General features: G+C 38.0%; 5 protein-coding genes and 1 non-coding gene across 6 annotated transcripts in view; 2 read left to right on the forward strand and 4 right to left on the reverse strand.

The window, feature by feature from the left end:
- LOC141654992 (uncharacterized) overlaps window positions 1-2,837 on the reverse strand; it is a 2,897-nt gene extending 60 nt beyond the window's left edge. Inside the window, exons 1-4 of the mRNA XM_074462097.1 lie at window positions 2,250-2,837; window positions 1,940-2,122; window positions 807-1,002; window positions 1-641 (exon numbers count right to left, since the gene is read on the reverse strand). The exon at window positions 1-641 is cut by the window's left edge and continues 60 nt beyond it. Of these exons, the coding sequence (XP_074318198.1) occupies window positions 1-641; window positions 807-1,002; window positions 1,940-2,122; window positions 2,250-2,837 (1,608 nt within the window). The remainder of the gene's footprint in view (window positions 642-806; window positions 1,003-1,939; window positions 2,123-2,249) is intronic.
- Window positions 2,838-13,227: 10,390 nt separating this feature from the next.
- On the reverse strand, window positions 13,228-13,334 carry LOC141658146 (small nucleolar RNA R71). Its single transcript, XR_012549049.1, has one exon. It is a non-coding gene; the product is annotated as a small nucleolar RNA R71 (small nucleolar RNA).
- Window positions 13,335-21,498: 8,164 nt separating this feature from the next.
- Window positions 21,499-22,572, reverse strand: LOC141654993 (uncharacterized). The gene has a single exon (XM_074462098.1). The coding sequence runs from the start codon at window positions 22,570-22,572 to the stop codon at window positions 21,499-21,501; it is 1,074 nt and encodes a 357-aa protein (XP_074318199.1).
- Window positions 22,573-24,515: 1,943 nt separating this feature from the next.
- LOC141654994 (uncharacterized) lies at window positions 24,516-29,134 on the forward strand. The gene is made up of 5 exons (XM_074462099.1): window positions 24,516-25,044; window positions 26,895-27,481; window positions 27,574-27,753; window positions 28,100-28,301; window positions 28,437-29,134. Exons 1-5 carry the CDS (start codon window positions 24,516-24,518, stop codon window positions 29,132-29,134), a joined length of 2,196 nt encoding a protein of 731 aa, XP_074318200.1.
- An 11,542-nt stretch (window positions 29,135-40,676) lies between these two features.
- On the forward strand, window positions 40,677-42,748 carry LOC141654996 (uncharacterized). The gene is made up of 4 exons (XM_074462100.1): window positions 40,677-40,767; window positions 41,193-41,749; window positions 41,835-42,175; window positions 42,283-42,748. Exons 1-4 carry the CDS (start codon window positions 40,677-40,679, stop codon window positions 42,746-42,748), a joined length of 1,455 nt encoding a protein of 484 aa, XP_074318201.1.
- Window positions 42,749-43,447: 699 nt separating this feature from the next.
- LOC141654997 (E3 ubiquitin-protein ligase WAV3-like) lies at window positions 43,448-46,281 on the reverse strand. Its single transcript, XM_074462101.1, has 4 exons — window positions 46,236-46,281; window positions 45,004-45,572; window positions 44,555-44,910; window positions 43,448-44,180 (listed from the first exon to the last, which is right to left on the reverse strand). The coding sequence occupies exons 1-4, from the start codon at window positions 46,279-46,281 to the stop codon at window positions 43,448-43,450; spliced, it is 1,704 nt and encodes a 567-aa protein (XP_074318202.1).
- Between the last annotated feature and the right edge of the window lie 25,808 nt (window positions 46,282-72,089).

The following is a 72,089-nucleotide window of genomic DNA, read 5'->3' on the forward strand; positions in this document are numbered from 1 at the left end:
ATTTTGATATGGACAAGTAGTAGCGGCATTGGCCATTTTGATGTGTTGATTCCACGCAGCATTTGGATCTCGGGTTGAGAACACGGTCCATGTACCAGTCGAGTTCTCGTACCTACTGTGTGTCATACGCTTGAACGCTTGAATATCTTTGTTCTTTCTAATGTCGGTTGGATCAATATCGATTACAAATATATCTCCGTAAGGTCTCACTGAGTGTAAAAAGTGGGGCAAAGAAATGGGATCAACGGAAACACCAGCAAGATCTGCAACGACGACAATGCTTTTTCCATCCGGACTGAAAAATGGGTGGTTTATATGACCCGAAATATCATCTCCGCTAGTTAAAACTCGTACACATACATTTTTATCATTTGCCTTGACGAGAAACGCAGCATAGTAACCCGGGTCTAGATCATTGTCTTTCTCAGGAGTACCTCCAGGCTTGTCCCGGGTTGATGAGAATACTATCCAGTCTCCACTAGGAGACCAGTGGCAATGTGTGTCAATCCAATCGCCTTCGGTTAGCCTTGTTATTACGCCTTCTCCAAACTCGCCTACTTGTGCATCCTCCATTATGTATAGATTCTTATATTGTTTATCTCCGCCATGGTCTCTGTTTGATCTGTATACGAGCTTTGTCCCTGTTACAGTTTTAAAGCTGTAAGATATTATTGATTAGGTATCAACTGTCACTTTAAGTTTTTGGTTGAGATAGTCTTCTAACTACGTTGGCACTTGTCAGCGGTACATTGTAATGGCAAAAAAGAATGTTGAGTAAAATAACCGATAATGTAATAAATATTTACCTTCTGGATTTGTGGATGGAAATGCACAGTTGGAATTTTCGGTTAATTCCTTACGAAGAAGCGTGCCATCGGAGACCTTAGCGATGGCACATATATCAACTATCGCCTTGGAGTCGAATGAAGGTCCCACGCATACATAAAGGATATCCTTATTTGGATTTTGATTCCATACCGTCGAGAAAACACTATCTTTGTGCTACAAGACATTGATACATGTGTGTTAATAAACATAATGTTAAAATAAAACGTTTAGCGTTTATATTCATTGTGAGGATTATTTAATAAAAGTATTAAACCAATGATTAGCACGGAGGGAGTAAACTCGTAGGTATGGTGGTGGTTGTACGGCTTGTACCGAATTTTTTTCCAAAATAGAGTTTTATAACAAACAATTTAACGAAATGTGGTAACTTTGAAACTAATTACCCAAAATGGGTCCACGTAGGCTCGGTTTTGGCGATGCTAGGTTCAGATTAAGGTCGCTTAGCGGGAGAGCGACTTAAGGTCAAACCGCCCAGCCACTGAGCGACTAAGGGAAAAAGGAAAAAAAAAAAAAAAAAAAAAGTAGCTGATGGGGGAATCGAACATGGAATTTAAAACAATCCCACCACACCCCTAACCATAACACCCAAGATAATATTATGATTTAATAGGGAGAATAAAATTACATATTTAATGTTAGTAGTAATAAATGCGTTTTGGAACTTGTACAACAATTACTCAATAATATTTTTATGCACTTTATTTTGACATATAAATTGGATTGCTCTGCTGGTTAGGTAGTATAGAATAAGTGTTAATTTCGTGGGTGGTCTTGAGTTCGATCCTGTTAAGATGCGTTTTTTTGCTTTTTTTTTTTTTTTTTTCTCGCAAAAACATAGGTCGCTGTGGGGGAGGACGATTTGAACTGAAATCGCTCACCCCCCGAGCGACTTGCCTTGAAGTAGCATACCGCGGTTTGGGCGAACATTAAGTTACACTTTGGGTAAGGTCGTTGAGCGGGAGAGCGACTTGAATCCGAGCCTAGCTTCGGTGATGACGTGGACCCATTTTGGGTAAATACTTTGAAACCTAACCCATTTTGTTAATTTGTATGTGTTTAGACCCCATTTTGGAAAAAAACTCGCTTGTACCTCATAACGAATATTCAATCCTGTATTATCAGCTACCCACACTTTCTTGAATTCATTGTCTACAAAGGCAAGCTTAGAGCCATCAGCACTAAAAGTCGGAAAAGCTCCCGACACTCGGAATAATCCAATATCCGATTTTGGACATTGAAGCTTACTAAAGGTTTTCTCAATATTATCATCACTCTGCATACAACGGCGAAATCAAGATTTATAGTTAGAAGAACGAATAAAACCAGGTGGTGATCGAATTAGTTACTCTGTATGTAATAAGGTAAATTAGTATAATATCGTAAATTAGTGTAATACAAACCTGATCAAGTTTGTCGCTTCTGCAACGATGATATCCAATGCGGGTATCACCATCCATATCCCTTATAACAAACGGGTTAAAATGGTCGGCATCAGGTCTGATACCTCGAGTTAATTCAACGGGTGACCCTATTTTAGTCCAATCGAATATCTCAATATGTCGATATTGAGGATCTTTTGTAGTTTCATCACAGGACGACTCCAATTTTGGACGGATAGTAACTACGGCAACTTTGGTCGCATCGATAGCTGCTGGAGTTATGGCATCGATACCATCAGGAGTCATTCGACTAAAAGGAATTAAGCTGCCGCTAATTACATATCGAAATACAGCCCAAAACTTCCCCATTTTTCGATGGAAAAAGAGGACATTGTCACTTCCCCATGTTGGCCAGCCACCATCCGTAATAATTTTCTTTCGATTGAAAGGCTCCTTAATATTCATGATATATATATCGGTCTTCATGTTTTCGATCTCTCCATTCCAACCTCCCCTGTTCTCGAATGATGCCATTGCTATCCGTTTTCCATCCGGTGAAACCGAGGGGCTTAAATCAGCTTCAGCTGCACAAACAAGAACAACATACATTTATTACTGTCTCCGCGTAATACGCTTTTAGAACCATATTCAAACACATATATGGGTCGGATGACCTGAGTCACCTGACCCATGCACATCGGGAACAAAAATCGTTTACTGCACGGCTCGAGAGCACAATGAGGTTTCATCAATCTTATAACCAATTGGTGATACGAGAAGTAACTCCTTAGTCACAACTCACAAGTCAAACGAGATTCAATCCCTCTAAATAGAGGTGGGCCTAAGAATTACTCCCTCCGTCCCGATTATTCGTTTACCTTTTTCATTGTGGGATGTCACAGCAGTCAATTGTTTACCTTTATATTCAAGAAATGTCTTTGATGGGTTATTTGACCATCCAAACTGAATTTGGTCCACTTGTCATCTAATAATTAGCCTCCTAGCTCTTTTCTCGGTTTTTGTACCAAAACCAAAAATAAATAAATGACCAGGACGAACCGGTACATTACAGAGTGCACTTTGGAAATGTTTAAGCAAACTTTTTACTTTTCTGTAAGAAAATGATTAAATTTCAATCATAATTTTCATTTTCTACAATGCTTGCGGTAGAGTGTTGTGCGCACACCCTGGTCCGCCTCTAAACATTTCATATACGGAGTAATTAATAACGCAAATTCTTGCATGAAAATGTCAGATATTAAGAGCAACCTAGCTAATTACAAAAACATCAATTCTTGTTTAAGATCGACCGTTTTAATTTAAGACAGTTCTCACCCCCGATTAAAATAGAGGTGGACATAAAACAAAGTTATGAGAGGTCTTACGTTAAAGACGGTTTTAAGCATGACTAACAATTAAAAGTCCACATGAAAGAGGTAATATAAGAAAAGCAAAGAGTAAGGGAAGTCACTTGCTTGGAGGAGTCAGTCGCTGAGTTTGTCCATCCTTGAGGTTCGTTCTGTATACAGAAGTCCAAGGCTGTCGACGACAATCAGCCGGGTCTTTGGTGGTCACGTACACAAGATAACAATCATCACCGTCAATGCAAATACACCCGCTATCTTCCATGCGTACCTTATCATACGTGCCATACAACTTGGCGAAATTGAAGATTCTCACCGGTTTGACAGCAGAGTGTATGGCTATATGAAGCGTTTCGAGATTGTCAGTTCGCTCTGAGACCATAATCATGCCAGAAACAGCTTCTTCGTCGACACCTTGTGCGATCAAATGTGGATTTGTGAGAATGGTCTTCAAAGCCGCAGGTGAAAGTGAATGGCCATTGTAGTTATATGACTCTCCATCAGTCATGAGGAATTCATCATTTTCTGATGTTGGAGGGATTTTACATGAGTATACGTCCAACGGCACCGGTGGACGATAGCTTGTGAAGAACGCAATGCTACCTCTTCTTTCTTCCTAATAATGTTCCAAAAATAAACAATCAAAATGTTATTCCACCGCTAAGGTGGAGTTTAGTGGTTAAAACTTGGGTGAAATTTCCAGGAGATCTAAGTTCAAGGCTCTGTTTGGCATGAAACTTCAGGTAGCTTATTTGACCGAAATTTCAGCTACCTGATTTTTTTGCAAGTGTTTGGGAAGTAGCTTATTTGGTCAAATAAGGTACCTGAAATGAAATGCTACCTCATGTAGCATTTGAGAAATCAGGTACCTGAAATGACTTATTTTTTCCATTTTGTACCCATTTATTCTATAATATTAAATCATTTTCATATCCTTTTACGTCATTTTACCAAAATCAGCCACTTTTTCAGCTAGTTTGCCAAACTCATTTTTTATATAATCAGTTACCTTATTAGCTCCTAATTTTCAGTTACCTTTTTCAGGTTTCAGTTAGCTTTTCAGTTTTCAGCTACCTTTTTAGGTTTCAGCTACCTTTTCAGTTAGTTTTGCAGAGTATTTATGACCTGAGTCTATAACTTCTAGATTTTGAGTCTGTCGCCCTATGGTAGCTTACCTGATATACGTGGTTTGCAGGCTATCACGTAAACCCAAGGGTTTAGCAAGTGCACATCAAAAGGAGCGACTGTGGATCCCCTCATCACACAAAAAAGAACAATAAAAGGGTCACGAAAATCAGCTAAGGGGTTATGGAAGTCAGAAGAGTGGTTTCTCAATAATTCAATGAGTGTCCTTCTCCACCAAGTTTTGGTGTTGGATCCGCGTAACCAGTAGACGACTGAATTTGATAGTTGCGATCATGTAGGGGAAGTTAGGCGAATTATTTGATGATAATTGGACCAAATTGAGGGTGGATGATCAAATTGTTCATTAAAAAATATTCTCAAATAAAAAGATAAAACAGTTAACGCCCGCTCGAAAATGGAATAGGTAAATAAATGATCGAATAAGAGGAAGTAATAGATGACAAATTGACAATAGTGCAACTGGATAATCAAATTACTCATAGAAAACATTATTCTTTTTAATATAAAAAATAAACAAATGAATAAGACATCCTCAAATGTAATAACTGCGACTGGACGGAGTAATACATTTCTAACATTACAGTAATAATAAAAGCAGAATTATGAGTGATATATTTCCTTCGTTCAAATCATTTTTTAAGAAAGGTAAATAAATGGATGAAACGGAGGGAGTAAGGGACAGCTAACAATATGGGAGGGCCTAACAATTAATATACAATGGACAAATTTAATGAATAATTAAATATTAAATATTAAGCTCATGAAATATTGAAATTACCTTAAGAATGTCCTCAGTGACGATAGAAGAATCCATGGCAGTCAGAAAAGAGAATAAGAGATTTTATTTAGGAAGAGAGGAGGATGAGATGTTCAAATTCCAAGAAATTCCTTGTTTCGTGTATAAATAGGCAAGGATTGACTTTAAAGACCAACTATTAGGTACAGTTTGATCTAATACTTCATTTATTCCATTCAATTCTATACGTTTACTTTTTGAGTACTATTTATAAGTGGGGAGAATATTCAATACAATTTCTAATATACTCCCTCCAATTCCATATTTTCTTCCTCTTGTTAGTGGGCACGGATATTAAGGAGAGAAATAAAATAAGAGTAAAAGAGTTGGGTGGGGTTTGGTAATAGGAGAGAGATTAATAATTAGGAGTTAAATAATGAATTGTGGGGCCAAAACATTAAGAAAAGTAATAAAATATGAGTAAAAGAGTTGGGTGGGATTTGGTGATAGAAGAGAGGAATAAATAAAATAATAGTAAAAGTTTTCAAAATAAGAAAGAGAAAAAAACCTGAATAATCCGTTTTAGAAAATAGGGAAGAAAATATAGAATTGGAGGGAGTATAACATAAACAATAGTCATTGGAGATCTTGTTGTAATGGTCTAACCGAGAATATCAAATTTTTATAATTTTTATTAATATCTAACTAAAAAAGCTTAAGGAAGCGAACACTTAATCGCATTACAATAAAGGAGAGGGAGATTCAAACCTGAAATCTATTTATTCACAATATCTCCGTCTTAATCACTAGACTAAAATTTCTTCACCAATTAAATTCACTTTATTGGTTGTTCTCAGTAGAGATGTCAGTCGGGAGGGTAAGTGGGTATTGGTGTATGACATTGTACAGTCTCGCGGACATGAGAGAAGGTTTGATGGGTGGTGGAGCAAGTATGGGTTAAAAATTATATCCGTCGTGGATGGTGGGGTGATGAGAGTGGATTTTGCATGATATCAACTCTATGTTGAGAATAAGAGTTAATTTAAAATGTAAGTACTTTTTTACTTTGAAGTTGGGGTATAATTCTCATCCGCGATAATGCGTTCATTTAAAAAAAAAATCTATATTCTTACGAAGTCCAATAGTAATAATAATAATAATATTTATTTTATAGTACTTTTTGTTAATGTCTTCCTGTAATCTTAAATTACAAAGATATTCCTGTTTTTTTTGGAAATCCTTAATGCTTAAATACTTTTATATCGAAAACACTATCGAGTAAAATTATAGTATACGGGTGAGTTTACACAAGGAACGGGGTATAGATTTAGGTTTCCACCGATTGGGGAAGGTTTTGAAAATACCCGCCAATTCGCCATGGGTGGTTTGGCCGTGGCAAGTATGTGCACGAGGATCCTACGTCCACCCCGCCTAGCCCAATAACATCCCTAGTTTTAGGGTTGTAGTACAATGGCCGAGTTGAGTAATAGCAACATATGGCGAGGCTTGCCTAAAATGGTAAAAGTAAATTATTACTTTTTTTAATACGTAGCATGATAATAACCTAAAATAACTCGTCTACCGGATCGTAACCTTGGATTAGGGTAATACCGTGTTATCGTATAACCATACCTTAATCGCTTCATCCTTTAGTTTATAATAGAATGCACGTCGTTGCATTTAGTTATGTTTTCTAAATAATTAGTGACTTTGAAGTCATTTTATAACAAAGTCATTGTATTTGGTTTAATTTATGAATAATTTATCAAGTCTTCTTATCTAAAGCTTATATATATTACAAAAACCTAGATTAGATCTGTAATTAACTATCCTAATTATTGCCATTTCACATCAACGACTTTCCGCAAGTCACACAAAAAAATACTAGTCTTTAAATACGAGCGATAAATAATTTAGGGGAATGACATGTGTTGATGTCCGATGGAGTCATGAGCCAGACAAATTTCGATAGACGGTGCTTTATATGCTACTTCTATATTGTACGACTTTTGTTGATGTTATCTTCTATCGTGTACTAGTTTTAAACCCGTGTAAAAAAAATGCACGGGTTAGACGGGCGTGTGTCTTTTAAAATTATGATATTTTAAACGGTTTTATTGGACATACCATTGAGTTTATTTATGGTATAAATATATACTAAATTTAGATGGAAGATAATAATTTTGGGATAAGTATTAAAAATAAGGGTTTTTTTGTGAAAAATTATCTTATATTTAGGTGTATTTGTAAAAATATTACCTTATGTTATTTTTCTTGCTTTAGACTACCATTGTTTTCTCTTTTTTTGGTCAGAAACTACTTGTGCTGAAACTATGACGAGATTTGGTCGATTTACCGACATTAACCTATCCCACATGATTTTGATAACATCAAACAACAATGACCAAATGCGTCCAACACACAATTTAACTTTACATAAGCAAAATTTATGTTTTCACATTTCAGTAATAACTACGAACATCTACTGAAGTTAACCGTAAGTACATTACGACTTCCCAAAATCGTGCCTAAGCAAGATTAAAACATAAAAGAGTCAAGGGAGATAGGTTTAAGCCGGAAAACTGACCAAATTTGTCTAGATTCTTAGAGTATATAGTTATTGACCAAGAAAAAAGAAAACAAAGGTAATAGAAAACAAAAAAAATAATGTAAGGTAGTCTTTTTACAAATACCCCTAAATATAAGGTAGTTTTTGACAAAATAAATCCTAAAAATAAAGGGAACAATAAAATTAGAATAAAAAATATTAGTTTTAAGCAAACTATTAATTCATTTAACTGGACCGGATATACAACTTAATCCATAGTCCATTATTATACCCTATAACAACTCATTTATAAAGATCCGCATATCTCATAATTTAAAACCCTAAAGCTCCTTCACCTACGGCACCATTTTTTCCATATGCTAGCTACATGCCTCTCTCATACCGCTCTTCCTTCATCAGTTCATCACTCCATCATATTTATTGAAATCTTAAACCAATCAGCCAATGTCATTTACATCTTTAATGCAATCTCCAACTTTTTTTATTTAGTTTTTCAATTTCTTAAGCACAAATGATATTGGTATAAGCTCTATTCCCAAATAGTGATAATTTACAACCTTTTTTTCAGAACCAATAAATATTATTGTTGTGACTTTTTTTTTCCCGATTTTGATATGATTTTCTCTTAATAGTAGTGTACTTACGTATACGATTTCTTATGTTTTTTTTCGTTTCTCGATTTCTCAAATTTTTTTTCTATTTATCATATATTTATATGATTAATTTTTTAAAAATTTTACTAAGTTCTTAAAATATATAAATGCCAAATTTTTAAGGATATAGTATTTGTTTTCAAACTTTGGATCGAAGTGGTTTAGTTCTAGTTCAAGTACAAACACACTTATAAACTAAATTTAATTTTATCAAGTTTTTCTTTTTCGCTTTTATTTTCTTTTACAAAAATTTTAAGTATCTGAATTTATTATTTTTAAATTTTAATTTAATTATTTATAGGAAATGAATTGTATTTACGTTGAACTATATTTACATGAAATCTGATAGAGAGTAATTAAATAACTGTGAAAACATGGGGGGTCCTACCTAAAAAACACTTTTGCAAGCCTAAACATCAGGAGCCAATGAGAAACCAGGAAAAAACCTAGCTTTTATACTATGTAGATTCTAAAGAGCCCACATTAAAAGTCAAAATACGAGCAGTTTTGTACTCCCTCCAAATTAAGATGTTTACCCTATTTTCCTATTATATAAGTCTTGTATTTTAATACTTTAATTAAGAAGTAAAATGGAACATACACTTTTATTTAGAGGGAGTAATTTTTTGGCATATTTAACTTATTAAGAATTCCATTAGGACAAACTAATGATCTATTATTATAGATCGATTAAGGTACTCCTAACCTGTTATAGGGTAAAAATGAAATTAATCACCAACTAATTATGCTATTGACTAGTAGGGATGACAATGGTTTAAATTAGATTAGATTTTGCAAGATCCAAATCTGATCCACTTATTGATTGGATCACCGATCCATATCCAAAATTTTAAAATCTACCCAATCCATTATATTTTTTTTTCAAATCCATACCCACCCAAAATCCATACCGATCCACCATATAATCCACCATATGGGAAACTGTGCTCATAAAAATACACATCGCGACTGACAAAAAATTCCCGAGTAGTAAGGTCAAATACTTTCCAACCCTTCTTGTTGTGAGGATAGCCAATGAAAACACATTTACGGCTCCGTTTGGCAAACTTGTCACCCTTAGTATTCAAATTATGGGCAAAACACAAGCAACCAAAAATACGAATATGTGTATAAATAGGGACGGAGCCAAACAACAGTTCATATGGCGTTTTGTTTTGCAATAAAGGGGAAGGAAGGCGATTAATTAAATAGGCCGCAGTTAAAATACATTCGCCCCAAAACATAAGTGGAAGATTAGCTTGAAACATTAAGGCACGTGCCACATTTAAAATATGCCTGTGTTTCCTTTCGACACGCCCATTCTGCTGAGGCGTTCCCACACAAGAGGTGCGAAAGAGTACAGTATGCCATGGGTTCGAAAAAACGGGGCCATGGGGGAAAATTCAGTGCCATTATCCGACTGTACTTGTTTAACAACTGCCCCAAATTGAGTTTTAACCATCGCGAAAAAATTCAAAAACATTTCAGTGACCTCCTTTTTATCAATAAGCAAATATACCCAAACTGTTCTAGAGTAGTCATCGACAATCGTCAAGAAGTATTTGGCACCACAAGAAGACGGGGTCCGATACGGGCCCCATAAATCACAATGTATCAAATCAAAAATAGTCGAAGCCTTATTATTATTGTGATCAAAACTGTTTCGGCTATGTTTAGCCTCATGACAGATGTCGCAAACAATGTTTGAACTAGAACGAGAAGTGGTAACACGGGGTAATAAATTAACTACTTTGTGAGACGGATGTCCAAGTCGTCGATGCCATAACTCAAAGGAATCAGCGCTCACCCGATGAATCGTTGGCTTGACCACCGCGCGCAGCAAATACAATCCGTCCCGTTGATCACCGACTCCAATCCTCGTCCTCAAAAAACGGTCCTGAATATGACAAGAAGAATTAGTAAAACTAATAACGCAATCAGTAGCAGCAACTAATTGTGAGACCGATAATAAATTGCAAGTAAGGGTGGGAAAAAATAAAACGTCCCGCAAAACCAGAAATTCGGTCAATCGAACCGTGCCGGCCAAAGTAGCCGAGACACTGTGGCCGTTGGGAAGCGTAACCAGATAGGGAGGAATAGGATGCGAATCAGCCAACCAAGTGACATCTCCGGTTACATGATGCGAGGCCCCAGTGTCAATAATCCAATTAGGTGACATACTGTTAAGAGCATAATTTACTATATTTTATATACTTATTTCCCATAATTTTACTTATATTTTCAGCATTACATTTCATTTTAATAATAAATTACTTCCTAGAACATCTTACTGCGATTTATATAATTATTTGTAGGAAGGGGCTATTTTGATGCTGATATTAACTAAACAGCTAAGCGAGGCGATGAATAAAAGACAACAAAATAAATAAGGACTTCAAGCTCAGATTCAAAACCTCCAAGTCCACACAATAAAGACAAAGCAGTCCAAAATAAAATGAAAAGCCAAGAATTGAATAAAATGTTGACAAGGCCGTCATTTACAAATCATGAAATAAAGAAGCACAATTACAAAAGTTGAAGCATTGAAAATAAAGTGGTGAAACATTCAATTTGGTTGATGTTACATTGAAGGATTTACGAGGAAAACGCATGCCAACATTTACATGGGTGAAGAGTTATTCTGATAAATACAACATGAAACATCTCAAATTAATTATTTAATTCATGAAACATTCATATTTTGAAGAAACTTCAAGCACTAATAGCATAAATCGTAGGAATAATTTTACATGTAATGTATTTACATTAATTAGTGATGTAAACGTACGTGTATTATTTAATTTAGAAACTCACATGATCACCTATATAAAGAAGGTGATTTGCATTTGAGAGGGAGGGAGGTAGAACATAACAATAAGCAATTAAATAATTAGTTTCATATTAAATTCTATTTATTCTCTCATTATTCACATCAATTATCTTATTCATATTTTTACACTTTCATGCTATTATTTGACGACAAGCTCAAAGTTCTCAACTTGTCATTGCCATAGTTAATACTATATTTATCTCCCTTATTTATCTCTTTTATATTTGTTTTATTTATTTATTTAAATATGTTATCTTCTATTATTAAAATTGTTATTTTAGTTATAATTATGGATCATGAGTAGTCTTTTGTCTAGGGCTCGGTGGAGCCTTAATATGGATTGGTCAATGTTATAATTTTCTAAACATTATTTAATGGTTGTACTTAGGTTTGATAGGGTTGTGTTAAAGTATTAATTTATTGGTCATAATCTATATACGTAGCTCTTGATTAATACTACAATGAGAGTTGAGTTTAGTCATTTTGAGTTAGCATATATATTGTGATTTAAATATAATTAATAATTACTTAGTGTAAATTGCAATGAGAGTTGAATTTCCACTTAGAGAGCCCGAGTCAAAATTAGACCTCTCCTATGAGGATGGTGAGAGTGATAGTCGAGACATTTTAATTTTGATCCTTAAAGCTCCTATATGAGTTATAAGACCCATGAGAATAGGATTATTTCACTATAGGAAGGCTTCTTATATCTCGAGAGAGAATAACAAGTATTGATTTTAGTTTTTTAATTAAAACCAGAAAATTAGTCTCACCTAAGTACACAATTAAATATGTTATTCCTTCCAATAGTCTATATTGATCAATCTATGTTAATGGTGATACCGTTGTCCTAGAGCTTTTTATTATTGAATTAATTTTATTATCCAATTATTATATGTATTTTCATTCTGTCATACCTCGCACATACACAAATATTATTTTGACGTAGATAAATCAAATCTTAAATCGACTAGTACTCAACCTTCACTTCCCTGAGATCGACCCGTAAGTGCTACAACAGACACCGTTCACTTGCGGTAATTTATAACTGAACAAGTTTTTGGCGCCGTTGCCGGGGAAGTAACGGTTTGATATTAGTTAATTTTAGATTATTTTAGACTACGTTTTTAGCGTCGTAATACGCCTATTTTGTTACTAATTCTTCTTCTTTAGTTTTGTTGTTAGTTTTATATGCACACGCGACATTCTGGTGGTGAATTGCTATTTGACCCTGAGATTGAAGCTACAGCTAGGAGACGAAACGCTCAAAGAAAGAAGAAGAGAAAGGAGCCTGAACTCGATACTATTGAATCTTTTATAGAATTTGATACACCAATTATCATGACTTCTATGCGAGATGAAAGTGCTCTAAAGCCGAATTTCAATTCAAGTATCTCAAAGCCTAAAATTGATGCAAACAATTTTGAGTTGAAGACTTCTTTGATCCAGTTTGTTCAAACCGATCAATTCAGTGGATCACCAACTGAAAACCCCAACGAGCACCTGAATACATTCCTTGATAAGGCTGACATCAAGATTAATGGAGTCTCTGATGACGCCATTCGGTTGAGATTATTCCCTTATTCTCTTCGAGGGAGTGCACGTGAATGGTTGACTAATTGTGATCCTGACTCGTTCGATACTTGGGATAAGCTTTCTACGGCTTTTCTCCAAAAATACTTTCCACCAGGGAAGACTGCCAAATTTAGAAATGACATTACAGGATTCGTCCAACATGCAGATGAGTCTCTCTATGAAGCTTGGGAAAGGTACAAGGAACTTCAGCGGCAATGTCCTCATCACGGGATCCCATCATGTGTATTGATTCTTACTTTCTACAATTCCTTAAAACCGGAGCTACAAATGAGCCTTAATGCCGCTGCTGGAGGGCGGTTAGACGGGATTTCTTGGGACAAGGCCAAGGCTCTCATAGAGGATCTAGCAATAAGCACTTATCATTGGGGTAGTGACCGTCATGTTCGAGGGAGCAAGACTACAAAAGACTTTGTTAATGTGATGCAAGCCAAAATTGATGATCTATCTCAACAAGTGGCTCAGCTTAAATTGAGTAATGGTTCTAGTTCTTCATCGCCCATATGTCAACTTTGTGGGGTTAATGGGCATGACTCTTCTGGGTGTGGGAATGCTTCTATGCTTGAGCAAGTTAATGATCTTAATGGGAAGCAACAATGGGACCCTTATTCTAATACTTACAATCCAGGATGGGCTCATAATCCTAAGCTCTCATATGGAAATACCAAGAATATCTTAATCCCCAACATCAAGTTAAGCGAGACTTTTCAAAGAACCGCCGGGTTTTCAACCAAGACCGTCTTATCATCATTCCCCTATGCAATCTCGTCCCCTATTTCAGCAACAACAACAACAATTTCAACAACCTCACGCTCCGCAAAAATCCAATGTGGAGGTGATGTTAGAGCAAGTTTTGTCCCAACAATCTCAATATATGCGGGACCAAAACCAAAAAAATGAAGAGTTTTCTACATCAATTTCTCAACTCAAATCCTCACATAAAATGGTAGAAACTCAACTTGCTCAAATAGCCCAACAAGTAAGTCAGTCTGTGAAATCTCAAGGTCAGTTCCCGGGAAACACCGAAGCTAATCCAAAAGGTCAGATGAATGCTTTAACCTTAAGGAACGGGAAGGTACTTGAAGAGACTACTAATCCTAAGAGCATGTTTGTTGAAGATGAAGCTATTGTGATCGAGGATGAGGGCAAGGCGATGGAGGAAATTGTAGTTGAAAAGAAGCAAGCTTGTGAGAAGGAAGCTTCGTTAACTCCACCTAGAATATATGTGCCGCCTGTACCTTTTCCTCAAAGGTTAGCCAAGGCAAAATTGGAGCAAAAGTACGGAAAATTTCTAAATATCCTAAAAGGAATGCACATTAATATTCCCTTTTTGGAGGCTATTTCTGAAATCCCATCTTATGGAAAGTTTCTCAAGGAGTCGCTTTCTAACAAAAAGAAACTTGGAGCCAAGACGACTATTAACTTGTCTAAGGAGTGTAGTGCCATACTCCTTAACAAGCTTCCTCAAAAGCTTGACGATCCTGGCAGTTTTTCAATCCCTTGTTCTATTGGAGGTATTTATATTCAACGTGCCTTGTGTGATTTGGGGGCTAGTGTTAGCCTTATGCCTCTGTCGATTTTTAAGAGGTTGCAAATGATGGATCTAAAGCCGACTAGAGTTTCACTACAATTGGCTGATCGGTCAGTCAAATTTCCACTTGGGGTCGTTGAAGATGTTCCCTTAGCTATTGGGAAACTTGTTATTCCATGTGATTTCTTTGTCATGGACATTCCTGAGGACACTCAAGTACCCATTATCTTGGGACGTCCATGTTTAGCCACTGCTGGAGCTATGATTGATGTGAGGAGTGGAAAGCTCTCATTGCAAGTTGGTGAACACAAGGTAGAATTTGAGCTTAGCAAAACTATGGGTGGTCCTTCTATGAGTGATAGTTGCTACCGAGTTGATGTTTTAGAGGAGTACTTGTCTGAGCCCTCTTTTGAGTGTACATCGTCTGATAAACTACAAGATTGTCTCACCAACACTGATTCTAAGGATGTAGAGTTGTTAGCCTATGCTTGGATGCTTGACTCCTCTCCATCTCATTTAACTGAGCCTCCGGTAGAGGCGTTGCAGGTAACGGGTAAGCTAGGGGAGAGTTCTAAGCCTCCCGAGGTAGAATTAAAACCACTTCCATCTTCTTTAAAACATGTGTTTTTAGGAGAAAATTCAACTTACCCAGTTATCGTCAATAGTGCAGTCAATGACAGCCAAATTTCTAAATTGTTGATTGTTCTTCGAAAATATAAAAGTGTCATTGGGTACGCAATTGACGATCTTAAGGGAATCAGTCCATCTTTTTGTACACATAGAATCCTTCTCGAGGACGACAATGCATCCTCCATTGAGCCTCAACGACGCCTCAATCCTAATATGAAGGAGGTTGTCAGAAAGGAGGTCTTGAAGTTACTTGATGCGGGAATAATCTATCCTATCTCTGATAGTAAATGGGTGAGCCCGGTTCATGTCGTTCCAAAGAAAGGGGGGATGACTGTCGTAAAAAACGATAAGGATGAACTAATTTCTACAAGAATCTGTTACGGGTGGCGAATGTGTATTGACTATCGCCGATTGAATAAAGCCACTCGGAAGGATCATTTCCCCCTTCCATTTATAGACCAAATGCTTGAAAGACTAGCAAAACACTCCTACTTTTGTTACTTGGATGGGTATTCCGGATTTTTCCAAATCCCAATTCATCCAAGTGATCAAGAGAAGACGACATTTACATGTCCATTTGGCACTTATGCTTATCGTCGGATGCCATTTGGATTATGTAATGCTCCCGCCACTTTTCAAAGATGTATGATGGCTATTTTTCCGATTATGTGGAGCAAATTATGGAGGTGTTTATGGATGACTTCTCGGTGGTTGGCGCTACTTTTGACGATTGTTTGATAAACCTTGAAAAATATTGAATCGGTCCGAGAAGCTCATCTTGTGCTAAATTGGGAGAAGTGCCATTTTATGGTACAAGAGGGGGTCGTCTTAAGACATATTGTGTCTAATCGTGGTATTGAGGTAGATAAAGCAAAAATTGAGGTGATTGAGAATCTACCACCTCCTCTCAATGTGAAAGGGGTAAGAAGTTTTCTTGGACATGCAGGATTTTATCGCCGCTTTATCAAAGATTTCTCTAAGATTGCTCGTCCTTTGACCGAGCTTTTAGCTAAAGATACCCCATTTTTGTTCACTGATGTTTGTCTTGAAGCTTTTAACAGGTTGAAAAAAGCTTTAATTAGCGCCCCGATTATTCAGCCACCGGATTGGAGCTTACCATTCGAGCTAATGTGTGATGCGAGTGATCATGCAAAGAGGAGCGTGACTGGGCAAAGACATGATGGTAAGCTACATGCCATCTATTATGCGAGCAAGACTCTTGATGCAGCAATGAGCTAATTACACCACCACAGAGAAGGAGTTGTTGGCTGTGGTATTTTCTATTGAGAAGTTTCGATCTTATTTAGTAGGATCTAGAGTTATTGTGCACACTGATCACGCAGCACTCAAGTATCTTTTGAGCAAGAAAGATGCTAAACCCAGACTGATTCGCTGGATTCTTTTACTGCAAGAATTTGATATGGAGATTAAAGACAAAAAGGGTGCTGACAATTTAGTAGCTGATCACCTATCTCGTCTGGTTCAAGAAGGCCCTTCTGATGGCCTTCCTATTGATGATTCATTTCCTGACGATCAGTTATTTGCTATTGCTATTGCTAATACTCCATGGTTTGCTGACATTGTGAATTATTTGGCATCAGGAGTTACACCCCATGGGTATGATTCCCACCAAAGGAAGAAATTCTTTAGTGATGTCAAGCATTATTATTGGGATGACCCCTTTCTCTACAAGTCTTGTGTTGATGGTATTATCCGACGATGTGTGCCAAATGAAGAGGCTAATTCCATTATCTCCCATTGTCATGATTTGCCATGTGGTGGTCATGCTAGTACCACCAAAACTGCAGCTAAAGTCCTTCAATGTGGCTTATATTGGCCAACCTTATTCAAGGATGTTGCAACATATGTGAAGGGTTGTGATAGATGTCAACGAACAGGAAATATTTCTAGAAGGAATGAAATGCCTCTAAACTTTATTCTTGAGGTTGAGATATTTGATGTATGGGGCATTGATTTTCAAGGTCCGTTCCCGTCCTCCTTCGGAAACAAATACATTCTAGTAGCTGTGGATTATGTATCAAAATGGGTCGAAGCTATCGCCTCCCCTAAAAACGATGCTGGAGTTGTATCTAAATTCCTTAAGAAGGTTATCTTCCCCCGTTTTGGTGTCCCTAGAGTTCTTATTAGTGATGGTGGGAGCCATTTTATTGAGAAGAAATTTGAAGCTCTTTTAAAGAAATATGGGGTTCAACACCGACAAGGACTTGGCTACCATCCTCAAACTAGTGGACAAGTTGAAATTTCCAACCGGGAGATAAAATCTATCCTAGAGAAGACAGTTGCTAGGTCTCGCAAAGATTGGTCTATCAAGCTAGATGATGCACTATGGGCTTATCGTACTGCTTTTAAAACACCAATTGGAACCTCCCCATTTCGATTGGTGTATGGTAAAGCATGTCATTTACCAGTTGAGTTAGAACATAGAGCATATTGGGCCATCAAAGCCCTTAACTATGACTATAAAAGTGCTGGAGAGCGTCGTCTTTTGCAATTAAATGAGCTTGATGAGATTCGACTTGAATCTTACAAGAATGCTCGTATTTATAAAGAGAAGACTAAAAGATGGCACGACAAGCGCATTTTAAGGCGAGAATTCCATGAAGGGGATTTAGTTCTTCTTTTTAATTCTAGGTTGAAAATATTTCCGGGTAAGCTTCGTTCTCGGTGGTCTGGGCCATTCCGTGTCACTAAGGTATTTCCATATGGAGCAGTTGAATTATTTGATGAAGCAAAAGGCAGCTTCAAGGTCAATGGTCAGCGCCTTAAGCACTATATTACTGGTGAACCTATTCATGAGAAAGTAATCTTCATGCTTTCTATCGTTCCACCTGCGAATTAATCTACAAAGGAGTCAGGCTCGTGACGTTAAACAAGCGCTGCATGGGAGGCAACCCATGAATCTTTATTGAAAAAAAAAAAACAAAAAAAATTATAAATAAAATGAACTAATCAGTACAAGCTAAATTGTACAGGTCACGCTCGTGCTCAAATTTCATGCGACAATGCCTGGTGAGCTCGTTTCCTTTCCCTAATCATTTGATGTTCTTTAATTTCATACATTGAGGACAATGCTTGGTTTAAGCATGGGGGAGGGTAATTGTATTGATTAAGTTTTTAAATTAGCTTACATTTTTTTGATTTATTTTTCATAAAAAAACACAAAAAAATATAAAATTGAAAAAAAAAAATGCAATTGATTTGTGGCTAGTCTTGTGGATGTTGAGCATAATTTGATCAAGTTATTATCTTCAAATTTGCAATGATTTTTCATTTTTGATCACATGAGGTAAGCAAGACAGTTTTACCCTTGAAAGTCTGATAAAGTTTTTGTTTTGTGCTTTTCTTGTGACACTGAAAGCGGTAAGATGGTTTGACTAGACTTATGACAATATAACCATGTGACCAAAAGCCGTGAGATCACATAGCCAAATAAGATTGGGACATCCATGCCATTCTAATTCTTTCAAGAGTGGTTTAGGATTAGTACTTGCCATTAGGATTGCATGAATGATAGAGGCATTCATTTGTTTATAAGCTACATGAGCCAAAAAGCCGTCCCGAATTTAATATTTCCTATTTGCAACCCCTTTGAGCCTTTAGCCTTATTTCTTTGTTAACCCAACATTACAAGCCGTTTCCGTACATTATCCTACCCTAGTAAGGGTTAGTGAAGTGTTTGTTTTTCTCGGTTTGAGTAAGGCTATGATACAAGCGAAGCATGGGGGAGTAACTGATGGTAATTTGGTGAACACTGATATATGAAATGGGTTGATGGTTATTTGAAAAAAAAAAATAGAAAAAAATTGAAAAAGACCAAAAAAAAAAAAGAAAAATCTGAAAAAAAAAAGGTCATAGTTCTAATTATTAATATATGGGGTTCGAGTTTTACTATTTATAAAGGTGTATGATCTAAATCATGGAATTTGGTAATAAAATTGGTGTTTGTTCTATATTTCATACGAAGAGTAGTTGTTGGAGGTTTTTGTATCCATACTTCCGGCCGAGATTTGACAAGTTCTTCACTAACTCTTACTCTTAACACCACATTTCCAGAAAAATCCACACCTTTAACCCCTAGCCCCGTTACAACCCATAAAAGTCCTCCTGACATGTATTAGCCGGCAAGTTTAGGCTTAGTTTTATATGTGTAACCTGTGTCCTTACAACTCGGACACATGAGAGTAGTGATTTTCCGCGTTTACATTCCCTAAAGTGAGGGTCCACTGGTTTGTCACTTGTCTAGATGGTTGGTGGTAAGATTGAAAGGTCACTTGGGCACATTACATAATATTTTGTTGGATTTGTTAGGGTGATTGTTCTTGCGAGTTAATTTGTGATCTTAAACTCTATTTCGAAATTAAAATGATTTTGAACTTATGTTTAATTTCTTTTCGAAAACCTTGGTTGAATTATTATTTTATCCCTTGACTTTTGCCACATTTGACCATTTGTTGTGTATTAGTTATTCATGTCTCTGGAGTTTACTCGAGGACGAGTAAAGGTCTAGCATGGGGGGATTTGTTAAGCGCATAATTTACTATATTTTATATACTTATTTCCCATAATTTTACTTATATTTTCAGCATTACATTTCATTTTAATAATAAATTACTTCCTAGAACATCTTACTGCGATTTATATAATTATTTGTAGGAAGGGGCTATTTTGATGCTGATATTAACTAAACAGCTAAGCGAGGCGATGAATAAAAGACAACAAAATAAATAAGGACTTCAAGCTCAGATTCAAAACCTCCAAGTCCACACAATAAAGACAAAGCAGTCCAAAATAAAATGAAAAGCCAAGAATTGAATAAAATGTTGACAAGGCCGTCATTTACAAATCATGAAATAAAGAAGCACAATTACAAAAGTTGAAGCATTGAAAATAAAGTGGTGAAACATTCAATTTGGTTGATGTTACATTGAAGGATTTACGAGGAAAACGCATGCCAACATTTACATGGGTGAAGAGTTATTCTGATAAATACAACATGAAACATCTCAAATTAATTATTTAATTCATGAAACATTCATATTTTGAAGAAACTTCAAGCACTAATAGCATAAACTGTAGGAATAATTTTACATGTAATGTATTTACATTAATTAGTGATGTAAACGTACGTGTATTATTTAATTTAGAAACTCACATGATCACCTATATAAAGAAGGTGATTTGCATTTGAGAGGGAGGGAGGTAGAACATAACAATAAGCAATTAAATAATTAGTTTCATATTAAATTCTATTTATTCTCTCATTATTCACATCAATTATCTTATTCATATTTTTACACTTTCATGCTATTATTTGACGACAAGCTCAAAGTTCTCAACTTGTCATTGCCATAGTTAATACTATATTTATCTCCCTTATTTATCTCTTTTATATTTGTTTTATTTATTTATTTAAATATGTTATCTTCTATTATTAAAATTGTTATTTTAGTTATAATTATGGATCGTGAGTAGTCTTTTGTCTAGGGCTCGGTGGAGCCTTAATATGGATTGGTCAATGTTATAATTTTCTAAACATTATTTAATGGTTGTACTTAGGTTTGATAGGGTTGTGTTAAAGTATTAATTTATTGGTCATAATCTATATACGTAGCTCTTGATTAATACTACAATGAGAGTTGAGTTTAGTCATTTTGAGTTAGCATATATATTGTGATTTAAATATAATTAATAATTACTTAGTGTAAATTGCAATGAGAGTTGAATTTCCACTTAGAGAGCCCGAGTCAAAATTAGACCTCTCCTATGAGGATGGTGAGAGTGATAGTCGAGACATTTTAATTTTGATCCTTAAAGCTCCTATATGAGTTATAAGACCCATGAGAATAGGATTATTTCACTATAGGAAGGCTTCTTATATCTCGAGAGAGAATAACAAGTATTGATTTTAGTTTTTAGAATTAAAACCAGAAAATTAGTCTCACCTAAGTACACAATTAAATATGTTATTCCTTCCAATAGTCTATATTGATCAATCTATGTTAATGGTGATACCGTTGTCCTAGAGCTTTTTATTATTGAATTAATTTTATTATCCAATTATTATATGTATTTTCATTCTGTCATACCTCGCACATACACAAATATTATTTTGACGTAGATAAATCAAATCTTAAATCGACTAGTACTCAACCTTCACTTCCCTGAGATCGACCCGTAAGTGCTACAACAGACACCGTTCACTTGCGGTAATTTATAACTGAACACATACCACTAAGACGGTCTTGAGACGAGGTGGAAGAAGAACTGCTGCCACCAAGGAAATTGACCCGAGCCGAAGGGGTACGAGAAGAAGTAGCCCGCTTTGCCTTTAATTCGTCCAAAGTACGAGGGCGATCCCCCCACCAATCCGGAAATTTCCGGGATTTAATATAACAATTAGGAACGTCATGCCCGGGTGCGCTACAAAAAGAGCATCGAATCTTCAATTTTTCTTGTCTTTCGGCGTCGCGAAGAGCACGCCAGTCCGGTGCAGGGGCCGCAACAGGGGCGGTAACAGGGGTAGGTGTGCCACGAACGGCATAGGCCATGACATCCGTGGCCTCTGGTGGATCCGAAGCACCGACAAGCAACCGCTCCTCTTGTAACACGGCGTGATAGACACGACTAAGGGAAGGCAAAAGGTCGAGGGAGAGCTGATGATTGCGAATGGGTCCATAAAGGGATTTATCCAGACCCATGAGAAACCGATGAAGACGCTCCGTGTCTTGACGGGCGAGAGCAGCTTTAGTCACACCACACGTGCAACCAACGGTGTCACAGGTAAACGGGGGTTCATGCGCACTAAGAGCGTCCCATAAAGTTTTTAGATTTCCGTAGTAAGTGGTAACCGACATACCTTTTGTTTGACGGCACTCATGTAATTGAGTTTTCAAGTGGTGTATTTTGGCGCCATCAATGACGGCGAATTGTTTTGCGAGTTCCGACCATAGAAGTCGAGCATCCTCTGGGTCCGACACACTGTCGCGGATTGATGGATCGATCGAGTTTAGAATCCACTGAACCACGGTGAAATGAACGACTTCCCATTGGTTAAGCATAAAGTCATCAGTAGGTTTGGCAATCGACCCGTCACAAAAACCGTATTTACGTCTTGATTTCAAAGATCGACGCATTGAACGACTCCATTCATCATAATTGTCGCTACGGAGTTTGATATGGGTGATCGATTGTCCCGGCCCTTCTTGGTTGACTAAAGAAAAAGGTGAAAGCGAATCGATTTTTTGTGGAGGCTCGACGTCATCCCCGGCCATACTGGCGGAAGTGATGATCTTCGTCGTGCCGAATGAAGGGAAGGGTGTTTAGGGTTTAGGAAGGGTCGTAACCTAATTCTGATACCATGTTAAGCGATGTAATTGTGTGTGTTGCTTCTCATTAATTCATAAGCATATAAATACATTCTGTTATCGGGACTAAGCCCGATAATACATAATAAACTAGGCCGGCCCTAATAACTATATAAAAAACTTTTCTTATATGAAAAAAAAATGAAATTTCGAGCTTAATAAAGCCTAATTTTGAAAAATATTTGATTGGATCAGATTTGGGTATGAATGGATCGAGTTTGGATATGGTTCGGGTTTTCCAATAGTGGATTTGGATATGGGTTTTTAAGTAGTGGATCAGTTATGAATTTTTAAAAGGTGGATTTGGATCAAATTTTCTCCTTCGGTTTAATTTGGTTTGGACACAATTATCATCCCTATTGACTAGTGACCACGATGTTCTAAGTTCAAATTCTGAGAGCCTCGTACGACAACAAGTGAAATCTTTATACGGGTATGGGTGAACAATGGTCAATGCAATATTTTTTTTTTTTTTTTTTTTTTTTGGTACATTGTACTATTAAATTTTGTCTCAAACCCCGGTTTAAACTTATAACCTGTACTAGATGATTTTTTCACACTAATTTAGCGTTTGGTCAAAATTCCTAATCGTGGACCAAGAGAAAACAAGTTATAAAGTTGGATTCAATTTCAATTCGATTTAGGTTACTTAAGTTTTCGAGAAATTCATATTATTCAATTTGGCTATAAGTTCGATGAAGATATCCAATTGTTTTTGAAGGACTTGGTTAGTTTCACCAACATTTTTTTCCCTTAGAAGACAAGTAATAAAAATCGTAAAAGATAAAAAATGTTAAAACTCGGAAAAGAAAATTAAACGGAAATAAAAATAAAAAATAAGGTGCAAGTGCATGTGAGTTGTGACCTTTCTTCCCGGAGGATATACCTTGAGTATGACTCATCTTCTACTACTAAAATATGACCGTAGAAGTCAAAATATTAAAGTCCGCTCAACATGATTTAAGAACTACGGAGTATATAATGTAACAAGATTTATAATTGATGCTATCTATTTATTTAATCACGACTTAAAACAATAATTATTGATGAGGTCATTAAATAAATAATTGGATTAATTCATAACTTTACCTGTAATTCTCGATTATTTTTTTAATATTTTTTAAATTTTTTCAGAATTTTTCCTCTTAAAACTCTTTCAAAATTCAATTTTATTGGCGGAAATAAGAGGCATATTTTTTTGGTGATTAATAAAACATAACTCAATTTGAAAATGTAGGTTTAATAAGACCAAAGATAGGTGAAAAGATAGGACCATAACGTAAGCGGGTGAAGAACTTTTTCTTTAGGGTTAAATGATTTTCTCTTTTCCTAAAATATTACTAAGAACATAAAACTTTCTTAAAAATTCGGAGTTTTGAATAATAAAAAATTTAAAAATAACTAAACGTGAGTAATAATGTTCTTCCAACATACTATTTCCCCGAAATTGTGATTAGATAGAATGTAAATCATTTTAGTTTTAATTTATCAAATCATTTTTTTTATTTCTAAATTTTACACTAATTATATACGGGTATATAAGAACAGCATACTCCGACACTCCGTACTAATTATGTGAAAAGGAAAATTCGTGAGAATCATTCACTATATGATTAGTAGAATCGTAGCTCATTAAAGCCAAATGAGGACAATAAAATTAATTAAAATTCTTAAAGGAATAGAATTTGAATATGATGTGTTGACTTCTTCCATGTCAATAAAATCATTTTCAATCTATAAATAGATCTAACATTACACACTAAGTAAATCCACAAACATAATCCAAAAAAAAGAAAGAAAACCAAAAAAGAGTTGTAAAAGTAAAAGAAAAAAAAACAGAGGAAATTAAAATGGGAGAAAGTAGAGGTTGTATATCATTCTTTGCAACATACAGACCTCCAATTGCACTAGACATATACTCTACTCCATATCCATTCGCATCGAACCCAACCGATGAGCTTCAAATGTGCGACCAAACCCGGGACTACAACTACAATGGCCACCATATTCCCCCGGCCGCACTCAAGGCCATGCTGAAGCGTCCCAAGTTGGCGGTCCATGGGACCGCTGGGGACGTTGATTCGGGTAGCCTGTCTGGACTGCTTTTCGTGTCTGAGCGAACTGACAGCCTCGAGACTCTACACATAGCGCTTCGTTTTAGTAACAAGGTTGCGCCGGAGAATGTCGTTGTGTTGAATTTTGCGGAGGTGTATGATACCTTCGATGGGGTTCGACTTGAGGATAGTGGCTGCTTCGCTGGGGATGAGTATCTTGTTTATGTTAGTACTATGGATGATCCTCAGGCTCCGCATCAGCCGTGGACTGCGGTTTATAAGACTCATCTTGTCACCGGTGAAACCACCCGCCTCACTCCTCGTGGTACATTCGCGCTTTCTTTTCTTATGTTCGTTGTCCGTCTTTTCTATATATTGTTATGCTGATGTATTATCGTCTGTTTTTAAAATACTCCCTACGTCTCAATCATTTCTTTATCTTTAATTAAAATAACTCTTACAAAGAATAAAAAGCTATATAAATGATTGAGACTGATGAAGTATGATTAATAAAAAAGATAATAGACTTGAAACCCCGTTTGACTTTGAGTATTACAAAACGGATTTTTAAAGTGTGAAAAATCACATGTAGGTGTTCTACATCGGATAAATAGAGAAGAGTGATCTAGCTTATAACCCAAGGGGCTACTCTCCCATTGCCAATTGGTTTTTGGGATGAAACCTCCTTGACTTGTAAAGTGAACACTCTTTCCTCTTCGACGGGCGTGGCCCAGGCCCATGTGCGTTCTAACATAAAGGGTTTATGAAATGAAACTGAATCGAATAAAATACTATGCTTCAACCGAATGGCATCACACTCAATCAATGAGATCTAAACGCGATTCAAATGACTTATATACCAAGTCAAGCAAGTATGCTAGGAGACGGTCTCGTCTAAAAGTAATGTGGGTGACCTAGAGCTGATCATATGGCCCAGGCCCGCTAGCCCGACCCGGCCCAGGCCGATTTTTCTCCGGGCTTGGGCCTTGATTTTAGGCCCGAAAACCCCACGGCCCGAAGCCCATGGCCCGATTCAATATAATAGGGCCGGGTTTGGGCCGCCTTTACGGCCCGAATTTTGGCCCGGCCCGGCCCGAACTTATGCAAAATTTACGAATATGTAAAATTTAATAATGTTAATAAGCATTTAGAAAAATAATTAACCAATTAATTGTTGTATTGTAAATAAGCCGTAGTCACTTGTTTACATGTATTAGTTTGATAAGGCTCAGTATTTTCCGTTAGCAGTATTTATATGATAATAAATGAGCTAATGATTTTGTGTTACACTAGTGCCGATAAATTGTTTACCATTATCGGCGTGCTAAGTCAATGTTTTTGAGCCTAAAGAACAACAAATATCGAATCAATTACAAAACTAAAACAACATACATGAGTGAGCACCGCACTAAAATATATTATTACACTACTAAAAATTGTGCATTTAGTTTTTATGAGTCACCTCAAGCAGATCATAAAAGCTACATTAGGTTACTACTTTTTAATTGACAATACTTAGAAAAAATCACATAATTCTATATGAAAATTTTGATAATATATACACAAAGTATATAACTTCATAATGTAGATTTCTAAACTTATTTCAAGAGGGAAAATATTTAGCCCAAATTGGCCCGAAAGCCCGTTTAAGCCCGCATGGGCCGGGTTTGGGCCGATAAAAATAGGCCCGCACTTGTAGCCCGGCCCGCACACTTGGGCTTAATTTAATGTTTGGACCCGGCCCAAACCCGGCCCAGCCCGGCCCATGATCACCTCTAGGGTGACCCATATACCAAGTCAAGCAAGTATCCTAGGAGACGGTCTCATCTAAAAGTAACGTGGGTGAAGCTATAAAACTTAGCTATAAAACTCGCTAACAACAAAAATGGAAAAATGAAAGAGAAAATAATATATGAGACGTCTCTCAGTAACATTATTATGAGATAGACCGTCTCATAGGGGAAAAAGGCATCTTTTACCGAGTAATTTGAAATGTGATTGCGTACAAAAAGTTGTTAGTAAGAAAAATGATGGTAACTCATAGTCGCTAACTTTTAACCAGGTGCGCATTCGTTTTGAATTGTAAGACCTTGATATACGTCGTAGGACCGTAGTGTGTAATATTAAAGAATTGAAAGACCTTGATGTAAGTCTTCTTTGCCATATTATGAGCAGGCAAGGCTGATTTAAACCCATCAGTATCACCTGATGGCAAGACGGTAGCTGTTGCAACGTTCGAGGGAAAACAAGGTGGTTGGTGCGGTGAGATTGAGGATCTCCAAACCAACATTGCTGTGTTTAATATATCAAACTACCGGGAAAGAAAGAAGATTGTGACAGACGGTGGTTGGCCGACTTGGGGAGGTAACAAACACATATTCTTCCACCGTAACACAGAAAAGGTGTTAATGGTGAAGAAGTGGGGTGTCTACCGAGTCAATATAGATGACGGTGAAGGATCAATAACCCGGGTCACACCTAATGACATTAGTGCTATAACTCCAGCAGCCATCGATGAGACGACAGTCGCAGTAGCGACTATACGTGAGGCCTCCTCATTTGGGGTTCAACGCAATGCTAATCAGTTCCGTCACATTGAGGTCTTTAAGCTACTGAATTCAGTACCGCAACAACCCAAACAACGTGTCACTGCGAACATTAGACAATTAGCTGATCATTTCAACCCCTTTGTTATCAAAGATCTGCTTGGGAATATTCGCATTGGCTACCATCGTTGCAAATTGACAGATAACATTGAGGAGGTTAGTATCATCCAACGACGACCTATAACTGCCTAGTCGATTTATTCCTATTTCGACTAATCCTCAATTTTTCGAACAATTTTGAATGACAGTATGAGGTGGTTGAAACAACATTCCACAAAATCAAATCTCCAGAAGCGGATGTAGGATTGTTTCGAGTGTCAGGAGTATTTCCGTCATTTTCTCCTGATGGATCAAAGCTTGCATTTGTTGACAATGAGTTCAAGGCCGTATGGATTGCTGATGATAGAGGTCTACGTGCTGTATACGAGGTATTTCAAGTTTCGACTAATTGCTTCCTTGTATGTAGTTTCGACTAAATTTCTAAATTTAGTAAAGAAAACGAGTGAACATTCAATTTTTCCTCGAGCTGATTGCAAAGTAACTACACCTCTCTATATATATAGTATCACTCGAAACAAACCTGACTTATATTTGTGTTAGAATATAAAACCGATCATGAGACTCCAACCATCAGCTTCAGCTTTTGGTTAAGATCCGTTGTGATCATGAGACTCCAACCATCAGATTAAACTTTTGCTTATGAATGGTTTCTTGACAATTTGTGTAATACTCTATAAATACTTCGTAACTAATTTGGATGACACGATGATGTAGTTGCGAGGCCCAAACAGCGTTTTCTCACCGGTATGGAATCAAAATCCAGACAAGGATATACTATACATATGCAAAGGTCCTTCTTTCAGTGCAGACAAAACCGTCGACATATGTGCCATCCTCGATGCGGCCAGTGGCAACCAACTACGCAAAGAACTTACGGATGGTAATAACAATGCCTTCCCATCGACCAACCCTGAAGGTAACCTCCTTATTTCCGCTCTAGTTCGGAAAATGGGTACCGACTATACCCATTTTCCTGATCACATATAATTACTTTTTCTTCTATACAAGCTTGATCGAACAATTGCGTTATATACTTGGTTACATTAAACAGGAACCAAACTAGTATACCGATCTACAAGGGACGGGTCTCCTCATAAGAACCTATACATAATGGATGCAACAATGGGTGAGTTTGGTGACGGGGAGGTAGAAAGGATCACAGACGGGCCATGGACTGACACACATTGTCAATGGTCTCCAAGAGGAGACTGGATTGCATTCTCATCAAACCGTGGCTATGAAAAAGTCGAGAAAGCGAAGGATCTGCCTGATGCCGGCTACTTCGGTGTGTACCTTGTCAATGTCGCCAACAAAAGCTACCCAGTGGTTAAGGTTATCGACAGTGGAACGGATTACATGGGTAATTTATTTGCTGGACATGTGAACCATCCTTTTTTTAGTCCAGACGGAAGGTCTCTCGTTGTTGCCTCGGATCTGGCAGCGATTTCCTGCGATCCCATCTCTCTGCCTCTTTTCAGCCACTCTGTTAGGCCTTACGGTGATATTTTCACTGTGGAACTTGATATGACCGACATAGAGAAGAACAAGAATCTGAAGAAGTTCACAAGAGTTACTCACAGTAAATACGAGAATTCAACCGCTACTTGGACCATGTACTCGAACGAGAACACGACTGCTGCATGGAATGCCTTCTTAGGTCCTCCGCCTAGATGTCCTTTCTTAGACCAAAGTGGCGGCGAGAGTTTCGTCACCACTGGCCACCTTTACCTCCCTAAAAGATGTTGTTGATTAAGGTATCGAGTTCAAACTTTGGAGATGAAGCCGTGATTGACTCTCGAGTTTAGGCCTATCACCAAGAGCTTTCATGGTGTATGGTGCCATTATTCCTCAAAAAAAAAAGTTGATTTCTTTGTTTTTTTATTCATTTGTTTGCTATTACCACATCTTTGTATCGGTAATGTAAGGTTGTATACATCCGACCCAACCCTGCAGTTTACAAGAGCCTGATGCTCTCGAGTAATGTTGTTACTTTTGTTTCATTTGTTTACTACGGATATTATATCTAGTGTCGTCAACCCTTTTCTACTCAGTATTGAGAGCTTGTTTGTCTTCCGGCCTTAGTTGTGAACAATAGCGAATTCAGAAAAAAAATTTTCCGGGGTCCTGATTAATATTTAAAATCTATATGCCCATAAAAAAGTTATAAATTTATTTTTTTAGCCTGAAAATTAGACAAAATACGTAAAAAAAAAAAAATTTGTTTCCGGTGTTCGCACACCCCGGAATGTTGTTAGTAGATCCGCCGCTGGTTGTGAATGTTGTAGTAAAGTATGAAAGAATGTTACGGAGTATATGAGTAACTAGTATTGGTGTCCGGATTCGCACGGGCAACATTTACTTACCATTAAATTTTTTTTCATTAAATATAATTACTTAGAGTTGCACAACCCATAAATTTATCATTAATATATATTTCTATGACATATCCTAAAATTACGATGAAATAAATTTTGAGACAAATTCACAACTCCCGCTATTAATATTTTACTCTTATTAATGAAACAATAGTAATAACATTTCTTTTGAACTGAAACCATTTGAATTGAACGGAACTAAACTAAATAGAGCTGAACTAAACTGAACTTAATGAATTGACTTAACTGAATGAATTGAACTTATAATACAAATATATAACCATTTACTATATTACCCTAGTAAATTTTATACTCACTTAAATTTCCAAAGTTTCACTTTTGTTAACCCCGATTTACATCCCCTTTTCCAACCACCACAGACCGCCCTTTTTTTCGATCACCAAACACCATCAATCACCAATTTCGCCAAATATCCACCATGTCACCTTCATATAACTCGCCAATAGACCCACCACAACCCCACCCAACATTCCTCATTCCACACCCAACCCTAACCACCCAATCACCCATCATCCGTCACCTTTCGCAATATATTGGTACACTCTTAGCTTTAGCATTAGCAGAATAATATAAAACTAGTTTAGATCCCGTGCAATAAATGCACGGTATATAGAATTTTTTTTTATTTTTAATAAATTTATTATATAATAGTGATATCTTATTAATTGTTCATATTTCTCGTCGTTGTATTTTGTTTTGAGAAAAAAATTGTAATTGACAATTAGTCAAAATAATTGAGTAAAGTGCTGAAATATATTTTAAACAAAATATTTTTTATACCACAAAGCTAATGATTTCAATTTTTATTTTCTCTTAAGTTTTTTTGTCACGAAAGTAATAATAGCGATTTATAGTTTTGTTTTATAGGTAGTATTAGTCAAATGATTTTCAAATAATAGCATTAATTAATAAAACATTTAGCAATTAATAGTTTTATATAAATTTTATTTATCTCTTATTTAAGACATTATAGTTTAGAGTTTAGCGAAATAATATAATTTGATAAAAACATTAATTTTAATGAAAAGATAAATAGATAATAGTTTAATAAAATAAAATATAATTAGTAGTTTCCTTATTTAGTGAATATAATAAATTTTAATTTATTTTCTTATTTAATAAGATTCTTTTTTAAGTGAAAAATTGAGAATCCACCTATTTATTTAATAAATAGGGGATGAAAAATATACTCCATACTTCGTATTTTTTTAAATTGACTTAAGACTTGCCAAGTTGGTACATTGCTTAAATTAGTACTCCGTAATATATTTTGGTTGTACCATCGTGGCCACTACCATGGTTTAGTTGTTGTTGCTCATACATGGACGGGTTTTACTCATTTATGTACTTTTATTCATTATTTTTTCATTCTATGTCCTTTACCTAATTCTCTCTCTCATTCTCTCTAATCCTCTTCCTCACAAAATTAATCAAATCTACAAAATTAATTAAATCCGTTAAATTACACATTTATGGACGCTAATTCTCGTATCGATCAGGTAAAATTCCTAGTTCTTTATTTTATTAATTATATTAGAATTTGTTTACACTAATTAAATTTGAGTTTGACAAAGAAATTGATACATATTGAACTGCTTTGTGCGTCTTCACAACTTGTCCCATGATATCTGCAGATTTGCCCTCAACTACAAAATAACAAGGAACTTGGAAATTACTTTCTGATCACCATCAGATTATCAATCAAAAACCAATAAGATTAAAATAATTTTGCAATTACTTATATCTCACAAAATTAATCTAAGAAAAATACATATGGGGCGGGTTGACGGTTGTGGATGGTGAATGATGGGTCGGTCTTTAGTGTGGAGGGCGTCGTCGGTCGAAGGAAGCGAGAGGAGGAGGGGTGGTTGGCGGCTAGCTGAGGTCGACAAGGGCAGTGACAAGGTGGTGGCAAGAGTGGGAGAAGAAGGCGGTGGAATTCAAGGATAATAATTGAATATAGAGAGAAAATTGAAAATTAGGGGATTGAAATAAGAGGGGTAGAACGGTCATCTTCGTCCTTAAAAGAGTACAATCCGTCCAAAAATGAGGAAAATGTTTTGGGTACACCGGGTGTATAAGATTATCGTACACCCCAACTAATGATAAACCTTTAATTATATTTCACATAGATTTTGCTTCATTATTTATGAAAAGTTTGAGTAGTTCTAATGATCTTATTGGCTAGGGTGTACGATGACGTGATACACTCGGTCTATCCAAGAATTTTTTATAAATGAGCATCACCCTAATAAAAAATTACGACTACAATGTAACAAACCTTCAAACATTTTAATTATAATATTACTATAATTTATGATAATGAAAAAGCATTGAAAAGGGAACATTTTATCGTTGACTCAAGACTTGTTAAATTGGTATTTCGTTTAAACTATAATTGTTTTTTGCGTACCAATCGTATCATCGTGGCCACTAGCATGGTTTAATGATCAACAAAAACAAATCCGACGTAACTAATGACATATGTGTAACACTAACCATCGTACATTTTAATGACAGAACGGATAGTATCGAAAATGTCCTAATCTAGTAGAAAAGGTTATGAGTTCGTACTTTACTATTCATTATTACAAATAGGGATGATAATGAGACGAGGCAGCTCGAGTTCGGCTCGTGCGAACTTGGCTTGAGCCTGGGCTTGACTCCATAAGTTAACAAATCAAGCGAGCTAATGTTAACTTGGCTCGAAAAGCTCGCGAGTAGCTCGAACGTGTGTGAGAAGATAATTTCTTGCTCTTATTTTATAAATATATTTATCATTATTATATTTTTGTATAACAAATTCAAATGTTTTCATAAATTTGGCCAATAATTTTATATATAACCTTAAAATCATATTTATGAAAATATCTAAGGAAAATAATTAACTTAAGAATTATATAAGGACTCGAATTGAGCTCGAACTCGGGTTAAAGCTCACGAGCATGGTAATGAGCTCAATTTTTTCAAGTTTGGCTAAGCTCACAAGCCGAGCAAGGCAAAACTCCAGCTCAGCTCGACAGGTTATCACCCCTAACTTTAAACATTATGACCTATCTAAATAATCAGAAGTTTTAGTTGTTAGAATTAATCTGAATAGAGACCATAAACTTCATACTAAATTATCTGGTAAATACTAGCTGCGGAAGCGTACCTGATTACATGACGAAAGGTTGGAATAAACCATCTGAAGGGACGGTCTTCAGGATTAGGTCTTCTAGTAGACACACATACCATGGGATCTCTCTACTGATGGGATGCGGGGAGATTAGGTTATTGTATGCTACCAGGGACCATAACCCAGGTGACTTATATATATAGCCTCCTTAATCTAATGCGCCCATCATGCATTAGTAACCTAATGGGTATCAACACAATTAAGATATCCGGCCCATACTTTATAAGACGTAATTAACATGCCCGTATTATATTATCCAGATGGATCACTATATTGGGCTAAACTTAGACGATAGCAAACAAATACAATCTGTATAATAGTGTCCACATAAATAGTATGGTCCACATAAATAGTATTGGACCCAATATTCTTACAATCTCCCATTTGGGTCAAATACAAATACTATGTGACACCTGAAAAATTGTATTCATTTTATAACTTTACGCGCTCAACAGTGCTATCAACAACCGTCTTATGCAATTCGGTCCATCAATCATACTAACATAGGATCAAAGCGGCCTTTGCTACAGTTTGTCGTAACAGGACCCTCAATGGTCACGTATGCCAATATAACCAACGACATGAATCTAATATGGGTGCGTAGCATGGAAACAACATCCAAATGTGATCCAAAATATGTATATTTCCAACTGGTCCACCTTAGTGAGATCAACCAAAATAACACAGAGTGAAACCGAAAACCGAAAACCTTATTTCTGCAGAACTTAATAACCGTAAACTTTATTGTGTCTAACATGACAAACTCCCAATTAAATTGAATTTCCTTAAAACCGAAACACCCATTTGAGCAATTAGCTCAAGAAAGACCGTGGGTGGTAATTCCTTAGTAAGCGGATCCGCAAAATGGAGTTTGTATCAACATATATAATTGACACCTTTTCACTCTGAATTGTTTCTTAAACAGTACATTACTTGTAATGTTATTAGAAACTATAATAACTGCACATTTGTCATAAATTACTTAAGTGGTCTTTCAATACCGTACAGAATTCGCAGCCTCAAGACAAATGTTCATAACCAACTAGGAGTCGAAATAACGAATGATCTCAACCTGAATCGACCTCCTATAAATAATGTTTTGTTCCAAATATAAATGACCAACAATATATTTGGCTGCCCTTAGTGGATCCAAGATCCTAATCCGTATTACCTTAATATCTTTCCAACAAACTTTAGAATGTACGCAATATCCAAACGCATACAAGCTAAATATATACCATAATACTTAAACACATTAAATATTTTCTGAGACACATGAATTTAAGCATTAATGAATTTTTCTGAATATTTTCCTTAGGGCATTTGAGACTAATTTGTCTCCTTTACTGAAAGGATATTAACTAGAAATATTTACTTACTCCCACTGAATCTCGAGTATCTACAATCATCTACACATTCATCTAAAACAAATAAGATGACAGCAAGACAGATTTGTAATCTTTATGACGGAAAACCTTACTTGAGCTTTATTGGATGAATTCCCTTATTGCAGAAAATCTACTTTGAATATATTGAATCAAAGTTCTAGTTACTGCACTGAATAGTTTCATCAATGTCACAATTGCAAAACAAACATTTAACATTCATCCAATATAACCAAAAAACCGAATATGCCCAAAAGTCCTTATAGTCAATACCGACACGATGATCCTGATTGTCACATTACCTTTTACACCCTTCTTGGTAACAAATGAATATTTGAAACCAATATATTTCACAACTTTAGGTAATGGAACAAAGTCCAAATATCATCATTCATCAAAGGACTTATTTTCTTTATGGCATCAATCCACTTATATGAGTTAGGACCTTCAATGGTTTGGCAAAAGGAGATTAAATCATCTTTAACATTCCATTATCTAACTCTTATTACAACTAGTTCATCCGTCACTACATTGTTGTCCATTTTTATCCATATAAGAAAACAATGTAATTAATGTAGTTGTATTTACCTTATTATGTGGATCTTCTAATGAATTGGTTATTGAGATATTTGAGTTTGTTTAAACAAATTGATCTTATAATCATGTATAAGGAGACTAAAACAATGTCAATTACCTTTTCTCCCACTCAAACTCAATATTCTCAATGAACCCCTTAATTTCCGTCTTAAATAGCTTTATTGTGGGATCATTACTTTATTACCCTTAAAACTTTAAGTACTATCCAACAAAATAGTCATTGACTATCCTTAAGTCCAACTATTAACCTTATAACTTTTAAACCTCAACCTTAATTAGTTGGACATACCGGATGTGTACATTATTTACACTATGATTAAATAGTCAATGGTATTGTTAGAAATTTATCCAGAGATAGCTGCAATCTTAAGAACTTATAACTAGAGTAATATGGAAAAGAGTATGAATAATCACACTCCTTACCGGGCCTTAGGATCTTGTTTGCATACATACTACACCATCCATATTAAGAATCCTCATATGGTGTAATATAATATCAAATACAAGATCAAACTCCTCTAGAAATTCTTTAAAATAGCCTTGACGTTGTGATCCTTAATAGTCATTTGCCAAAGTATTAATACTTTGATCAAAGATGACATAATTGTTCCTTTACTGAGTAAAATAACTCAGTTAAATATGTACTAAAAACATCAAGAAATTAAAACTTCTGACAAATGAGATTTAGATATTCATGCCTAAACTCCGTCTACAAATTAATATAATAATATAAACCATTAATACTTAAGTATAAAATGGTTCACTTATCCATATATGTTAATAGCAAGACATCTGAAATCACTTCATATCTAATCTCCCTTTAATTTGTCTTTATCCCCTTAAATTTGAATATCCGAAGTAAAAGGGCTAACAATTTCATTTTGACACAAAACTTTAATTTTCCTTTTAATGTGTCATACCGAAAAGAATTGTAGTTTCTTTTCTTCTTTATATCCACTGAACTTGAATGCAAGCTTACTCGAAAAAGACTAAAATCTAATCTATATAAAGTTATCAACAATGATGGATTCATCATTATTTGAATTTGGAAACACACAAAATTAATTATTTCTCAATGGACAAAGAACCAAATTTACCCATATGAAAAATATTCGAATTCCACCTAAGGTGGTACCAAAAAGAATTTTCCAAATTCAAATAAAGGAACAAGTCATTAATGATAACTAAATTAATTGATTGTCTCAAATAACTTAGATGATGACATGCCCCAAATAGATGAATCTTTCATCATCAATTGGCTTGTAACATCTCAATTATACTTGCATCAATATACTTATGTGGGTGGAAAAACCAAATTCACCCACCAAACATGATTGGATATAAAAATTAACCTTAGACAAACCGAATGAGAAGTTTAACTTTACCGACACGCCAAATGTTAAAACTGGTACTAGATTTTCCTTATGTGTCCAAACTCTTAACAAACTAACGACTAAAAAAAGTCTAACCTTATGTTTGTTGTTATTTCTTTGAGTTTGACTTTTGCAGCTTCATAATTAACTTAACTGAATTAACTGAAACAATGCCCTTAAATATTTCCCTAAATTCGAATAATCACTAAACTCCTGCATTTTGAATGTAATACTTCTCAAAGTTACATACCTTAGTCCTTACGATAACTTTTACCTTATGAGAAGCAGAATTATACATTCTTAAAGCAAGGTAAGATCAAAGCAACCAGAGATAAAATTCACATTCTCTTACCATTCATTTAATAAATAATTTCATCCGAATTGAGAATGTAACTGAAATAGCAGATATAATAACCATAAATGTCAAACTGAAAGAACAAAACAACATCCTTATATTTTGAATAAATTCAAAAAATTAAAGTGTCTTTCCGAAATTAATATTTAGTTATTAGACGTAAATATTAACTAGTTAAAGACATTACTCTTTAGTAATTGTAATCAAATATTGACGATAAACTCACGTCGAACACTAAGCCTTCCTTTGGGCCGACTCAATATTCACATGAAAATCCGAATAATCGTCTCATATTTATTACCCAACGTGTATATGCAATTCGGCCAAATAATGGTCTTCCTTTGGGTTGACCATTATTCGCATGAATTACACACATTAAATCAAAAGAATTTATTCATCTTAAAACTTTATGGGCATAATCCTTATGAGTGTCATAAAAATAATGACACTCCCTTAACTTGATTTTCAGATTCAAAAATTGGCATCCCCATCAACACAAGAAACCTAGCACAACATTAAGTTTAGTCTTTGGACATAAAATTAACTTGTAAGTGGTCATCTTGGTGTAGTGATCAAGTATTAACAATAAATTCCTGTCAAACATTAAGCCTTCCTTTGGGCCGACTTAATATTCACATGGAAACCTTACAATTGTTACATACTTACCACCACAAGCATGACTGAATTTCGGCCAAATAATAGCCTTCCTTTGGGCCGACCATTATCCGCATGAAATTCAATCACACACTGTAGTCATAATATTCTAAATCATTCAACTTATACAATAGAGGTTACTTTGGCCACTTATTGTGTCGATCAAACAACCTAAAATATTAGACCCGTTATTATAAATCCAATTTGCCAATTACTAACTCTGAAAACACAAGTTCTTAATTGACAAGTGACTTAACCTTTAGTGATAATATACAAAACTATATCAAAATAGTTCTTTAGTCATATAAGTCTGTAAAATTGATAGACCATGCAAGTATATATCCTCAATTTTCACTTGTCATTAACTTAAGACCGAATCATTATAAACCTTATCTCAAATTATCATGCTTAAGAACTTTGATCATAATCATTATTGAATTTGGTTGACATACTATTTAATACCTTGTTCTAATTAGAACCCTTACCTTATTTTAATCCTTAATAGCATATCATACCAAAACCGAAACTGTAAAGCATGATTTGAGAAATACTATAACAAAACAATCATACAGTAAATATACAACCCCCAAAAATCGTGGGAAAAGCCAACCAAACATGTGAATAAACCTTATTGTTAAACAAAGATCAGTGGGTACTTAATTCACGAACCATGGACTCTAGTCTCTAAGACTCTAACCATGTATAACCAAAGTACTTTTGTGAAGACCAAACCTAAAGAAGGCATATATAATGATCATGTCTAACTCATGTTTAACTCCTTAAGCATCAAACCAAAAACCGTAAAACCATTATGATACCAAATAATGGCTTGCTGTATAACAAATTACTTACCATATACATAGTGCACTAAATTTCCACATAAACTCATCACTTGCATGCCAAATTGTGAACTTTAACAGTCAACTGTGACACTTGAATCCCACATAAGATTCTGGACCGATATCTTTAACACCTTGAGTACCATGTTATGCCCACAATTCCCAATTAAAAGGGTGCCTAGTTGGTGCGATAATCCTTAATTGATAATTAGGATTTGTCTTTAAACTAAATTCACAAACCCATAACCAAATATTGAATTAAACCAAACAGCACTATGAACTTTGAAATAAATTAATCATAATGGCATAAAATAGGGTGATAGATTTAGTTAATCATGTGCTCCACAACAAACAAACTTTAATGCTAGTCAGAATATACGAGAAACACAAGAACAATCAAAATCCAGAACACCCATAAAGGCAACTGTGAACGAATACTTTGCGTACTTGCGGCAGACTGAATTCAAGGAAAACAAGAACTGTATCACACCCAAATCATTTAATATGAACCTGGCTCTGATACCACTGGTTAGAATTAATCTGAATAGAGACCATAAACTTCATACTAAATTATCTGGTAAATACTAGTTGCGGAAGCGTACCTGATTACATGACGAAAGGTTGGAATAAACCATTTGAAGGGACGGTCTTCAGGATTAGGTCTTCTAGTAGACACACATACCATGGGATCTCTCTACTGATGGGATGCGGGGAGATTAGGTTATTGTATGCTACCAGGGACCATAACCCAGGTGACTTATATATATAGCCTCCTTAATCTAATGCGCCCATCATGCATTAGTAACCTAATGGGTATCTACACAATTAAGATATCCGGCCCATACTTTATAAGACGTAATTAACATGCCCGTATTATATTATCCAGATGGATCACTATATTGGGCTAAACTTAAACGATAGCAAACAAATACAATCTGTATAATAGTGTCCACATAAATAGTATTGGACCCAATATTCTTACATTAGTGTTAATTTATCAATACTATATATTAATTCCAGAAACCAAGGGACTTTAATGTAATTAAAGAAAGTTATACAAATTAATTATACTATATACTTTTAAATCACTAGCACCGTGTGATGGACCCAATTAAGGGATCTCAATGCAAATATTATATAGTTTGGTTAAAATTAAATTATATAGAAGCTTGGTAATTTTCCTAAACATTTGTAAGAGACTAAAACATGGTCAATTTCCTTAAAATAAAATAATTAATTAAAATGGTCAATTTCCTTAAAATAAAATAATTAATTAAGATGGTCAATTTCAAGGAGACTAAAAGAAAGAAGATGCTTGGTAATTTTCCTAAATATTTATTGAAGACTAGAAGATGATCAATTTCCTTAAAATAAAATAATTAATTAGTATAAACATGGACACTTATGGAGTTATGGTATTAATTATTATCATCATAAAATTATATATTAAATTTAAAATTTATGCAATTTTATTAAACTTTATAGGTTATTAGATGTATAGAGATGTTAATTATTTAACATACAAAAATATAATATAAGTAGATTATAAATAATTCAAGTTAGATTCCATAATATATAATATTGCATAATTCTTTCGATTTGATTTAATGCATATATGTAATATATTTATATAAATATATAATCCCCATAAAATTGCATTCCTAAGTAGTAAAAGTAACTTCGTAGTAAAGAAAAGAATCGTAGTAATATTGGATATAGTTATATGATAGTAATCACTCATTTGAATAGTAAAAGTAACAATATTATCAGCGAGATTAGTGAAAGTGGTAGAAACAACAACGGGAGTAGTGAAATAATCAATATTAATGCGTCAATAGTGAAAGTAACAATAATTACGGCGGGAGTAGTGAAATTATCAATATTAATGTGGCAGTAGTGACAGTAACAATAATTACGGCGGGAGTAGTGAAAGTAACAATTATTACGAGCAAGTAGTGAAATGTTATTACTATTGTTTCATTAATAAAAGTAAAATATTAATAGCGGGAGTAGTGAATTTGTCTCAAAATTTATTTCGACGTAATTTTAGGATATGTCATAGAAAAATATATTAATGATAAATTTATGGGTTATGCAACTTTTAATTTTATTTAATGAAAAAAAAATTTAATGGTAAGTAGAGGTAGCCCGGGCGAAGCCGGGCACCAATACTAGTTACTCAGACTTCGGCAACCAAGAAATAAAAAAAGACAAATGTCTATAAGGTATTTTGCAGACGATTAAGACCAAATCAACGGTTATATACTGTTATTTTGCAGACGATTAAGACCAAATCAACGGTTATATACTGTTATCTTGCAGACGATTAAGACCAAATCAACGGTTATATACTTATACCTTATACCTTAATACGGAGTAGTATTTATACACCGCCGCAGCAGTAGGCAATAACCAAGAATTCCAGTATATATTACTCCGTATTTCAATATATATAAGATCAATATCATAGTCATACTTTTTCTGTGTTCTACTCATATATATATATAGTCAAAAATGGGGATCAGCTACGACGATGACGAGCCAAAAATGGGGATCAGCTACGACGATGACGAGCCGGTAACCGCAATGCTCACAGCTGATTCAGGTATTTTTACTCAATCGAATGTTTTTTCTTTTTTCCAAATGTCAGCACGCATAACTGCACTAACTGATAAAGCCATGAAGGGTGGTATACTGGTATTCATAATAGTACGATATTGTCCGCTTTGGACCAAGCCATCACGGATTTACTCTTGGGCTCCTTCCCAAAAGGCCTCGTACTATTATATTTTGTAGATACTTATAAAGATGATCTTCCTTGCACCCTAACACTGAGTTCAAATTCCGCAAGATATAGCCCTTATGGCTCCTGTTACTCTGAAAACTTAAAGATCATTTTTTCTCCTAACATTACCAATCATGCGAATTCTCGTTGGATAATGACATGGGAAGGGACACGGGAGGCCGGAGGGTGAAAAATTACTCGATATAACTAAGTCTTGACCATTATTTTTGCACAATATATTTCAGAATCAGCACCTGAAGAATCCATATCAGAAAAAATAGTGGTACAAATATTCAATAAGGCAGATGTGGCACTGGAGAAGACCGACTATAGGTTGGTAGTGGAACTGATGGGGTCGGGTACAGAGGACCGAAGATGTGGAGTTGATATAGTCACGGTATTGGATGTGAGTTATAGTATGTGGGGAAAAAGGTTGGAGAAGTTGAAAACATCTATGAATTTTTTGGTGAAGAAACTTAGCCCATTTGATCGTTTATCGATCGTCACATTTTCGTCGAAAGCGGACAGGTTGTGCCCGTTGACAAGAATGGACAAGAATGGGCAAGCCAAAATTGAGATGCTAATCAATAAATTAGAAGCTGATAATTATACAAATATCACATTAGGCCTACAAACAGCCTTAAGTGTCTTGGCGCACCGTAGACAACACGAGGGGCGTACGACCGCTATCATGCTTGTATCGGATGGCGAACAGAGTAGCGGATATGATCACCCCTCTACCGTTGATGTAAGCCGTGTCCCTGTTTACACTTTTGGCCTCGGTACTGATCATGACAGTAAGGTATGAGTCTTTCGTCTTAATTATTTTTGAAAATTGAAAACGATAAATTCGATTTAGTTTTAGTATGTTATGTTGCTATGTGAAGGTGCTTTACGAGATAGCTAGCAGAAGTGAGAAGGGAACTTATTCGATTGCGGATGTAGAAGGCGCAGACTCGGCGAGTTTGAATATAGCATTTTCATCGTGTCTGGCGGGGATCATTAGCGTGGTTGTACAAGACTTAGAGTTGACGGTCACCCAACTAGACTCGGATATCCAAGATGTGCGTGCAGGGAATTATGATCAGACTCGTGATAATGAATCTGTTACTATTCCATTTGGGAATCTCTATAATCGTGAGACACGTAAGACGACCGTGTTCCTTAGTCTTCCTCTTGTTCAAGCTCAAACCACGTCTGATATTCTCCGAATCTCATACTCGTTCAGGTCGATTACTTTGCTTTTACTCCCTTTATTCACCTCTATTCAATTCAATTCACTTAAGCGCGTGCTATAATAACAAGCCTTACATAAGTGCGCGCTATAACGAGCAGGCCAAGTGGTGGAGGGGACTTATATGAAGCGCCACCTATATTTGCTACGGTTACCCGGACTAGTACACCGGTGACAGTGGAACCAGTCCAGTTGACCCACGAGATTGCGCGTGGAGATACAGCTAACGCAATGAGAGAAGCTAGAGAACAGGCCGACATCCACAACTACGACGGAGCTAAGGCTACTCTTAGCAACCAAGAGAGGTCACTCGATAAGCTTAACCCCGAGGGAAATGAATTAATCAAGGCATTAAAATATGAAGTCCAAGAGTTCCTTAGGTTGCTTAGGGAACCGGAGATTTATAGCGAAGAGGGTCGCGCATTTGCTCTTTCCTCTCAACTGTCTCATGGCCTGCAACGGTTTGCAGCAAGAGGGGACGCAACCCAGCTACTTGCACTGGCGATTCCTCTCGTCGTCCTGTTTGCCAATCAAGCCATAGAGTTTGATCAGAAAACCGCTAATTGATAAGAATAATCCCATTGTTGTACAAGCGATACTCTATAACTCACATTGTTGAACTGGCAATACCTATCCCAGCTCTTGTTTCCTTTTATTCATGCGCTACTTGCATTTTCATTTTGTTTTCCGATAACTATATTGTTACTTGTGAGACTCTTGTACGGTCTACAACGGCCTTGTAATGCCAGTACACCTTGTTCAATAAATTAATTTTCTTGTGACGATCACAAGCTAGTGAGCTGTAATATCTCATAACCCCTTTCTCAACATTAATTAATTAAATCCTTTTATAATCCTAAAGGCTAGACATGTACTCCTTTAGTAAAAAAAAAAATACAAAGAACACTTTTTTGTTATAATCCTGGTAGATGAGATCACAAATGGAAAATGGCAGTACAATAAGTCAATGTAGGAAAGCTATTAAAACAAATACAGAAAACAAGAGACGACTGGCGATTACTTGCCCCGTTTTAATTTGCAGCTCATTAATATAAAAGGGGGGAAAAGGTAAAAAGATTCAAACCGAAATTATAGTGTAAGATCGTTGTACAATGGCCTGACATTCTGATTCTGCACGCTACACCTCGTTTAATAATAACAATCAATAAGGCGTACAAGCCTTATCAGGCTGTACAACGTCCTTACAGGATAATTATCGTAAAAGTAAAAAGGCAAAAAGTGACGAGCTGGGAGAGGCCAGCCATTTTAAGTGGACTGAAGAGCAGCAATCAAATCCTGGATGGCTTTCAAAGTTTCAATGGCTTGGCCAAGGTCGTGCTTAAGCGTATCAGCTTGTGTAACAATGGGATTATTTTTATCAGTGGCTTTCGTCGTTGTGTCTTCCTCAACAACTTTGTCCATCAATGCAGTAATCTGTTCATCAATAAGTTCCTTCTTTTCTTTCTTTGCTATTTCATAGGATTCCTTAAATATTTTAGCAACTTCCTTCTTATCTTCATCAGCTGTCGGAACTTCGAAATTAATGTCCTGGTCAAACTTTACGGCTTGGTTGCCAAATTGGACACTGAGGGGACAGGCTACTGCAAGTAGTTGGGTTGTGTTGCATCTCGTCGCAAACTGTTGCAGGTTACGACACAGTTCGAAGGAAAGAGCGAATGGGCGACCCTCTCTGGTGTAAGTTTCAGGGTCCTCGAGCAACCTCAAGAACTCTTGCACCTCGTATTTAAGTGCCGTGATTAATTCATCTTCCTCACGGGGAAGATCGAATACTGATTTCTCCGCGCTGTTAAAAGTTTTTCTAGCTCCGTCAAAATCGTTGGACTCAGCCAGTTTCCTGGCCGGTTCAATTCGCGCAGCAATATCTCCACGTGCGACCTCAAATTCCACCTCGATTGGCTCTATTATCACCGGTGAACTCGTGCGAGTCACTGCAAGGAAAATAGGAGCGGATTTATACAAGTTCCCCCCACCTCTTGGCCTGCACACAAAACTACTACTCATGTAAATTGATCACCGACCGAAACCGATTCCTATTGATTTGAATTCAATGTGAAGCTAATTGATTAGAAGAACACAGAGGAAATTTCACAAATAGGATTATACATCCAGTTGTACCATAAGCATTGTACAACCAAGGTATAAGAATCCGAGCTTATATGTATTCTTTCTGAGCTAATTCAAAGTTCATGTTTTTAATGTGCAAATGGATGAGCTCAATACTTTCTAATAAAGCTCATATTCTTTAACATAAAGCTCAGATACTTTATCACAAAGCTCAGATTCTACACTGTACAACCTATACAACTGGTTGTATAGTCCATGAATTAAGGGAATATAAGCAAAATAATTGACCTGTAGGTGTAGTTGAATTTGAGAACATCGGACGCAGTTCGAACTTGAACTGAAGGAAGTATAAGTAACACTGTGGTCTTGTGTTTCTCGTTGCTGTAGAGATTCCCAAAAGAAACGGTTACAGATTCATTAACACGAGCGAGATCATAATTCCCTGCGTGTACTTCGTGAAACTCCGACTCAATTTGGGTGACTTTCAACTTCAAGTCTTGTACAAGCATGCGTATACTAAGGACCTCTGACACACAAGATGAAAATGCTACATTGATACTCGCTGAATCCGAGTCTTCTATATCCGCGATTGAAATCGTAGAATACGTTCCCCTGTTACTCCTGCTTGCTATCCCTTGAAGCACCTTCATAGGAAGAAACACAATGTTAATTAAGTCATCATTTATATCAGCCATACGTTTCTCGAAAAATCAGAAAATGGATAGACATATATATACCTGACTATTATGATCATTACCAAGTCCAAAAATGTAAATAGGAACATCTCCGACAGGAGCGATTGAAGGGTGATCATATTCGGTACTCTGGTAGCCATCAGACATAAGGATTATAACACTCGTACGCCCCTCTTGCAGTCTTCGTTCGTCCAATATTCTTAACGCGATTTGTAGGCCTCCAGTTATATTTGTTCCACTCGAGGTTCTCAACTTATCGATTAGCGTCTCAATATTAGCCTTAGCCTCCTCGTTCTTTTGGATTCCAATCAAAGGGCACAACCTCTGTGGTTCACTTGAGAATGTGACTATCGACAAACGGTCAATTGGGCTCAGTTTCGTCACTAAATACTTCACACATGCTTTTAGTTTCTCCAACTTTTTCCCGCTCATGCTTTCGCTAACATCCAATATCGTCACTATATCAACTCCATGTCTCTCGTCCCCAGTTTCCACTCCCATAAGGTCCAATGTCACCTGATAGTCGGTCGCCTCAAGCGGGGCTTCTTCTTTATGGGATATATATAGTGCTATATCTCCAGATCCGAGATTGCCATCCAATGATGGCACGGCTATATATTTTGAGAAATTAATGGTCAAAGTTGTTAAATGATATGCAACTAAACGCTACGATTAGTCCCTGTCATTAACACTGGTGGATCTAGGAGGCTAGCAGGGCCGCTCGCCCCAGCTGGCGGTCGGAAATTTCAAAAATTTTATTTAAATTATTCCATTTCTTTAAAATTCTCTTAATCGATTACCCATTTGGCCCCAATGGGGATCAATATCTAGCTTCGCCACTGCCCATTAATATTTCTCCTTTAACTTTGGATTTTTAAGTTTCATCCTATTTTCTCACAATATACAAAAGTTGTTATTGTTATTAAAAGATGAGATAAAAATAGTCGGAAAAATGACATAATGGTCAAAGTTGACAATTGAAACGAGATGTACGCCGGGTTGTAGAGCTGAGTCAATATCGATCAGCTCTAACAAAGCATTTGATAGAATAATCAAATGGGTTTGGTGTGGTGGTTGTCCACCTCATCCATTAACCATGAGGTCAGGGTTCGTTCCCTACCCAAGGAATGACGAAACGAGAAGTAGAGATCGGAATCAATCTCGCACCTCTTTACGAGAGCACACACGGCGAGGAGACTATACGCTGTTGTCGATGGTGAACACCCCGATTTAAAGAAAACAAAAAAAAAACATTTGATAGAGTAAACAATTACCTGACTCTGCAATAAAGAGCTCGTCGTCGTCGAACTTGCTCCCCATTTTGTTTGATATCTATTGACCAATAATGCTCTTATACGCTTATATATTACAAGTAGCTATGTATATATACTACGGAATACTTGGTACACTTTCTTCGGTATATTTTCATGTTACTTCTTAAAGTTTTGACATTTTCAGTAACTAGTTCTCCTCTTTTTAAGTCTCGGCTCACCGTAAATTTGTATTCGGGTGATTTGTTCTTGTCTTGTACTTTATAATATTGCTCGAAAAGTTTTATCTTGTAAATAAATGGATATATACAATATTAAAAAGATATTTTTTTATTTAGCGACAAATCACAAACTTTGAATATTGGTCACTTTAATCAATATGAAAGTGGAAGATATTTATGAAACAACGGAAGTAACTAACCATCTTGTTTTTTACGGTGAGATGTAACGATATATTCTAGCGCCTAGCGGCCACGATAGTTGAACAAACATCTAAACTCCATATGTTTAAAGGTAATGATAGGGCGTCATTAAATGCTATCAAATTTTAATATTATAATCTTACATACTCTTATATAGATATCACCCGATAGCGGAATCTCATTTTAGTTTGTAGCTTAAGCCAAATACCAATTTTTTTTAGGGGAAATACCAACTTGACAAGTCGTAAGTCAATGATGGAATATAACACAAGTTATCTTCTTCGAACGTAACGCTGTTCTCACGTTAGATAATTGAAGTTTCTATTAAAGATTTTATAATGACTTGCTGAAGTCAAACTAAGAAAAGAATAAAAAGAAAAAGATTTATAATGCGACAGGTTGCTAGGCACTACTGCACAGCTGCACTAGGCCACTAGCCATTAAAGCCGGCCGGTTTCGTGCTTGAATTATTGTTGTACAATTACCCCCTTCGTCCTGATCAATTATTATCATTTGTTTTTGACATAAAGATAAAAAAAAAGGAGATAAATTAGTAAATGACAAGTGAACTAAATTAACTGTGAAAAATCAAATTCATCAAATGCATTCCTGATAAAATGTGTATATCATGGAAGCCATGGATGAACTCTCAACAAACTCTCAAGCTTAACAGAAAATTGATGAGTAAAATTGATTGAAGAAGAAGAGTAAATAATTGTGAATTGTATTAATGAAAACTGATAATTTACATCTGTACAAGTTCTAGTATTTATACTAATCATCTATACTTTGAACTACTAAGAAGAATCTAGATATTTTGGTTGACTGAGTTGACTGAATTCTGTTATAATAACATAATTCTGTTATGCTGACTGTACAGTGAGTCATCTTGTAACAGACTCCTAATAAACTCCTAGAAGCTTCGACTAGAACCAGGTAGGTCAGCTTGAAGGCAGATCAGTGTGATGTAATCTGAAAATGATGATGCTGCTGATGTATGTCTGACATTTCCAGTAATCTGACTCTCTCTCCCAATAGCCCCCCTTCAAGTTGGACTTGGAGGGGATGTGACAAGTCCTAACTTGGAGGAAAGATAAGCATGCTGATGTTCTCCAAGTGCTTTAGTCATTATGTCAGCAATTTGATGTGTCGTGCCAATATGCTTGGTTTGAATTATTCCTTCAGCTATTCGTTCTCTGATGTAGTGGCAGTCTAGACGCAAATGTTTTGTTCGCTCATGGAAGACAGGGTTAGCGGCAATTTGCTGTGCTGCCTTGTTATCACAATGAAGAGTAATAGGAAGTGGGACAATAACTTCAAGATCATGCAACAAGGCTTCAATCCAAACTATCTCACTTGAAGTTTGGCTCATACTTCTATACTCTGCTTCTGCTGAGGACTTACTAACAGTGTTTTGTTTTTTAGTTTTCCAAGATATTAAGGAGTTCCCAAGAAAGACACAAAACCCTGTTAAAGATCTTCCAGTAAAAACGCAAGTTCCCCAGTCTGCATCACAATAGCTACTGAGGACAAAATCATTATTGGCTGCATAGAATAGTCCTAAGTCAATTGTGTGTTTGAGGTATCTTACTAAGTGTAATGTTGCCAGCATATGGGGCAACCTTGGAGTACTCAGGAATTGGCTTAGCTGTTGCACGGAATACGATATGTCTGGACTGGTTAAGTTCAAATAGAGGAGCCTCCCAATGAGTCTTCTATAATCCCCAGGGTCTCCAAGTAGATCTCCTTCATTAGGTGATAACTTCAGTCCTCGTGGAAGAGGAAAGGGTGATGGGTTACAGTTAACCATGTCAGTCTCTTTGAGGATGTCTGAAATATATTTTCTTTGGTTGAGAATGATTCCTGAGTTGGATCTGGCTACTTCAATACCCAAGAAATATCTTAGCTGACCCAAATCTTTAATTGTGAAAGCTTGATCAAGGGAGGCTTTGATTCTACCTATTTCTTGTGCATCATTTCCTGTGACCAAGAGGTCATCCACATAAACAGGAATGGCAGTATAAGATGTATCAGAAATTTTCTTAGTGAATAGAGAATAGTCTTCCTTTGATTGAGTATAACCAGAATGTGTAAGAAACTTGGTTAACTCCAAGTTCCATTGCCTGGATGCTTGCTTAAGCCCATATAGAGATCTCTTAAGCAAACATACCTCCCCTGGTTTCCCTTTATTATATCCTAAAGGCAAGTACATGTAAACCTCTTCATCAAGAAATCCATGAAGAAAGGCGTTATTAATGTCAAGTTGATGAAGTGTCCATCCTTTAGCAGCAGCAAGAGCTATTAGAGTACAGACTGTAGTGAACTTGGCTACTGGACTAAAGGTGTGTTTGTAGTCTTTTCCCTCAATTTGATTATATCCTTTGGCCACAAGTCTGGCTTTGTACCTTTCAACAGACCCATCAGGTTGGAATTTAACCTTATAAACCCATTTAGTCCCAATGGTCTTCTTTCCTGCAGGAAGAGATGTTAACACCCAAGTGTGATTATCCTCCAGTGCTTGTAATTCTTTGGCCATTGCTTCAACCCATTTGGGATCATCCTTGGCCTGTGTGTAACAGGATGGCTCATAAACACTAAGTGTAGCATTTAAAGAAGCTACATATTCTGATGAATATGCACCCAAGTCTGACTGTTGCAAGACAGAAAAGGAATGGGATACTGAACTGTCTGAAGCTGAAGAAAGAGCAGACTTAGGAAAATGTCGCAGAGATGCAGGCATGCCTTTGCAATCAAAATCATTTAATCTGGGTGGATGCTGTTTGGGTCTCACTGACTTTCTGATGAGAGGAGAATAAATGTGAGACTCATCAAGATGTTGAGATGAAGAAGAGGAAGTAACTGGGGAAAAAGTAGAAGTGAGAGAAAGATTTTGTGATGATGAGAAGGTATTAGTATCTGTACTATGTGTGGAAATATTGGAAGTATTATTAGTTGTAGTAGTGAGTATTTCTAGATTATCATTATTATTGGGAGAATTTGTAGTACTATTTTGGGATGTAATGGGAATATTATGAGGTGTTTTATTATTATTTGTATTACTATTTGAAGTATTAGAATTAGTATGTGTAGTATTCAAATGTGATTGAGGAACAAAATGGGGTGAAGAGTCCAAAGGTGAAGTATGGGAAGAATCAGGTATAGGTAAATGAGGTAAAAACTTTTCTGGTGAATCTTGAACTTGTTCAGCATAAGGAAATGTCTGTTCATCAAACAAAACATCCCTGCTGAGTATAATCTTTTGTGTGTGTAAATCAAACAACTTGTAACCTTTTTGGCCAAAAGGATAACCCAAAAATACACATTTCTTGGCCCGTGGTTCAAACTTATCATGCAAATGTTGTGCAGCATAACATAAGCAACCTATAACCCTTAGATGATCATACTTTGCTGGTTTGTTGAATAAAACTTCAGTAGGAATCTTCCAGGAAAGGACTGAAGATGGCATGAGATTAATCAGGTGCGTTGCCGCTAGAATTAATTCTCCCCAAAACCTTTTTGGTAGATGACCCTGAAATCTGATAGCCCTAGCAGTTTCTAGGAGGTGGCGATGCTTTCTTTCGACCCTCCCATTTTGCCGAGGATTACCAGGCAAACTCCTCTGATGAACTATCCCATGCTTAGCAAACAACTGATTACAATCTTTCTGAAATATTTCAGTGCCATTATCACTCCTGATAACTTTAATACTGGACTGAAACTGTGTGCTAACATAAGCCAAAAAATTGACCAAGGTTTGATGAACCTCAGTTTTGTCCTTAAGTAATGTAGTCCATGTCACCCTACTGTGGTCTTACACAATAGTAAGGAAATAAGAAGCACCTGTGAGGGACTTAGTCCTATATGGACCCCATAGGTCTACATGGACCAAGTCAAAAGCCTTGGATGTATGAGAAATACTGACAGGATAAGGAAATTTATGGTGTTTAGCAAGAATACATGCTTCACACTGAAAATTGTCAGTTTTATTCATTCCAGAGTACATAGGTACATGCTTGAGTCTAGATACAGAGGTATGACCTAGTCTATCATGAGCTAGTCTCATATTATTAACAGAAAAAGGAAAAATAGCCATAGCTGTATGACTAAGTACATTGGAATTGGAAATTATGCGAGTGACATGACTCTTATTAATATGCATCTTGAAATGATAAACTCCTCCAAACTTCTTGCCCTGACAAATCACTTGCTCAGTGGTAGGGTCCTGGAAACACCAGCTAGAATTAGTAAATCTAGCATTTAAACCATTGTCATGTAGAATCCGTCCAATGGATAACAAGTTATGAGTAAAACCAGGAATGTAAAGCACATCAGTTATGAGTACGTTATCAGTAAGCCAGACATCACCCACAACTTTGACTTCCTTGACAGTCCCATCAGGTAAGCCTACTCTAATAGGGTTAGGTAAATCCTTTGTGTTCATGAATAAGGTGGCATTATAGGTAATATGATTGGACGCACCAAAATCCACAATCTAGTAACTAGCACAATTGGTATGCAACACACAATTGGCAGTGTCAAACACAGTGGAAGTAAGTAATGTACCTGCAAAATTCACAGATTGTGAACTTTGTGCAGATTGAGAGGATTGTCTGTTAGCCAGGCCTGGAATGTCCCCAGTCTTAACCAACTTGACAAATTCCTTGAACATTGCCTGAACCAGACCAGGACTAAGATCAGCATCTCGGTCTTGAGTATCATCAAGAGGATCATCTGCTAACTCCTCTGCATTGGCAGCAATATGCTTGGTGTCAGGTCCTCTGTAGCCTCTTTCACCAGGTGCAGGATAACCATGGAGTTTGTAGCAGCGATTCCTGAGATGTCCTTCTTTATTGCAGTAAGTACATATGAGCTTTGGCTTTTTAAATTCACCAGAATTATAATCAGTGCCAGGCTCAGGCCTGTTGTAATACCCGCCCTGTTAGAGACCCCTTTGACTAGCGTTGACTGACCTTGGGAGCGGGAATAGTCTTAGAAGTGAGTGCCAAAGCCATCTTGGGTTGCGTGTTAAGAGTGGTACTCGATAGAGTAGAGGCTACTCGATCGAGTAGCTAAGTTACTCGATCGAGTAGGGGGCCACTCGATCGAGTATGATGGGTACTCGATCGAGTACCGAGTTTTCAGCGAGGGTTTTATATCGCGTTTTGTTAAATCCGCAAATCACTTTCGCCACTTTCCTTCTATCCTTCAGTCGCCTCTTTCCCTTCCCTTCACCTCAAAACCTCCATGGAAGCCTTTTGAAGTTCCTTGTGCCTTAGGAGTGCGTCACTTGAGTCGGGTAGCGGTCTTTTGCCGAGTTTCTCCTCATAGGTATGTCATAATCATCATCCGTGTCCTTGTTCTTATAGTCAGGGTTTGCTTGTTAGTAATAGATAATTGTATTGTGGTTATAGGCTTTGCTTGGTCGCTGGATATGTTGTTTGTCGGCATGGATTGGTTGCAGTTGCTTAAAGGTAGGTTCGCCTACTCAGTTTCTGTAGATGGTCTAGTGTGTCGGTCGTTGTGGTTGTATTGTGATTATTTAATATCGTAATTGTGTTGTGACGGTTGTGGTTGTGATTGTGGTTGTTGTCTCTGGTTCTCGAGATGCGTTCTCGGCTGAGTGGGGTCACTTGCGGGAGTGGCTTCACGCCCTAGTTTCGCCCTTCGTGGAACCCGCCACGGGAGGGGATGTACACATTAATGGACAGGGTTATCGCTCGATATGATGAGCGGGGCTTAGGTGGGAACGGTTGCGGTCCCCCACTGGCAGGGCTGGTCCAGTGGACAGTCAATGACGGAGGTTGGTTGGATTATTGTGATTGTACATGAGATTGGTAGCGTATATTGTGTTGATAATTGTAGTTGCGATTGTTGTATCTTATCTCAGTACTGACCTTGTGTGGTTGTTTGTTTGTTATGTGTCTGCCGTGATCCCTTATGGTGAGCAGTCGGTCTTAGCAGGTGTTGATGTTGTTGATAGCTGGAGTTCGGGCAGGGATGAGTCTTCACGAGATATGATGGTCATAGCGAGTAGTCTTTGAGTTGTATCTTTTATATCGTTTGTTGGTTTAAATCACTTGTAATATAACATAATAGTTCTCTTATCGACGTTTGATAATTACTATCCTCGGGCAACCGAGATGGTAACGCCCTTATATGCTAAGGAAGGCCTAGTTAAGGCTCTCTACGAATATGGGGGTGTTACAAAGTGGTATCAGAGCGATGATTTTGGAACCTGTAACAAATGAAAATAATGAACGTAGTGAGTCTAATAAAATGAACCTGGTGTATGTGTAATGGGAGCCCCAGCTGATGCTAGGTTTTGGGTGAGTAGGCGCCCTCATTTCAAAATCTTGGCCCCATGATACTTAAGCCAGTAACATGGTACGGGAATGTGGAGTCCGTGTGTATATGTGTGACGTGTATGCTAATTGTGTCGAAGTTACTTGTAGTTGAGCCTTGGTTAGAGTTAATAAGGATATGATAGTTGTATTTGGGCCGTGCTTAGTGAAGTTTTGGGCATGCTTAGTGATCTTGTATGATGATTATGAGATATGTGACAAAAGTCTATTCGATATAAATGCGTGGGAATGTGAACGGGTGTGCTATAATGGAAGGATGAACATGTTGGTGTTTGCTGTAAGTTGATGGTGACGGTAGTCATGTACGAGTTTATAAACCCTACCGTGAGTACAATGATGATAGTTATAGAATTGTTGAGTTATAATTTGAAACATAGCATATAGTAATGCGTTCATACCTTGTTTATAGGTTGAAATTTTTCCGCTGCGTAATAATTGATTTGCGTAAGATGATTTGCTTATAATTGAGTGTAGAACATGATAGATTAATTTGTTATGAGGATATGCAAATATATGTTATATGAAAGAAGAATTGATGTTAATTACATGCTTCAAATTGAAGCGAATACGAGTTGGTAGTAATATGTAAGGTAAGTTCAAGTGTAATATGATGACGTAATTATGTTTATGAATGATTCGGTAGCAGGTAAACCGAGTTGGGTAATTTGTGTAGCGTAATGTGACATACACCTTGTTAGTTGAGGCGATACGTTATGTGTGAGTAATGATAGTAATACGTGATCGAGTGTGATAATTAGTGCCGAGCTTAGTTTAGAATCGACACGCGGTGTTGTTTTGCAGGTATCTTCAATTTACTTCGTATTTCTGACCGAGTACTTAACTATACTTGACCGAGTGCGAGTGCTTACTAGACCGAGTAGACCTCACTCGATCTAGTTAGGAAGCTATGACGTCGGGATGTGGAAAGATTTCCTGCAGATACTCGACGAAATGGCTCCTACTCGATCGAGTAGGGTGGTACTCGATCGAGTACCCTAGGCACTCGATCGAGTAGGTTACTGTACAGTGAGACTTACGGGTTTCTTAAAACCCCTATTCTTTCTATTCTTCCCATTCATCTCCTATATTTCGAAAACCTAAGTCTACATTCCTCTCAAAACCTCTCATACTCTTGGGTTAGTGGTGATTCTTGGGGTTGATTTCTTTGTTTAATTTCGTTTCTTTACTTTGCTATTCAATCAAGGTATGCTTTTCTTCCTAATTTACATGATTTATTGATTTGAATGTGTTAGAATAAGGATAAAATCTGAAATTTTCGATTCATATGGATAGATTATTGCTTTTAATAGTTGCAATATGATTCACATGCCTTCATTCCATGTTTGTTGGTGACTAATTGCTGTAAATTAGACTAGAAATTGCAAAATTTAAAACCGAAATTTCTAGGGTTTACAAAAAATTGAAATTGATTTTTGATTGTTTTACTTTGATTAGATGATGGAGTTGAGTATTCTACGTTGTTTATATCATGTTGAAGGATGGATTTTGATGATTTTCACCTTAGAAAGTTGCCTTAAAACTCCGTCTTAAAAGTGCCTCAAGTGGAAAATTCGTGACCTATAATTGAAATTTGGTGTGGTATATGACTGTTTAGGTGAAGGTTGAACTTTAATATGATAGTAGTGATGATAATTGATGAGAAATATGCCAAAATTGTTACAGCTGTAGAGACCGTCTGAAAAGTTTAATTGAGTTATTTGGTTCTAATATAGAAGAAGATGATGATATGTTCTAAGTTATTTTTTTCCATGAGCTAGTAAGAGTGCCTCACATGTGATTAGGAATATGTTTGGAACAACCTGAGAATCATGCTAGGATATTCGAATTTGTTGAGCATGTGTTCATCAGGATAAATCGTTCACAACTGTGGCTCATGAGTAGCTGTAAACTGAGTTTATATATATCAAATTTGGGAGACTGCTGGTGAATGTGTGTACCTAGCTGAGTATTCAAAGTTAATGGCATGAATTATGTGCTTCACATGTCGAATTTGTTGGTGAATTTGAGTGCCTAACTGAGTATGTAAAGTCCAAATTATATGAAGTATATGCTTTACGTGTTTATGCAAGTTGTTTAAGTCATATGCTGAAACATATGCCGAGACTGAACATAGGAACTCGTCAAAGTAAACGGGGGAGGGGTAATCCGCCTGAGATTGGGGAAGGAGTGGACCTGTGGTACCCGCATTCCGGAGTACCCTTCGTTGTTTTTGTTGATTTCAAACAAGCGAGAGCGTTTGTAGTTTTACAAAAACGCAAGATGAGACCAACGAGGTGTATAGATACTACACTGTTGGAGGAATTGGAGATAGAGACGGATGTCCGTCACATATTTGAGACTTTGGGCTTTATGGGTTTGTATAGGCTGAGGAAAAACTCTTATCCTTTTCTTACCTTGGAGTTTATGAGCTCCATTATCTATGACCCCGCTGCCCAGACCGTTGAGTTTCGGTTGATGAACACTAGTTTCTTGCTTTCTATGGACCAATTTGCTTCTCACCTTGGGTTGGCCAAGCCTCCCAAGGACTACATCACTGATATCCTTGCTGAGTACGGTGTCTGCCGCCTAATGCCTTGTCTGACCGGGAAACCAGCTCCCACCTCAAGTAACATGCTGATTAATGATGTTCAGCATGTCACATTGAGGATCTTTCTTCGTTCTCTCTCGAACCTCCTTTATGATCGACCGGATATCAGTAAGCTGAACAATCATGAGGTGTTGCTTTTGATGTCGTACCTCAACCCGGAGCGGACCAGGAAAGTGGTCTTTAACCATGGTTTGTGCTGCCCTTGCCTTGATGGCCACTGCCTCTTCCCGGTACTTGAGTTGTGGCGCTATCGCCACTCGGTTAGCTGAAAAGCTAACCTCTTTTGAGGCTTCTTCGGAGTACGTGCCTCAAGCTACCCCAGTGCCCACTATGGACCGTGACTACTATCTCGACCTGAAATGGTTGAGGACTTTGGCTGACGGTAGCCTAGCTTGGAGGGTGTGGGGCGTGAGTTGGATGAAGATTCCAGCTCCTGAGCACCTCCCACCGACGGAGCCCTTGGAGCCGGCGGTAGTGACTATGAACTCTGATGATGATGATGAGGAGGAGGATGTTGATAGACCCCGCCAGCTGCAGACCTATCTCATCGACGACACGATTCTCGAGGTGATGCCAGAGCCGAAGAAGGGCGAGAATGCGTCGGTCGTGGCGGTGGAGAGACCTAGGTTGGGGAGAGGACCCCGTCGAGTGAGGGAGAGGAACTCGGAGACTAGGCCACGGCCGGTAGCACCACAGCAGCAGCAGCATCCTTTTCCATGCTACCCTTACCTCGACACCCCGGAGACGCGATCCAGCTACTTGGCGGAGAGAGTGTCATCTACTTTGACACTCAGGAACATGCACGAGATGGCGTACACTCAGGGGATAGGGACTGAGGGACCGCATCCGGTTTGGTGGAGTGGAGTTGGGGACTGCACAGGGGTTTTCCATTCCTACGGGGTGGATCAGTCGACGTGGGGGGCACCTCAGTCCTTTGCCTACGGTGGCTTGACCCCATGGTACGTGAGCCCAGGAGCCGGAGCAGGAGTGGATGCAGGGATTGGGTCATCAGGAGCGGGTACTTCCGGAGGTGGTGGTGATGATGAGGTGATGGTTGAGCAGCAGGAGGAGTGATACTCCTTGTTTTTATCGTTGTTTATGATAGTTGGTATTAGATGTTGGTAGTATTGTTAGACGTTAGTAGTTGTTTTCGTTGAGACTTGGTTTATGAACTTGTATTGTTGGCCATAAGGCCGGATTTGATATTTGACTTATTGCAGGATGTTAGAAGTCGGGGAGTCGTCCCGACTCGATTTATATGACGACTACGTGCATGTATGTTGGCTTATGACAAGTTGTATAGGGCAACTTGGCCTGTAGGTACTCGACAGAGTACCCCGTACTCTATCGAGTAGCTGCAGGAGAGGGGGATAAAAAGTGTTCTGATCTTTGGGCTACTCGATCGAGTACCTAAGACACTCGATCGAGTAGCATGGCACTCGATCGAGTACCGCTACATACTCGATCGAGTAGCACTGTTACAGGAGGTTTTCGAAAATTAAAAGTGTTCAATTGTTTTATAATTGCAAGTTTGATGTTTAATGTGGTTATTAGTGCGTAGTAACACCTATGAACCGTTAATTTCATATGTTGGAAGTCAAGTTTCGGTTTTATATGCATGTTTGTAACAATTAGTGAAGTGGCGACGGTTTCTTGTTGTTTTAATATTACATATGCCATATTACGATTAATCCATTAAATTTACATCTCTTCATACGTTTGTGCGTACGATATTAACATACTTTATCGACGGCGGCTAGTTATTCTGGGGGTTTGTATATGATTTATAATTTAACGAGTTTATGCTTAGCGAGTAATGTCCACAATCAATAATATATTTCTAATTCACGTTATGAATCAAGTAATAAGTAATAAGTGTTGTAATTTTGGTGGTGAACTTCGGGAACGAAGTTCCTTTTTAGAGGGGAAGAGTAATGTCACAAAATAAAAAGGCTGATTTTGAAGTTATGCTGTTATTCGTTTACAAGGTTTTGTTGTTTAATTACTAAATTTTTCTAGTACGTTGGTCACATTGCTTATATGAAGTGTAAGTAGTTACTTTAGTTCATTGAAATGAATGTGATAGTATGTTTTAAAGGACCGTCATAAAGAGCTAGTTGTGGTGCGATGGGTCGTAATAGAATGAATTAGTGAGTAACACAGTGGTGTTAGTTGTGCAGTATGAAGTTGATGTGAGATATGTCTCGGGTTGATAATGGTTAACGTGTGATGGGTGATCGCTGTTGATGTTGATTCGTACTGCGAGATTAATGTTTTGTATACAATAGTTTGTAAGAGTAGAGTATACATATAGAGTGACAATTGATGATGATAATGTTTGTGTGATAGTTGCAAGAGTTGATATATATATGTATGAATAGAGCGTTAGACGGTGATGATGATGACATGGGGGGTGGTATTTCCGGGGAGTAATGATTTGAGCAGGAAGATTGGTGGGGTCGTGTTGTTTCCGTGTCTTGTGCGGGAGATAGGTGAGTTGAACTTCGGGGACGAAGTTCTTTTAAGGGGGGAAGACTGTAATACCCGCCCTGTTAGAGATCCCTTTGACCAGCGTTGACTGACCTTGGGAGCGGGAATAGTCTTAGAAGTGAGTGCCAAAGCCATCTTGGGTTGCGTGTTAAGAGTGGTACTCGATAGAGTAGAGGCTACTCGATCGAGTAGCTAGGTTACTCGATCGAGTAGGGGGCCACTCGATCGAGTATGATGAGTACTCGATCGAGTACCGAGTTTTCAGCGAGGGTTTTATATCGCGTTTTGTTAAATCCGCAAATCACTTCCGCCACTTTCCTCCTATCCTTCAGTCGCCTCTTTCCCTTCCCTTCACCTCAAAACCTCCATGGAAGCCTTTTGAAGTTCCTTGTGCCTTAGGAGTGCGTCACTTGAGTCGGGTAACGGTCTTTTGCCGAGTTTCTCCTCATAGGTATGTCATAATCATCATCCGTGTCCTTGTTCTTATAGTTAGGGTTTGCTTGTTAGTAATAGATAATTGTATTGTGGTTATAGGCTTTGCTTGGTCGCTGGATATGTTGTTTGTCGGCATGGATTGGTTGCAGTTGCTTAAAGGTAGGTTCGCCTACTCAGTTTCTGTAGATGGTCTAGTGTGTCGGTCGTTGTGGTTGTATTGTGATTATTTAATATCGTAATTGTGTTGTGACGGCTGTGGTTGTGATTGTGGTTGTTCTCTCTGGTTCTCGAGATGCGTTCTCGGCTGAGTGGGGTCACTTGCGGGAGTGGCTTCACGCCCTAGTTTCGCCCTTCGTGGAACCCGTCACGGGAGGGGATGTGCACATTAATGGACAGGGTTATCGCTCGATATGATGAGCGGGGCTTAGGTGGGAACGGCTGCGGTCCCCCTGGTGGGTGGTCCAAAGGTGGACGATCGATGACGGAGGTTGGTTGGATTATTGTGATTGTACATGAGATTGGTAGCGTATATTGTGTTGATAATTGTAGTTGCGATTGTTGTATCTTATCTCAGTACTGACCTTGTGTGGTTGTTTGTTTGTTATGTGTCTGCCGTGATCCCTTATGGTGAGCAAATCGGTCTTAGCGGTGTTGATGTTGTTGATAGCTGGAGTTCGGGCAGGGATGAGTCTTCACGAGATATGATGGTCATAGCGAGTAGTCTTTGAGTTGTATCTTTTATATCGTTTGTTGGTTTAAATCACTTGTAATATAACATAATAGTTCTCTTATCGACGTTTGATAATTACTATCCTCGGGCAACCGAGATGGTAACGCCCTTATATGCTAAGGAAGGCCTAGTTAAGGCTCCTCTGAATATGGGGGTGTTACACATGTGATAAGCATTCTGGTTAACACCAGTACCAGGAGCACCATAATTCTTGGTGTATCCACTAGTGGAACCTCCTCTATGAGGATAAGATTTCTTGTATCCATGAGGTACACCAGAATTAGAAAAATTCTTCTGAAAATTTCCACCAGCAGATGAACTGCTACCAAAGTCTGTAGCAGATTTATTGTAGTAAGGCTTATGAACAGCCATAGCCATATCATCCTGCAGAACACCTTTTCCTTTATCACCACTGCTGATACTCTTTTGCATTTCTATCTGTTGTATGCGAAAAAACGCCTGATTAACAGTAGGAAGAGGATCACAGGCTAATATTTGACTTCTGACAGTCTCATATTTGCTGTCTAATCCCATAAGAAAGTCAATCAGCTTGTGTCTATTATCTCTTTCAAGCATCTTCTTGAGTAAAGTACAGGAACACTTGCTTAAAGCTCCACACTCACATTCAGGAATTCCATCAAGACTGTGTAAATCTTCCCAAACTGACTTGAGCCTTCCAAAGTAATCAGCAACTGATTGATTATCAGACTGAATAGTCTGCATAACATCCTTTCTTAATTGATATAGGAAAGGTGCATTAGCCTGACAGTAACGTTCTTTGATTTCCTCCCATAATTGCTTAGATGTAGTGACATACATCAAGCTATCAGAAATCTCAGAAATCAAAGAATGTAGTATCCAACACAGAACATTATAATCCACTCGTATCCAATCCTGATAAGTAGCTGCAGTTTCAGCTGGCTTAGGATAGTTTCCATTGATAAATCCAAGCTTATTTTTTGAAATCAACGCCATTTTGACAGCGCGTGACCATTTCACATAATGCTTTCCATCAAACGGTGCTGAAACAAGATGTAGACCAGAAATATCTCCAGGTGAAAGATATAAAGGATCCTGCATACCGATCACACCAGTGCTTACGCCAGAAGTAGCAGGAGTAGGAATGTCATCTGAAATCACCATTGTTTGAAAGAAAAACTTGATTTTGAAGAATATGAAAGAAAAAAGGAACGTATTTTGTGATTAGGAAAAAAGATTGAAGAAAAAAATGATTAAAATTGAAATGTGACTAATTTGTGAATATTATTGTGGAAACGTGTAAAAGGATATGCAGAAACTACGCAGGATTACTCCCTTGTAGCTCTGATACCATGATAAAATGTGTATATCATGGAAGCCATGGATGAACTCTCAACAAACTCTCAAGCTTAACAGAAAATTGATGAGTAAAATTGATTGAAGAAGAAGAGTAAATAATTGTGAATTGTATTAATGAAAACTGATAATTTACATATGTACAAGTTCTAGTATTTATACTAATCATCTATACTCTGAACTACTAAGAAGAATCTAGATATTTTGGTTGACTGAGTTGACTGAATTCTGTTATAATAACAGAATTCTGTTATGCTGACTGTACAGTGAGTCATCTTGTAACAGACTCCTAACAAACTCCTATAAGCTTCGACTAGAACCAGGTAGGTCAGCTTGAAGGCAGATCAGTGTGATGTAATCTGAGAATGATGATGCTGCTGATGTATGTCTGACATTTCCAGTAATCTGACTCTCTCTCCCAATAATTCCTAAAATAAAAAGTACAACAATTGACTGAGACCTCAAAATAAAATAGAATAACAAATGACTGGGATAGAGTGAGTATTTTTTTTTTGAAAGGATACTTTTGTAACATTATTATTATTATTAACATCATTATTAATAATAATTGTTAGATAATATAAACTCATGTTTTCATATCGGTGGTGTAAAATTGAGAAATAATCTTTTTTTTTTAAGTGTCCACAAAGATAATAGTACGAGACTCATTGGAAATGAGTCAAAGAGTAAATTCGTGAGAGCTTGGCCTAAAACGGACAATTTCGTACTATTATGGATAGTGAACACTAGCGCAGCAGCGGCAGAACAAGAGAGATTCACATTTTCTCACAACAAGTGGTATCAAAACCAAGGTTCAACTTGAATTGGGCCTAGGCCTAAGGCCCCATGACGTACAATTGAAGGAGCTTGGAGAGCGGAACAGATAACATTAGCGAGTTAGGGACGCCTGGAATCGGTGTGGGAGACTGTTTGCAAATCGCAAGTCCATGGATGGTACGTTGGTGAAACATGGATTCAAGATTTAAAGGTGACGTACACTTTAAGGCATGAAACTCCTATCTCGGGGTGGATCCTTGAGCAAGCCCGGTTCAGGGCTAAATGGATGAAAGATGGCATAGGTCTTGTAGGACAAAGAACATTTGTATACTAAAACTGTTGATCACATGGGGACCTTTTCAGTTTGGGTGCCACGAATCTGGTGCATCTTTCCCAGGTTGGATGTTATAGACCGTTGTGTTCTAGGACTTCTGGAGTGGCAGACCAATTGCAGGATATATTGGAGGTGGAGAGTTCGATATGTATGAGTAACACATTGCCTAGTGGGGACACATGGACATGCAGGACTTAGAGCATGTAAGAGCAGTCACTTGACCAGGCGGTGATATGTGGGGCAGACATGGCTCGATAGCATGATGTGAAGGTTATCAAGACTTGGTGACGGGCGCTTGGGGGTGCCTAGAAATTGGTTGAGTCTATGCGGTGTGGGGAGTTTCGAGTTCTCCATGAAAGGTAAAGGTTCGAGTCAATTTAAGACGATGGTCCTTAGTTTGAGGGAAGAATTGTTATGTTGCAAACTCATGTCCCACATTAATGATGTAAAGATGGAAAATCATCTTCATAAGTGTCCACAAATATAATAGTACAAGACCGTAAAGAGAAACAAACGGGAATATCTCTTTTCTAAAAAAAGAAAACAAACGAGATATCCCCGATAAATTGTAACCGCCGACTCGACCCATGGCCATAAATCATCTTGGACCCATTCTCATCCCTAACGGTGACCTACGTGATATCCCCGAATAACCTAATATCTATTTTCTGTAAAGGAAAACAAAAGGAAATTAGCATGGTCAGCGGTTACGATTCAAACCATCAAAAGACTCAAGTATTAAAACTTCGTACAATTCAATTCAAATACAATAAGATTACCTAGTATTTCAATGACTCTCGTAAATTGCGGGGTAAAATTAGGGATACAAATCAAATGTTCAAAAGAAATTGACGAATATATTATTAAAACAGTAAAAACTTGGCCGAAAAAGGCAGGTAGGTCCGCACCATAGGTGTTAGGCTCACAAGCCTCTACAAAAGGCCTATATGTCTTAGTTCATAGTACGTAGAAAGGGTGCTTGAAGCAATAATTAAGTACTATGTTTTAGTATTTCTTCCATGGCTTCAACAGAGTTAAAGGTTTTATGAATATGTTCACCCAAGGCTTTCACATTACGAGAGCGAACCGAGTCCTTCGAGTCACCCATTTCTTCTTCAAACTCCGTATGCTGCTTCATATAATCGTTTAGTATTCCTCGAATTATCTGAACTGAATTGAAGGCCTTGTTTATCTGATTCCTCATGTCTGCCAATACTACCGGGTCGGTCTTCTTGGGCACACTTCTGTTAAATATGGCTCGGATTCCAACAACGCTTGCAATGAGCAAAAGAAGAGAAACAAAGTATTTACGATTGTAACTATCCTTGTGCTTCTCATTTGAATCGTCTCGCTTGTCATTGATACTTCCGGCTTCCCAATTCGTCACAAATAACGGGATCCTTTCGGCATTGTGTAATACCTTTTTAATGGCATTAGACCACACAAAGGTCAGGCGTATATGCTCATCTAAGGCCTTGACATTTTTGGAACGAAGTAGATCACTCGATTGTCCTTCATTCGCTTGATGCCTAATATTTTGTTCCATGTAATTGCTTAGTATATCGCGTAGTGTCGTAACAGAATCCAACGTTTTGTTTAGATGATTAGACAAGATTCCGACAGTAATGTTACAATAATAAGCCCTCAAATCAGTAACGGGGTATTGGATATCTTCAACGATTATTGAGGGAACATCTCTTGATGGTATGACTATTGGCTTAACCGGGCGCTCTGTCGTCCCAACTTGTTTGCTCATCATCCCATAGACGATTAGAAAGACGATAAGAAGGGGGATCAAGTATTTGAAAATGCGTAATGAAATACCGATAACCTGTGAACTAAACTCCTTGAGCGAAGTTGCTCGAGATGGGTCATTCTTCTTGGCGGACACCCTATTGTTACCATCCTCGGATTTCAGAGATTCCCGAAACCTGATCAAGACAGTTGTGAGATTATTCCACATACCTTCAGTTCTCGTCGAGACAAGGCTTAGAAAGCCTAGAAAAGCCGGGATCGAGGACTTGTAAATCCATGATGAAATGTTGATTAACTGCAACCAAAACCTCTTTAGTAACTGATTAGAGGTTTCTGACTCGATTTGGTCGTTTGAGACCTCAGCACGAGATTTAGTAAAATTATTAAGTGAAAGACTCGAGAAAATGGATTGGGTGCTTGCCCCAACAACGCTAACAAGAAGCCAAAAAAGATTAACCAATGATATGTAAATGCGCTTTGGAATCGAGAACATCTCTGAATCAAACTCTATCTTCGGTAGATGAGAATACCATGTTTCACCTTTTTCCTGTTCACTACCATCTTCCCCGATGAGATTGGCCACACGATTCACACGAATAAGACGAGAACTTGAATTAAAGACTTCTCCCATTGTCCTGCACTTGGCAAAAACATTTTAGAAAGATTTTACATACTTTCTTCGTCCCAGTCACTTGTTTATATATTGATCATACATTCATAGAAATAATTTAGAAAGCGCAAACAAATAAATGACTGAGGCTAAGAAACGAGTTTTCACACTAGAATTACCTCCATGAGTACGAGAAATAGAGAAGATCACAAGGTTGTTGAGTAGTCACATGAGGAAGATGAAGATCGACTTCAACCTTGCAAGTTTCGTTGGCATAAAGATCGCCAAATGAAACAATAACATTGTCTTCCAATGTTGTAAACGGGATGTCTGAGCGAGAGTAGGTGCCCACACAAATGTTGTCTATCGTGGCCATTGACTTCGCCCTTTTGACGGTCAACTTTAAGTCACTGACAATGACCGTGAATAGTTTAGCAAAGCAATCAGTAAGGGCGCCCCTCAAGCTGCTTGGACTTGAGCTTGTAACATCTATGTGACAATGAATTCCTCCGTCGCTATGTTTTGCAACTTCGTTTAGCACCTACCCGAAACAACCATTAGATTTTAAACGGCCAATTTCAATCTACTCGATCTTAAGATTAACAAATCTGAATGCATTACAACGAAATTAGAATGATCTGAAAAGGTATTTAATTATTGGAACATACCATTGAATTGGGATCATCACCAATTCCGAATGTGTAAACAGGCATCGTTTCAACGAAAATATGTTTAACAGGAACTTGGAATTGGTCACCATCTGACATGAGCAGGATTGCAGCCCGCCGTTCAGTAGTGTACTTGCGGTCATTGATCACTTTATATGCCATGTCCAGGCTGCCGTTGACATCTTTGCCAGGATGCGTTTCCAAATCACTTACTAGCTTCTCGATCTCAGCTCGAGAAATGAGACTCATCTGTCGTAATCCACACAACTTCTGAGGATTTTTCGAGACAGTCACAATCGATAGACGATCAGCTGAGCTGAGCTTATCGATCAAGAGTCTCATAACACCTTTCATTGCCTCCAATTTCTCACCTTTCATGCTGTCGCCAACATCTAAAACCGTCACAATATCCACCCCCGGTCTCTCGTTTTTGTATCCGGCTCCTGTTACCTCCAAAAACACGCTTAAATGGCTCTCTTCGATCCCTGTTTCCTCCTTGTTAATGGTAGTCACTTTTATGTCGCCTCTTTTCAATGTCTCATGCTTTGTCCCTAATAAATCATTAAACAATATGAATCTTCATCATGGTCAAACTTATCACTACTCCTTTGTATACATAATAGAGTACATTACTTGATTACAAAAACGACAACAATATAACCCCAGTGTCTCAATGGTTCCCGCAAATTACGGGGCAAGGGGACTCTGATGTACGCAACTTATCCTTGTGTTAGGCTACACAAAGAGGCAGTTTCCCAAAGACCCAACATGAAAATTGTGTTGAGAACAACATTGAAGGGCCACTACTTCCCAAAATTGTTTGATTGTGAGTTGAAATTATATTGTCTAAAATATTTAGAAAATGAAGTATAGTACTAGACCATTATAATCCGAACCTACTGTGAATCATAGGTCGTAATGATAGGTCGATTGTGAAATGTTCGATTTACCATCCCCTTTCGTTATACGGTTCTTGTGGCTCATTCGAGAGAGAAATAATGTACGTTAAGAAATATGAAGCGATGAATGAATAAGTTACCTGAGTCGTATGGAGTTGCAACAATCTTCTCCTCATCACTTAGAGACATCCTAACCGGAACAACACTTGATCTACCTTCCTCTTCCCCTTTTCTTTATTCTACCAACAGTTTACCTGTAACTATTCAATAGCCTTATGAAAAATTGATAACCTCAGAGTGGTTTCGTGATCGAATACATGGTCAATTTTTTTTAGTTTAATATTTGCTTTATTTCTATTGTTCCTTACTGAATTATACTACCAGCGTTGTCCTTGTATTTATACCTTTACGCTCTAGGCCACAAGAACTTATCGACCTCTAATTATTTTTGTTTTTGCTATGGTTAGAAATTTATCTAATCGATTTATACGTGGTAGCTTACAAATCACATACAAGGTCAACTTAGTTAGGCAAAGTCTTATGGTAGACTGTAGTTAGAGATTTGAACCTAAAACCAACAGATAACAATTTACCGAGTCATACAATTATATTTTAACAAGTTGAGCCAACTAATATGACAATTAGATCATCATGATAACGTGTATTATCGTGATGTGATTCCAATTATTGTTTATCATTGCAAAAACAACATTATTCTGCAGACCAGAGACTTTGTTGTAGGTCATTGTTAATTTTAAGTCAAACACATAAAAAAAAACTCACTTCAAAGTCTTAATAATATCTGTACCCATCGCCTGTCACCGGCCATCGCCCACACGAAAGACGACAAATTTATCAATTACAACCGTTGGATCCGTGTAAATGTGTAAATATGTCGTCGATATTTTTAGGGTTTTGCACATGAAAATTGTTTCTTCGTATATTTTCCTTTTTCCAAGAGGTTTTTTATGAAAAGGGAATTATTACAAGGTTATTGACGAGTTTGAAGCCAGATCATGAGCATTATCTTGTCAACTTGTCGTTCTCTTATACAAATTAATATGGACTGACGACTGTTTCAAAGTCAAATGTTAGCTTTACTTGTTATAATATTATTTCGTTATTTAATTTGACATCAGCTAGTCGCTATAAAATACTTTTTTAAGTAATGTAAGCATTAATTCAGGCACGAAGTTGTGTTGATACACGCTGCCTACTGCCTAGCAACGGGAATCTATGTAGTTAGTAGCAAAGGGTAGCATTCGCTACTCTAATTGTCAAATAATTGTTAAAAAGTATCGATTTTTTTTCTACCTTAAAGTTCTAATTATGAACCTTAACATAAGTAATAAAACAACATAACGAAATTTCGCTACTCCAAAATTTTATTTCTAAATTCGTCCATGCTGCCTAGTGACCTAACTAACTATTAATACATTATCATTTGAGAGATACATAACAAATAATTTAAATAAAAAACTATTAATATACTAATTGCATTATCATTTCGATAGTTAATTTGACTTTAGCAAGTCATTATAAATTACTTGCAGTATCGTTCGGCAATAAGTAAGCATTAATCAAGCACGAAGTTGTCTCGATGCTTAGTGACTTATCGCAAAATCGTTTTGTTATTTAATTTGACTTAAGGAAGTCATTAAAAAAAATATTAGTGTAACCTTTTTTTTACTTATTGAGAATAGAAGATAACTTTACTTTCATTCTTAAGACTTGTCAAGTTGCTATTTGTTTATGTTATATAAATGATGTATAACTAGTTTTTAACCCGTGCAAAATTGCACGGGTATGTAATTCAATATTGTAAATTAGCAAGATTTATAAAAAAACATAATTACATTTTTATGTAGATTTGAATTTGATGGGGCATATTCTGCACCCGCTGACCAAGTCAACATATTGACCAAGGTCAAGGCTAAAAGACAACAAGTCAAAAGAAAAGCGACCTAACCGGCGAAGCCTGTCGGCCTGTCACTTGGGTCTCGGCTCGGCAACTAGCCGGCCGAGAGGCATATCCGTATACTCACATCCGGTCCCCTCGGCATGGAGTCAACCAGGCCTGTCGGCCTGTCATGGGTCCCTCGCCCGAGGGTAAGACAATCTTTCCACCTGCTATGTCACTTGGCCACTTGGCCACTACGTGACAAAAGGTGAAAGTCTATAAATACTCCACATCTCTCATTGAGAAACTAACTAGAAATCTGGTATAAACTCCCTTATCTCTCTACAATATACTTTGCCAAGTTAACATACAACTTATCTCTCTAAGTTTACTGACTTGAGCGTCGGAGTGAGTACGTTCGGCCCCAAGCCGAGCCCTCAGTTTGTTCATCTTTACAGAAAAGAGCGAAAGGAAGAGACGAGCAACGACATCATTCTACAAGCTCAAGTGGTCACAATCCTGCTCCGGAATTACACCCGGAACAATTGGCGCCGTCTGTGGGGATAGATACTAAAAGCTAGTCACCTACATTAAAAAAAAAAAAAAAAAAAAAAAAAAAAAAAAAAAAAAAAACATTCAGCGAGCTAAGAAGATGTCAAAGCAACAAGAAACTGTGAGTGAAGGACCTGCATTCTTCCAGGATGACACGTTCCTTAATTCTGAGATCGGGCAGTCCCCCACCGGCCGAGTCACTAACACGGCGCTCGGGATGCCGAAAGAGCCAGAAACACCGTTGCCTACCGACCAAGTCACTGTCATGGGACATGTGGTCGATGCGGCCAAATTAAAGCTATTCTTGGACCTGATGGGTAGTACGCCGATTACCCCTGTCACGACGACGGGGATGGCAGCGCATCCACAGGTGACCATGGCCCATAAAGTGACTCCGAACAACTTGTCCGGAGCGATACAAGGAGCTGGGCATGCTAGGACGCCAGCAGAGCCCGTGGTGCCAATGGCAGACCTGAGTCCTTCCCCCACTCGCGGGAGGACGGTCGTCGCGCGGCAACAACGAGGCCGCCCCGAAGGAATGAAAGAAGTCCGACTCACCAAAGTCGGACAAGAAGCCCTTCCCGCCAGAGGGAGATAAGCCGGACTAAGGTTGCGAGGTGCCGATCGCCGCGTGTCATTCGACACGTGGTCAGACAGCCCCTCAGTACCTATGTCCTCGAGATCCCTGTGCCGACTAAGCTGAAGCTGCCGCCTATATCATACAAAGGGGATAGCGACCCGACCGACCATGCCGAGGCTTTCGAGTCGTACATGTCGGTATGGGAGCAGCCTGATGAGGTGTGGTGCCGAGTCTTCCCAACGACCCTGCATGGGATGGCTCAGAGTTGGTACAAGGGGCTACCTAATGGCTCGGTATACTGTTATCCCGACCTAAGAGATAATTTCATAGCCCAGTATGCTTGCAACAAGAGAAGGGCTGTGGAAACATCAGATCTCCTAACTATCCGACAGGGGGAGGACGAGTCCCTCCGAAACTACGTGAAAAGATTCGACGCTAAGGTTCAGCAGATCCGTGAGCTGAACACCGAACTGGCGGCCTTCGCACTGATGAAAGGCCTCCCGAAAGGCGAGTTCAAAAACGAGCTGATCAAGTGCGAAGACCTCAACTTAGACTCCGCCAGAAAGATGGCCGACCGAGCCGTAAAGGTGGAAGACTATCACAAAACCTGGGTAGGCCACAGTGAAGCTGGGCACCCAGAGAGGAAGAGCCGCCGGGACAACGTAGATGAAGGTCGTCGTGACGGGAATAGGTCACGGCCTGAGAGATTTAATAGGAAACAGCACTCGGCGGGCGCCGGGGGGAGTTCGGGACCATACAACCAGAAGCGGTACAGCAGTCTCACCCCCCTGGTCGCCTCTCCAGCCGAGGTCTTTACCCTAAGCAAGAATGATGGACAGAAGTGGGCAAGGCCCCCCAAGGCGAGGGGGGACGGTGACACAAGCCAGTTTTGCGAATACCACGGCCACACCGGCCATAAAACTGACAACTGTCGACATCTAAGGAACGCCATCGAAGAGCTAATCCGAAAGGGGAGCCTCAGCAAGTATGTAGCTGGAGGCCCAGGAACAAGCACCGACGGGGCGAATAGAAAGTCGGTTTTCCAACGGATGGGAGTAATCCAGGTTGTCATCGGGGGAAACGAGAACGGTGGGTCAGCTAACGGGCACAAACGGCACCTAAATGAGTTATACCAAGCCATCAACTTTGTGCCTAAAACAGCGATCCCCGCTTCCACCATCCCCGATATAACCATTGGAAAGAAGGACTACGAGGGAGTCGTCGCCCCGCACAGCGACCCGCTTGTAGTCCACCTGGATATAGCCAACCACTTGGTCAAAAGGTGCCTGATTGACACAGGCGCCTACACGAACATCATGTTCAGGGAGTGCTTTCTTTATCTCGGTTTGAAGATTGGAGACCTGAGCCCCTGCATTAACCCGCTATACAGCTTCTCTGGGGCCGGCCTGGTACCCCTAGGGTCAATCAGACTGCCGGTGATGTTCGGCCAAGCGGATGCGGCTAAAAATGTTTTATCTGAGTTCGTGGTTATCGATGGTTCGTCTGCCTACAATGTTCTCATAGGCCGGGCCACTTTGAGCGAGGCCGATGCAGTGATGTCCATCCGGGCCCTGACATTGATGTACGTCTCGGACCGGGGGGAAGCACAAAAGCTCGTCTCAAAGGACGAGAGAGATGAAATAGTCAATATCCAAGTGTCTGCCAGGGGGTGCAACATGCAATCCCTCAAAGTGGCGAAGAAATCAGAGAAAGAGAAGAGCCCATCCTTGCAGCAGGAGGGCGAACCGATGAATACTAACGTCGGCATGGTCGAAGGAGCCGAGACGGAGGAAGTGAAAATTGACCCAGGGCGCACCGTAACTGTCGGTGTTGACCTGGAGCCAAAATTCAGAGCTGATCTCCTAGACCTACTGAGGAAGAACAAAGATGTCTTCGCATACTCACCGCCGAGATGTCGGGCGTGAGCGGGAGGTGATCGTTCACAAGCCGAACGTACTCTCCACCGCTCGGCCGGTCAAGCAGAAGATGAGGAACTCCTCGGCCGAGAAGGATGAGGCCATCAAAGCTGAAGTAGACAAATTATTAGCGGCGGGCTTTATCATGCCTTGTACTTACCCTGAGTGGCTAGCAAATGTTGTAATGGTGAGGAAGTCGTCAGGGGCGTGGAGGATGTGTGTTGATTTTACCAATCTTAATAAAGCGTGCCCTAAAGATTGTTATCCCTTGCCTCGAATAGATAGTTTAATTGACGCCACGGCAGGCTACACTATGCTAAGCCTGCTAGACGCCTTCTCAGGGTATCATCAGGTATTCATGGCCGAGGAAGATATGCCTAAATGCGCATTCATCACCATTCACGGCACATTCATGTATGAAATGTTGCCGTTCGGTTTGAATAACGCTGGCGCAACTTACACCAGGTTGGTGGACAAAGTGTTCCAAAATCAAAAAGGGCGAAACATCGAGGCTTACGTCGACGATGCTATTGTAAAAAGCAAGTCTGACAGCGAGCACTTAGCCGATTTGAGCGAGACATTTTGTTCACTAAGGAAATATAAAATGTAGCTTAACCCAAAGAAATGTAACTTCGATGTCCGGGCCGGCAAGTTCCTCGGCGTGCTTGTCAGCGTCAGGGGAATTGATGCCAATCCGGAGAAAGTCAAAGCAATACTAGACCTACCGGAGCCGAGAAATCGAAAAGAGGTTATGACGCTGACCGGAAGGATGGCGGCTCTTGCCTGCTTCATCTCTCGGTCGGCCGACAAGAGCACTCCGTTCTTTAAAGTGCTGAAGGGGAATACATACTTTAGCTGGGGGGAGGAACAGAGCACGGCTTTCAGGCAACCGAAAGCCCACCTTCGACACCGCCGACCCCTGTCTAGGCCGATTTGGGGAGACGCTATATCTATACTTAGCAGTTACCTCGGCCACGGTCAGTGCCGTAATCGTCAAGGAAGAAAATAAACAGCAATACCCAATTTACTTTATCAGCAATACACTGTTGGCCGCCGAAAGAAATTACCCACTAATCGAAAAGGCAGCCCTCGCCGTCGTCGTTGCCGCAAGGAAGCTGAAACCCTACTTCGACGCACATCCCGTGACGGTCTTAACCAACCAGCCATTGGAGAAAGCATTAGAAAAATTCGAAAACTCCGGCAGACTTATCAAATGGGCAGTGGAGCTCTCCGGCTTTGGCATTCAGTACAAGTCGAGGCCTTCGATAAAGGGGCAAGCGCTTGCAGACTTCCTGGCCGAGTGCACATATCAAGAAGAATCACATCCCGGCGTGTGGGAAGTGTATACCGACGGGTCCTCCACGGCGAACAGCTCAGGAGCCGACATCCTTATCATCAGCCCTAACGGAGACGAGTTTGAGTACGCCTTGAAGTTTACCTTCTCGGCCTCAAATAACGAATCCGAATATGAGGCGGTGATAACT

Source organism: Silene latifolia, chromosome 5 (assembly GCF_048544455.1).
Source record: "Silene latifolia isolate original U9 population chromosome 5, ASM4854445v1, whole genome shotgun sequence".
In the NCBI taxonomy this organism is placed as follows: domain Eukaryota; kingdom Viridiplantae; phylum Streptophyta; class Magnoliopsida; order Caryophyllales; family Caryophyllaceae; genus Silene; species Silene latifolia.

What these genes read in the sequence shown, in the direction of transcription:
- LOC141654993 (XM_074462098.1), bottom strand. Translation starts at nt 22,572, where the DNA reads ATGGCCGGGGATGACGTCGAGCCTCCACAAAAAATCGATTCGCTTTCA.
- LOC141654994 (XM_074462099.1), top strand. Translation starts at nt 24,516, where the DNA reads ATGGGAGAAAGTAGAGGTTGTATATCATTCTTTGCAACATACAGACCT. An exon ending in CACCCGCCTCACTCCTCGTG is followed by an intron (nt 25,045 to 26,894) that starts GTACATTCGCGC and finishes TATTATGAGCAG; the next exon opens with GCAAGGCTGATTTAAACCCA. An exon ending in CCCATCGACCAACCCTGAAG is followed by an intron (nt 28,302 to 28,436) that starts GTAACCTCCTTA and finishes TACATTAAACAG; the next exon opens with GAACCAAACTAGTATACCGA.
- LOC141654996 (XM_074462100.1), top strand. Translation starts at nt 40,677, where the DNA reads ATGGGGATCAGCTACGACGATGACGAGCCAAAAATGGGGATCAGCTAC. An exon ending in GTACTGATCATGACAGTAAG is followed by an intron (nt 41,750 to 41,834) that starts GTATGAGTCTTT and finishes TGCTATGTGAAG; the next exon opens with GTGCTTTACGAGATAGCTAG. An exon ending in CGAATCTCATACTCGTTCAG is followed by an intron (nt 42,176 to 42,282) that starts GTCGATTACTTT and finishes TATAACGAGCAG; the next exon opens with GCCAAGTGGTGGAGGGGACT.
- LOC141654997 (XM_074462101.1), bottom strand. Translation starts at nt 46,281, where the DNA reads ATGGGGAGCAAGTTCGACGACGACGAGCTCTTTATTGCAGAGTCAG. An exon ending in GTAATGATCATAATAGTCAG is followed by an intron (nt 44,911 to 45,003) that starts GTATATATATGT and finishes CTTCCTATGAAG; the next exon opens with GTGCTTCAAGGGATAGCAAG. An exon ending in AAATTCAACTACACCTACAG is followed by an intron (nt 44,181 to 44,554) that starts GTCAATTATTTT and finishes TTTTGTGTGCAG; the next exon opens with GCCAAGAGGTGGGGGGAACT.